Below are 72,089 nucleotides of genomic sequence, written 5' to 3'. Positions count from 1 at the left end.
CGGCTTCTAGCACCTCCCCAAAGAGGCAATTAAAACTCCAGGCAGTGCAGGGACAGGAAAATTGCCTGTCAGAGGCTCTGGGGGTCATCCGACATTCCTTCAAAAATGTCTTTTTTTTGTGCGTTTGACCTTTCTAAAAGAGGGAATATTTGTACTGCTAAATTTTCCTCTTTCTTGCAGCAGACTGAAAGCCTGTTTTGGATGAACATTGCTTGAGAGGATCAGGGAATGTTCCCTCTGATGGATAGGACAGTTGTGGCAGCTCTGCCCCGGTGGTGTTTCAGAGAAGGACTGAAGTCAGCTCTTCATTTCATGGACATGAGGAACACTGCTGACCTCAGCAGGACTGCATGCACCTCTTGATCCTGTCACTGAAAAACTGGTCCCAGAGACAAAGAAATAGCTCCACTTGAGCTGAATCTGCAGAAGAGATCAGTATGCAATGGTGAGTCTTGATGAATTCAGCAATTTTCCTTGAGACTGCTCCTACAGGTGGGTACCATTCTTGGAAAAGGGCAACACAGAGGCTCTGGAACACAGAGCAAAGTCAGGCCTAGCTACTGCTCAAATCCAGTCCTAATTAGGAGTTTTTTGTTCCTATTACCGAATAAAAGGAAGAAAATTCCTAAATTCCTTAATTTGGTGTTCTACATAACGACAGGTGAATGTAGCAGGATGAAGGCAGATGACATTTCTGGAGACACAAAGAACCTCCTGTGACTGAAGGAGCATCATTAAAAGCAGTAAGAAAGGTGGTTTCAAAATCAGTTGAGAATATTGGATCATACAGGAATTAATTTGGCTTAGCTGTAATAGAGGAACTAGTGGGGAAAAAAGACATAAAATCCTCTTTCTGCCCTGTGCTGATGAGAATCACTGAATAGCTCCACATCATGTCCTCGGTGATCTGGGAAAAGCATCCTTAATGCTGGGTGAGCACTGAGCCCCAGAGCACCCAGGATGGGTCATGTTTCCCCTTCATCTTCCAGAGGAACCTCCTCTGGCTGCAGGGAGACACCAAAAGTCCTTAAACGTCCAGTGAAAGCTTCTCCGTATGAAGCTTCAGTCACATTACACCTGAACACATGTTTTTGGACATCTGTCTTCCATTGAAAAACAGAAGGCTGAAAAATGTTTCTGAGTCTTGGGAGGGGAAAAGGGGAGGGAAGGGACAGAGGATGCAGCTTTTTCAGCATCAGGATCCTTGAAGCAGTTATCCAGCAGGGTCAAGTGTCTCATTCTTTCTCAAGATCTCATTTTTATGCTGCTTTCTATTTACCCAGGCCCCTTCCTACACAGAGGGAGCTGCTCAGGCTTGGCAACAGGCACATGTAAGACAAAATGTTCAGTACTGGGTAAAGAGCTCCAAAAAACCCCAACAGCTCTGGGTGCTCTAGTTTGCACCTTGGTAAAATATATGTATCCATTCGCCCTGAAGGTGTGACTGACAATAGAAAACCTTTCCATAAAGAGGAAGAAAGCCTTCAGGAAAAGGGGGAAAAGCTGTTTTTCAACTAAAGTATTCCACTTCTAAACTTTGTAAACTGATAAAAGGGTGGGGGTGGACAGCATGGGCGCTCAGCGACTGATGGGAAAGGTGAGGCTCTTCAGAGCTCAACTCGTCCCATGGCAGCAGAAATGGCCCTGCTTGCCAGGTGCCAGCCAGCAGGTGCAGGCTGTCCCAAGGCATTCTCCCTCAGAGGGCCACCAAAAGAGAAAAGCTGGCCTCCAAAGCTGGCCTCCAAAGAGGGCAGTTCCGAGGGGTCAGCTACACCTGAGATCCGCACATCACGGTGTCCAGAAATGTTTGGTTTTCAAATTCAGCCCAAGTTTGCCAAATACTTGAGCCATTTCTTTGTCTCTGGGACCAGTTTGCCACTGACAGGAGCAAGAGGAGCAGCAGTGTTTGGGTGACCCAGCCCTGGAACAGGCTCCACACGGGGCTGCCACAGCCGATCCCTTTGGCCGCTGCTCCACCAGCCCTGCACGGGAAATGTAAAGGAGTGATTGTGCAGATTTGTCTGAAAGTGCAGGTTTTTCTGTGTTCTGGGGCTTTGAGACAGCACCTGGCAGCACAGTGCCCACACAGACACCAGCCTTCACAAAAAGTTGGCTCTGGCCCACAGCAAGTTCTGAGGTCTCCCAGGCAGAGGGTCCAGGCAGTGGGCATCTTCCTGAAGGGAGTTTTCTGGCATAAGGGGCACATGGATGGAAACAGGCTCTGGTTCAAATTGCCTAAAGTAATATTTGCTGGGGAAAATAACTCCAGTGAGGCTTGTCTGCAGCCCTGTTGGGGGAGGTGTCTGTCACTTAGGCAGAGGATGATGCTGTGTATGGTTCCTCCACAGTTTGTGGCAGATTCTTCCCTCCCTTCGTGCCCTGGCTCCTCCCTGTCACCAGTCCCAGCTCTGGTTTGCTTTTCCTTCCCTCCCCCTGCCAATTCCTTCCTTTCCTGCTACTCTGTACCAGCAAATCAAGGCAGGTGAATTTCTGAATTTTTCAGGAAATGGCCACTGGCACAGCACCAGGGACACCCCTCACCTCTGGCTGCACTCAGTGCCTGTCAGGTCTCTGGTGAGGCTGGGAGGGGGTTGGGGGGAGCAGCCAAGTGAAGTGCTTCAAGCTGTGAGACATTTTCTGTTTATGTTGCAGGCCAAACCTCTTGGATTTGAACCAGAATGGCCACTTTTTAATTTTTTTTTTTCTTTGGAGGCAGATATATCTGTGGAGAGCAGGAAAGAGTAGCACATATCCTGGTCATGGTGTTCTCTCAGGGAAAACAATAATGTGAGGCAACACTCTCCCTGCTGCAGGCTGCACATTGTCCTGCTCCATGGGAACAATGGCCAGGACAGCTGGCATCGCTCCCTAAATAAGGAGCAGCTCTCCAGTGCAAATTCACCTCTGCACCACCAAAATCACCATTGCTACATGCTCCAGATTTTCCTTTGGAGGGGCAGATTGCTCAGAAGGAAGTAGCAAGGCAAGCCCAGTGTCATGTGGAATAGCTGAAATTCCTCAAGTTCCTTTTTGCCAGGATTTCAAGCTGTGAAAGACACATGATCTCCGCTGCTTGAGACTTTAACTGAGGATTTTCCCCAACAGAGATGGATAGGTAGCTGTACAATTTTTCTCTTTTTTTCCTACATCTGAGTCAAATCATTGTTAGGGCCTGCATTTGGAAACGGTAACCTCAGATGGGGTTTATCAAAAGGAATCTATGACTCCTTACCCTCAGGAACTGATCTGCCCTGTGATCACTTTTAGAGGAAAATACAATTAATTCAAATTTTTTCACCTTTTCTGCCATTCACATTGTTCACAGCACCCCATGAAACGAGGGGTTGAGATCCAGTGGCCTCAGACCCCTTATTGCTGTATTTGGTCTCAGTCAGGGGCCAGTAACAAGCTGTATCTATAAATCTCTCTTGTATGCCTAGAGCAGGAGCTGCTGTCCATTTTCACACTGATAGGGGGTGAAGTTTAAATACTGAACAGCTTCATGCTGATATTCACTGATTCATCAGAAGTAGATGAGGTGAGGAAAAGAGGAGTTTTATTCCTTGCCACATCAGTGGTTTTTTTAATTGCCCAGCCCAGTCCATCAGGGGGTACCTGGTTAACTGTAGAAGCATTGCCATTTGAGGGGAGAAGAGGGCTGTCAATAATTTGTGGACAGGAGTGTTGAAACTGCCTCTTAAATAAAGTTAGAGATCAGCAACCTTTGGGGAGGGGGCAAGAAGATTTGGATTTGGAAAAAAACAGCTGTAGGAGGCACCAAAGGAACATGGTGTAAATGCAGGTTAGCATGATTTAGCAAGAAGGCCCTGTGACTTTGAGCTCCTTGGGAGACAGTGGGCTGTAATTTACTTTAATTTTTTTATCACTCATGTCTTTATGAACCTTTGAAATTCTTGTTATCTGTTCCAGATTTTTTTTCCCAGATAAGTATTTTAATGAATTTAGAATCACAGTTCATTTCCAGATAATTTTCAGATAATTAGCTAACAATGGCATTACACACAGAATTCCTTCTCCCTGTGTGTCTGGAGCACCCATGCAAAGAGCCAACACCTCTCTGCAGTGTCCAAAGTTTCCATTTTCCATGCCTTTGTTTCCCAGGACAGCTGGAGAGCTCATAGTGCAGGGACAAGAGGAGAGGAGGTGTTTCCTGGTGACCCTATGGTCACCGGGGCAGTAAGGAACATCCTTTCACCTTCAGAAAGTTTCCCACAGATTTCACTCAGGGCTGGGATTTTACTCAGGGTCTGTCAAGCTCTTTCCTGGCCTGTGGATTTGAGTGGTTTTGGAGCACATTCCCAGAGCATGAATGACCAAGTCAGCAACATGCAGCTGCCAGCTCAGCCATGGGGGCTGCCTGGGAATGCAGGACGAGCTCCCTGCTGGGGAAAAATAGGGCAGGTAAAAGCACAAGGTACCACGGTGCTGTCACAGTTATTTCACTTTTACCCATGGCTTTGAATGCAGCCAATTACTGCTGGTGAAAAGCAGCTCTATCACCTCCATTTGAATTTTTTTTCCCTTCTAATGCAGATATCTACAGCTTTGTATTATTGCCTTAATTTTGGAAATGAGAAAGGAGAAGAGAGAAGGAATGACACTTGTCCCTGATGATACAGGCATTGTCAGACCCATGAGGGAGGCTCTGAAATGCCTCCTCTTAGTCTTGTTCTCATTCCTCTGGGTTATAAAGACGTGACAGATACAGTACATGTTCTGTTCTTACACTCTGCTTAGGAAAATCAGACAATTAGGAAGACTTCTTGAACATGAAAACTGAAGACTGAATGATCCAGAAATGTACTATCTGCTGTTTTCTTTATTTTTAAATTTAAAAAGTGTTTATTTAAACTCTGAAATAAATTGTCTATTTGTTATCAGGTTAAATCTTATTTCATTTCCTCAATTCCTCTCTCTAAAGGCTTTTTTTCTCAGCTTGCATTACATTGGATAACGTTTGGAATTAATATCACATAATGTTAGTCTAAAAATACATGTACCATTATTATTATCAAATAGAGATAAGTGTGCGTTGCCAAGTAGAAAAGAAAGCTGTGAAATATAATGCCATGTACAAGTATTTTTTTCATGATCTTCCAGAACATGAAGGATAGACATGGGCTGCCAGATACTCATTTCTGATGGATAAATGCAACTGTGGTTTCCATAGCTATGCAAGGTTTTGTACAGCACCCATCACCACGGTATCTAAGCATCTGTTGCTGCTGCTGCGAGCTTGGGTCCATGGAACACTGAGAGAATTAAATGAAGAGAAGGTCCTTGAGCCTGGCCACCCTTAGTGTGGAGTGACTTGGGCCAGGTTCACCTGTAAAAGAGGTTGTTTATTGTATTTGCTGGGAATTGCCCCGACGAAGGCAGGAATGATGCATCTGAATCCATGTTCTCAGAAAGCTAATTTATTACTTTATGATATTATATTATATTAAAGAATACTATACTATACTAAAGAATACAAACAGGATACTTACTCAATGATAAAAAGATAATAATGAAAACTCTTGACTATTTCCAGAGTCCCGACACAGCTTGGCCCAAATTGGCCAGAGAGCCAAAACAACTCATACCAGGATCCAATGAAACAATCACCTGTGGGTAAACAATCTCCAAACACATTCCATGTGAGCACAACACAGGAGAAGCAAATGAGAGAAGAATTGTTTTCCTTTTCTCTGAGGCTTCTCAGCTTCCCAGGAGAAAAATCCTGGGCGAAGGGATTTTTTCAGAGAATGGGAATGCCACAGTTGTTTGTTAATCTGTCTTTTCACAGCTCTCCAGTTGCTCAGCTCCTTGTTCTGGTAGCACCTTACAGGAAAGGTCTGAGTGTCTCAGCTGGTGCCTCTCCCACAGCCCCAGGACCTGGCTGGTCAGGACAGGGCCACCCAGGTCCTCAGCTCTGCACCTGCAGTCTCACTGCCTTCTTTAGGACCTGTGGATCCAAAGATCCTTCCCACTTGAAACTACAAAACCATATCTATCAGTGAGGTTGGAAAATGCCTTTAGAATCATCCAGTCCAACCACTAACCCAACACTGCCAAGTCCACCACTAATCCATGTCTCCAAGTCCTTTAGATACCCCTAGGAATGCTGACTACCACTAACCTGGGCAGTCTCTTCTAGTGCTTGACAACCCTTTTAGTGAAGGAATTTTTCCTAATATCCGATCTACACCTCCCCTGGTGTAACTTGAGGAGATTTCCTCTTGTCTTTTTGCTTGTTACCTGGGAGAAGAGACAAACCCCACCTGGCTGCAGCCTCTCTACAGTCAAGGAGCTGTAGAGAGCCAAAGGTCACCCCTGGAACTCCTTTCCTCCAGGCTAAACACCCCCAGCTCCCTCAGCTGCTCCTCACCAGATCTGTGCTCCAGACCCTTCCCCAGCTCTGCTGTCTTCTCTGAACATGTTCCAGCACCTCAACATCGTTCTTGTCTTGAGGGGTCCAGAACTGTAGTTGATGTGAGAATTTTGTGTCTGGGATCACTTTTAGCGGTTTTCTTCCCTAGTCTGCCTAGCTGAAGATCTCTAATGTGATTGTCGGGCTTCCATCCTCTCTGCACTACAGGAAGTGTTAAATGTTGGGAATTTGGCTTTCCCTGCGCAGTTGAGATTCCTCTTTGAAGATTTATTCAGCTTTTTCTTTTCTCCAGGAGATTTCCTTTATCTTTAATCAGGAGAGTTTACATCTTCCTTTTACCAGACCATTGGTTGTTCTCTCCCTTTTAACTGCACAAATATTTCTTTGGGATGGTCTGATGCAGTTTTTATTGGCTCAAATATTAAATAATTCCTGTGCTATCTCATCCTTGGCTTTACTTTTTGATGATGCAGATGCTCCCCATACTTGGAAGGCAGCATCTGAACTCAGAGCAAAATCTTCCTCTAATGCAATCCTCACGTTGCTTAAGAACTTGTGTGTTGACAACACAATTTTATGCATTGGGAGCAAGAGAATCAGGGGTGTAAGCTTTTGACTCAGCTGTGCCTGAGACCAGGTACAAGAGCCACTACAAATTTTGAGTTATTAATAGGGCCTGAAGTAACCTGGTCCACAGGTTTTTCTCTGAGGGAGATTTAATACCCCTCTGCATGAGGATGCCAGGATCAGGTCTTGGAAGGTGAACAGCAGTGTCTGTACATCACAGTCCTTAATGACAAATCATAGAATGGTTTGGATTGGAAAGGACATTTAAAGGTCATTTAGTCCAAGCCCCTGCAATGAGCAGGGACAGCTTCAAGAAGATCAGGTTGTTCAGAGCCCCATCCAACCAAGAGGTCACAAATTCACAGATCGTTTCAGACTACACAGACAAGCACTACCACTATTGAAACTGTACCATCAGCACCTCTTCCTTCACCCACACCCTCCTTCTACCTGAGCTGTCACAAACCTTTTCACCAGAGTGGTTTGGAGAAGTGGAAAAAGTCAAAACTAGCTCATACAGACCTTTCCTTTTGAACCTGTCCAGTGCCCTGCTCCAGTTCAGGGCACAACATGTGCTTGGGAAAGGAGATGGCATTAGGCAAAAACTCCCAGCTGGGACTGGCAAGCATCACTTCTCCTGACAGGGGCCCTGGCTAATTCCTGGTTTAAGGGAGTTGTGAAATTGTGCCATTAAGGACGGGTTAACTGGTTTCTGAGTGCTGAAATGACCCCACTAATTGCTGAGCCAGGCCAAGTGTTTCCTCATTAAGCTCTGTTGTGTGACTCCATCTTACTCTGGATGTGTCACATTACCAGTCTCCAGTCCCAACGCTCCAGTCCTTTCATCCATGTCTTGCAAATTAGCTGCAGGACTTCAGGGGATGATTCCTTATCCAGCCCTTTCAGAAGGACATCCATTTTAGTGAGGGGAAATTACACCAGGCATTTGTAGTACCAGATTTTTTAGCTGACCCATTTCCTCTGGTTTTCTCGGCACATTATCATCGGTTAAAGAAAGCCTCATTAGGAGAGCTGGCTCCTCTGATTGCAATTCTGAATTCAATTTTGTATTCATGGGTTCCTTTACTGTTTTCTGCATTTCCTAAAAAGTCTGCCTGAATGTGGGGCAGGAAAGGGAAGTCTGCATTGCTTTCTTTTAGACTCCACTAGCAAATACTGTAAAAATCAGATTCTAGAACTTTCTTTAAAATCAGATGTTTTTGAGAAAAGCCGGAGCCTCTGCTCACAGTCCGAGTGGGTGGATGTCCTGCAAGAGCAGCAATTACTGTACAATAAACCAGTCAACATGTCTTGTGTAACTAGCATGAGTGTTTATTATGGGAATATCATTGGTGCTGACAGATCAGGCCAGGAAAACCACCCTTCTCCATGCACACATGGGCAGACAGGAAGGCTGTGAGTATGCTCCACACCAGCACCCCCCAGCTCCAGCTGAAATCATGCTGCTTTGCTTTCACTCAGTGCTCAGCACGAGCCTGGAGATGGCTGATTTTGTGGGACAAATGGAAAGGGGACCCAAAAAAACAGATTATCTTCTCAACCCTCTGCCTTCCTCCCCCAGGGCAGAGACTGAACAGGGCACAGCAGCCGTGGGCTGTGGGCAGGGGATGACTGAGCTCTCCCTGTGCTGCAGCCCTGGCACAAGGAGCTGTCCATGGCAGTGATGTCCCTTCCATGCTCCATCGTACTCACATCCCCTGGTTTGCTCAAGGGAGGGGGCAGAATCCCTACTTGCCACTTGAAATCTCACTTGAAACCTGAAGGGATGAGTGGGAGGGGGAGAGAGAGAGAGAGAGAGTAAAACAAGTTGGCATTTAAATTTGTCAATTAAATCTGCAAAGAGTCACTACCTTGGATTTCTGCTGCATCACTCCCTAGTTATCCTTTTTCAGTGCCTCTGTCCTCTTTCCTTCTGCAGGTTTTGCAGCAGCCTCCTGTGCACAGGCTGCCTTACAGAGCACCACAGATAATTTTCTGGTTTTTATTAGCTTTCCAAAAACACATGTAGCTGGGCTCCTTCACTTCAGCCCCCCCTAATAGGGTGTCTATTGTAAAGCTAACTTCTTCATTCATTTGCTCGTAGGGGGAATATTTCCTTTGAACAGCAGGCATGTTCTGCTGGAAAAGTCCCTCTGGGAAAATATGAAGCTTTGAGAAATGTTCTGTCCTCTCTCAAAGAGGTCCCATCTGAACGCAGGCAACTTCTACTGCAATTTAACTATCAATAACCACCCCCTGCTGTCCCAGTCTCTGCTGAAGCACCGAGCTCTGCAGCCATCCATAACCTCCTGTGAAATACAAGCAATTAACCTGATTTTAATGTTAGGCAGGTATGTTAGACAGTCATCTGTAATCCTTTAACATTCTTGTCAGTGTAAATCACCTCGGAGGCAGGGCAGCCCCTTTCCTAAGGAATTTCAGCAAATGCTGAGTTACTAGCCAAGGAGCAGAGAAATAACTTAAAAAAGGAAAATATACCTCAAGATTTTTCACTAAAAAAACCCAAACAAATCACAAACAACCCAAGACAAAAACCTTCATTTGAAATTAATTCAAAATGTAAAAAGGCTTGGTAATATGGCTGCTCAAGAGAATGATTCCAAAGAAAACATTTATGGAATTTTTTTTTAAAAGGTAACTAAATTTCATATGATTGCACGTGATTAACCAAATATTTCTGCAGATTTGGAGTCTGAAACACATTTCTACATTTGAACCCAAATATTTCAGTTGCTCAGAGACCACATAGGTGCATGGGCTCCAAGTAGGTGCTGGATGAGAGAAGGAGAAATGCTTTTCTTTTACTTTCTTTTATGCTTTTCTTTCATTTACTTTCCTAATTCAAAATTCAGGCTTCTGCATTTAGGACTGAAACCCCAAAAACCATTCTCCTGCCTGTTTGGGCTCTCCCAGATGATGCCTCCAGTGCACAAGAGTGCACCAGCAGCACACAGATTCCCACTCATGCACAGTTCCTCTCCCACTGAACCCATCCCAGGGAGCTGCTCCTGCAGAGGGAAGGGATCAGGCCCAGCTCTATTTTCAGTGTCACCCTGGCAACCACTTTCCCCTCCATCTGGATGTCACATCAGAGAGATCCTGTCACCTCTCAGGTTTAACACAAGCCTTAAAACTTCTGGGGAGGTCTCACAGCCCCAGCCCCAGACACTGAAGAATAGCTTCCTGCACACCTCCCTTCTGGAACTTAGGAGTATTTAGCTTTCACACAAAGAAAACCAAGAGAATAGGACGTGGTTATACTTTAAAAATTGGAAATTGAGAGGATTAATTTATGGGGATTTGTGATTCTAAGTTTACTGTGGATAGTGGAATGTCTGAGGTTAGCAGTATTGCCCCAATTTAGCCCAGAAATTTGAATTTGTATTTAAGCAGCTAGTAAGAGGAATGGATTTTTTTGTATGTTTTGCTGGAGTGCCATGAGGGAGCCATATTGTTTAGCCAGCACAAAAATCCAGGTTTTTGGGTGGGAGTTTAGCCTTTCTGGCTGGACAAGCCCCCCAGAGCAGTGTCTGCTCACTCCCCTTGCCCAGCCAGCCCCAGCCCTTGGGCTCCTGCAGCCCAGCCACACCAGAGCCCAGTGCTGGCCACCCTCAGCCCTCACTTCTGCTCCAGGGGCAGCAACAACAACACCCCTGCAGGCAGGTGAGAAGAGAGGATTTCCCCTGGCACTTTATTCTATATTTATTTTTGCTTTATTGTTGTGTTGCTGATGCTTCATAAGTCCATCAGAGCATCCCTGGCTTGCAGAGTCACCCAGGCTGGGACACCTCATGAGGCCATTCAAGATACAAGGACTGATCCTGGGGCAATCAAAATCAGAAAAAAAAAGACCTCCTCTTGTAATTATTTCCCATGGCCAGAGCTGCACAGTGCAGAGCAGAGAGGACAGCATATGGCCTCTTTCTGAGGCAAATGTTGCAGCTGCCATTGCACAGCCTTAAAGTGCTTTCCACCCAAGCTGCTCAGGGTGTTTTGGCCTTGTTAAGTATTATGATGCCCATTTTAAAAGCAGGCAACCTGTGGCCCATGGGGCTTCCTACAGCCAGACAAATTGTCTAAGATACACTTCAAACAGCAGGAAAATACCATATGCCTTCAGTTCTGTCTTTTCCTCCCATTGGCTGTTCTCTAGTGCATATCTGAAAGGAAAAATAGAAAAAAAATTGCAAAAACAACCACAACTCCACAACTTAGGGAAAGCAATTATTCTCCCACGATATCAATGAAACACTCCCACAGTCCATCTCTGGGTCCACAGCCTCCCATCTGCCACTGCTGACAGAGGAAATCAGTAATTACTTGAAGCTCTAAGGAATTATGCAGTACCAGAGGTGAGAAAGCAGCATGTGTGTCCCTTGCTGCCTGTTAAGGATGGGGGCAGGAGAAAAAAGTGCTTTGCTTTTAATCCACTGTGATCTCTGGCCAAGTTGACAGTGCCTGGGAAAGGAAAACTGAAATTTAACTTCCACAAAATGACCACAGTCACTCCAGGGCTCTGGAGCTGCTTTTGCCCATCCTCAGAGACACAGAGAAGTGGGACAAAAGCAGGGTGGGTGGGAGGAGGATGTCTCAGACACCTGAGTGGAGCTGGGAGGTGCCCAGCTGGCAGTGACTGGTGCTACCTGCAGGTGAGGAGCCTGTGCTGTGAAGTTCTACTTCTGTGTCACTTGTCAGGGGCAGCATTTTGGGCCAGTATAACAAATAAACCTCATTATAGGTGGATCTAGAAGACTGATGCACATCCAAGTTTGCCTTGACCATGGAGGAATCTCTTCTCCCATTCAATCCTTGTGTTTGAATGTGAGTAGACACTGGATCAGATACAAGTGCTGTTCTAGACCAAAACTTTACCTCTATCTCACATCTTGGAAAAAAAATAAAAGAAGAAAAAAAGACAAAATCATATTTTAGAGAATTAATTTACAGACAGATGATTACTAGTGAAGCCAATAGAATCTGAGTGGAATGGGAGATTAAAAAAACCCAGAATTCTCTTGGAAGTATTGAAAAAATATCCTAAATATAGAAAGAAATTTCCATTTAAGATGACATTTGAGATTCACAGCAAGAAAGAAAACAAACCCAAATCAATCTTCCCTGAAAGATCCTCAATACAGTTGCTCCAGATTAATGCTGATAGAACTGAAATCTGCCTTCCACCCATGTAAGAAATCTGTGATTAGCAGGTGGGAGATCACACACAGTTCTGCAGAAAATTTATGTATTTAAAAAAAAAGAAAAAAAAATCAGCAATGGAACAGAGCTGGTTGGTTTCCCATTCTGGGTTTGTTCCCAGTAGCTCTTATGCAAAGTTGTGGGTTTTTTCCTCCTTCAGGCAGATTTGGGTTGTGTGAAGCAGCACAACTTGCCCTGGAGTGCGCTGCAGAGCAGCAGCAGCTGCCTGCCAGGAGCTGCTCTTCTGCAGGTCCTGCTCCCCCTGAGCATTGCCACAGCCAGGGCAGGAGTGAGCAGCATTCAGAGGGAGATGTGCCTCCCCTTCTCATGGTGCTGGAGGTGGAGAACATGTGGAGGAACATTTTCTTTCCAGCAGAGGCAGATGGAAGCGGGCACTGAACGGAGAGAACGTTTCTGATGTGTTGTGCTCCCACCAAACCCACTGAATGTCTCAATGCCAGGATTGCACTGAATTTAAAGGAGAGGAAAATAAGTGGAAAAGCAGAATGCCTGAAGGGTCTGTCAGATCCGACACTCCAAAAATACGGGAGACAAGTGGGAGAAATGTAAGCCACACTTCACTCCATGTCTGTAAGCAATGAGTGCTGGTGAAAAAGGACACAGATCTTGCTCCTGACAGTAACTGGGTCTGATACCTTTGATATAGTCAAGTTTCCAGTTTCTCAAGCTGAACAGAATAGTAGAAATTTAGCAATCCCATATTCCCAACACAATGAATCATGTAGGACATTTCTAACAGATCTATAACATGAAGGTAGAAAAATTAAGTAGCAAAAGTCACTGATCTAATGATTAATCTTGTCATGTGAGATGTCACATGAGATGGAGAGGGGATTGTGATTTAAACATGAGGAAAAAACCCAGCTTTAGGGATGGCCAGGAGACCCACAATCACCTTCAGGAGAAGGAGTGCAGATGGGAGAGGACAGTGCTTTGCTGCCAGGTGTCTGCTCAAGGAGCCACACCACCAGCATGGCTTTGTGGCTCAGAGGCACTCAGGTGATCCCCAGCACAGCACAGGTGCTGTGACACCTTTCAGCAGGTGTAGGAACTGGGTTGGTCAGAAGGGCCTCCAACTGCCTGTATCAAAATTATTTTATATATATATATATATATATATATATATATATATATATATAGTTGTTGTTGTTGCTATGTGTTTGGTTTTAGACAGAGGATGAAAATGAATGGTTTGGAATTTTTGCTGTGAGAGCCTTGATTTTAGAGACAGGGGACCTGAATGAGGTTGCAAAGTGAATGAGTCAAGCACTCACAGACTTCTTGCATTCTTGCATCTCTCATTCTCTCCCTGGGCTCTGGTCCCCCTTCCTCCCCAGGAGGGGATGCACCTTGCAGTCTGGGAAACTGCTGTAGGATAGAAGCTGGAAGGTAGGCCAGGAGCTGGAGGCTGTTACAGGGAGTGTTTGACAGGGTAGGAATATAATGGAGCAATCTGCAGTAATAGCAAGACAAAGTTTTGTTTTGTTTTGTTTGTTTTGTGTTTTACTCTGTGTAACTCTTTTGCTATTTCATTGAATTCCCAACCTCTCCCTCTCCAGTATTGCTCCATCCCTCCTCAGCCATCCCCTTAAACCTCCCACTCACACATTCATTAAGGATTAATTATTTCCTTTGCACTCATCTTTGCCAGCCTTGGCCTTCTCCACATGTTCAGAGCTTTACCAAGCTCCTTCACCTCTGCACCACCCAGTTTCTGTACACTTGGAAATCCCCTCTTTGAGAGACAGCAAATCAATCCAGCTAGCCAGGACCATTCCTTCTTTTCCTCCCCCAGGGGAAACCACCACTCCAGCCTCAAAGCCAGGCCTTCCCTTGACCTTGACACTGAGCATCACCCAGTGCCATCTGTTCCATAAAGGGGCTCAGAAACCCCTTTATTCCTGTTCTGGACCTCGAAAACTGAAGAAAGCAGCAGGAAATCCTACAAGTGGCCTTCAGATCACTCTGGTCTAGGCAGAAGCTGATGCACTCTGTGCTTGGGCAGCCCAAGGGCTCACAGGGATGTTCATCCCAAGGGGATGCAGCCAAGCTGCTCCAAGGCACTGTGGCCACCCTGGATGTCATGCATGTATTCACCAGCATTGACCACATTGCATATTTCAGGATAAACACCCCCTTGCTCCTAAAAACCCAACCCAGCCCACCTCAACAGGCAGAGTTTTAATAGCTGCAGCTCTGGCTTAGTTGATGTGTCTCAGTCCATCACCTGTATGACCAATGTGCAATGCAACTACATAAAATAAAGCTTCTGTCTAGGGAAAGGCTGGAGGCAGGAGAGGGGAAGGCACAAATCACCCAGGCACAGAGAGGAAGAGATAATGAGGAAAAAAGGTATTTTTAATTTTTTTTCTCCTGCAAGGACACCTACACCTTACCCACAATGGGAGTGTGTCAAACACTCAGATCAGTTAGAACTGCGGGGCTGGGAGGTGGAATTTTTGCCTGGCTCTTTCCCTTTTAATGGAAGTGTTACTCCATCTCACTAGCTGAACCTCAAGGAGCCTCCTGAGAAAGAGGTAGCCCCTCCACTGCCACTCAGGATGAATACATTCATTTAAAGACAAAACAAATGTGTTTGTCCTTGAAACAACCATGACGCTGCTGGCTGGAAGAGCTGTTTGCATTTTAAACGGCATGAGAGTGTGAAGTGTGAAAGTTATATATACAACATAGACTAGAGAAGAGCAGCCTTTCCTCCTTATAAGGAAAATCTTTTCCCCTTTTTTTTTTATAATTTTTTTTTTTTTGCCATTTGGATCCCCACGTCACCAGGATGGCAGGTACTGATCGTGTTCTTCCTTTGTGTCCCAAAACGCAGGAGGGTGTTTGCCTAAACATGCAAGCACAGAGGCAAGACTTGTGTATTTTATATAGGAAACTGCTTTTGTTTGCTGCCAGTAGGATACACAATGTGCTCTCTACAGGGGATCAAGATGTAGGGTTGTACAAACACCAAGCAGCAATACCTTACATAACCAGCCCTAGGGGAGAGCGATGTGTCATGAGGAGAAACAGTTTTGCCAGGAAAGGTAAAACACAAGAGGCGATGTGGAATTCATGGAAGAAAAGAGGCTGGTGGAAAGCACAAACCCAAAGAAAACAAACTCTCTGTGCAGATTATCAGCAGGCAGGGGCTCAGTCAAAGAAGGTTCACAGTCAATTCACTGCTTGTTGCAGCCACTGCATCCGTGACTCTGCCCTCCCGGGAGTTGCCTTGTTTGCCAGCAGCAGGCAGGTGGGAAGGCAGTGGGCACCAGCCTCTCCCACCTGGGATTAAAGGATAGGGATGCTGCAGTGGTGGTGGAGATGGGACCAGCTCTAGGGTGGGAGTAAAGGGCCACTGGCTGCGTGGTTTGGGGAAGGGTTGCTCTGAGGCTGGTGGGGAACCTAAGGATGGACAGAGACCCTGGAGTAAAGTGCTGGGCTTGGAAGGATAGGGATCTTGGGGACTTGTTAATGCACCTTTGCTCCCCACCAGGGGACTGCCTGGGTGTGGGATGAGAACAAAGCACGTTGGGCTCCCCCTAAGAGGGCTGTTCAGAAACTCTCTATTCCCATAAAAAACACTGTGGACCTACCTGATCAAAATAACTCATGGCATGACGTGGTGGAAGTTTTGCTCATGAATGAATAGAGAGGGTCCCCCATGGATGAATTGGAAAGAAAGACCCTCTGGGAAGAGAGAGAGGCTGGAGGAAAATGTGAAAAGGGCTTGTAATTTATTGACAGTCTGAAATTTTGCTTGCAAGGTCACTCACTGCTGGGCCTGGCAAGAAATACAGCCCCTTGTGACCAGCAGCAGGTTTTGTAAACCTGAATCAAGAGAGCACTGTGAGATTATCACTGACCCTCTGAGGGAGTTCCCTGAAACTGCAGATGCTCCCTGATGCACTAACAACAGCTTCTTGCATTTTTAGCCACCCCATTGACACTTATTTATCTATGGTACACTCCAGGATATCAAGAGACCTCTTGAAAGCCTTGCAGACCACATGGAGAGCAGGTAGAGGAAATCAGCCCCACCCCCAGTACTGTCCATCCAAAAGGAAGAAATTAGGGCCTAGGAAATGAGGACCACTCCTTCTCCAGCTTCCCACTAGCACTGTCTTAAAGGATGATCTCTCTCAATACAGGTGTCTTGGAAATGCAGGACACTGTAAGGAGCTGAATGTATTAACCAAGACATCAGCAAACACCCAAGCCAAGCTCAGTGCTCTCTCTGATGATGTGCATCATTCCTGCCCCTTCACTCAGGGTCCTTCACCTGGCAGCCAGCCTTTGCTGATGGTCACTGCAGGATTCTGAAGAAAAGATGGAAAACCTAATGGAAGCTGGAAGCAGCAGTGAGCTGCTGCACTGTGTCTGGTGCTAAGCAGGGAGATGGGTTTGATTTTTATAGATGTCTTTTGCACTTCAGAAAAGTACTGTAATTGCAGATACCAAACTGAGTAAGAAATAGCAGTTCTGCTGCCAGTGCAGACGAAACACTCCCCAAAGCCTGTTATTAATAGAAAGACAGGGGCATTGCCAGCAAGATAAAAAGGTCAGGGAGAACTTTTAGCCATTTTCCAATTAAAAAGGAAAGAAAAAAAAGAAAAAGAAAGGAAAGTCACTCCAGACATATTCTGAGGTGAAGCAGAAGTCAGACTTAGAGTGAACTTGCAGGCACTGAATCCAAAGGTCCTGAGGTCCAAATCTGCAGAGAGCAGGGACATCCTGGCTGGCTCCCACTCGCTCCCACCCCGAGCCCTGAGCTGGGAACAGGGAGTGCCACTGCCCTGAGCAGGAGGGCTGTGACCTGGGCTCCAAGCACTGAAAGAGCAGGGGAATTTTGGTGGTGCTGCTGTTGAAAGCACTAGAGCTTTGCTGAGGGCTCAAGAACAAGCTGGGAGATACTCCAGATCTGCTCCTACGCCTTCTCTGTCTGTGAAAAATGTTCAAAGCCCCAGAACTGGCAGGAGTTTTTTGGTAAAATGTCAAACAATTGCATCCCAAAGTTCCCAACCCAAAATTCTGAAGGAGTTCTGGGGAATAAAAGAATATCCTTGCTCAAAAGATGCATTACAAATTGTATTTAAAATATCAAAGCCACAGAGAAAGACCATACAACAAGCCCTGTGGAGAACAGATGCCTAAACAGAACTTCAGGAAGAATTTCTGTAAGAGGGTGGTTTTGTAAGAAGTGATTTTGTTACTCCTTTGCAGTATTTTTCTTATGTATAGGCTTCCTAAAAAATGAAAATATGGAACTGACATACCCTCCACCTTTTTCCTAAAACTGCTTTTTTTAAAACAGCTTTAACTGAACCAAATAACACTGCTTTAGGAACAAATAACACGTACTTTTAATGAACTCTATGGAACCTGAATTCAATTTGCAATCACAGAAATATTTGATCCTGGAATTGGCAACTCCAATTTATGCTTGCAGGTCAGACACAACCATTAAATCTTTTCCAGAAGTATTTCAAGCCCCAAGTTCTATGGTATTGGTTTAAGTGCTTGCAGAAATGGATCATAATATACTTTTGCAAAAGGATTAATTGTTAAGCTGTTAGGAAAAGGTGTTTGAACTACAATTGCAGAATAATTTTCAAGTGTGTTTCACTTTCTTCTGGCCAACAAGAGACAATCCTGAAAGCCTGAAAGTTTTTTTTAGAATTTTACCTCAAAATCTTGACACTTTGATATTTTGTCAGGACCTTAATAAAAGAGACTTTTGTGATTTTAAATATTTTAGGATGAAACCTCAAGAAATTATAACTTCAGCTATATTCCTTGATTCCTTACTAGCTTGTAAAACTCAAATTGAACCCATACAAACTCAAATAGCGACTGAGAAAACTGCAAAACATAAAATACACTTTAACCCCCAATAAAAATCTATGATTATTCTTCCATTTTTAAAGCACTGCAAATGGATTAATAACTTTTCAGAATTACAGCTTTATTTCTATCTCCATCAAGGCAGTAGAGTATGACTGATAGGATGAAAAAAGTGTTTCCTACATTGGAAAACTTTGCTCTTAACATAAAAACGTGGATAAGATGGAAAGATAATTTATGTTGTTCTATGATTTAGTTAAATAATTATCTATTCCAAGATATATATGATATTTTAAGAGGTTTTATTCCAGTCTAAACAATTTTTGATAACAGATTACATGAGATGCCAACATATCATTAATGGTCAGTTTTCCTTTTGATATAAATCACCACAATTCTGTAATGGAAACCATTGAGTGTAAGACATAAAAAATATTTGTATAATTCTTTGAAAAAGAAGTGTTTAATGAGTATGTTTTAATCTTGCACAATTGAGAAAGTATAAACAAAATCATTTCAAAAAGAAGTAAAATGTCAGATGATCAGTAAATGCTTTTTAATTTATAATAATATACTTCACCATATACAGTATACAGCATAACATTTCATCATGGAGTAATTTTCTCAAAAGATATTTTATATTCAAATTCAAAACAACTGCACAAAGTGAAATTTAAAATCCTACTTTTTTTTGGGAAAAAACCCAATTAAATTTTGTAACAATAACTGTGGATTTTTTCATACCTTTTCCTTTCAAAATTAACACTATATTTGTTTGGGTTTTGTTTTTTGTTTTTCTTTTCCTCCCCTCTATGCTCAATAACGTCCACTTTTGAATTCATAGAATCACAGATCATCAGATGAAAAAAAGCTAACATAAAGACAGGCAAATTGCCAACAATCTTAGGTGGTTTTCACTGTTAAAAATCCTGAATTGTGAACACTCTTAAAACCCATCAATGAGTGGTTTGGGAAGTGTTCCCCATAGGCTGTGAAGGGATGTAAGGGAAATGTAAGGCTTTTTTTTCCCTAGGCTGAATGGATGCCCATTTTCAGACTTGTGCCTCATGTGCTTTGATCTGCTCTTTACTTTATACTTTATATAGTACAAAAAAACAAACAAACAAACAAACAAAAAAAATTCCAAGTGTGATCTGAAATTGGTTGGAATCCAAACAGGTCACCTGTGCAAAGCTGCTTGCACCTTGACAAGGTCCTCCCCCTGTCTCAGCTATGTGGGAGCAGTTGCCAGCCTCTCATGCAAGTCAGGGCAATTCTGCATTCCCTGAGCTAAACAAATATTGCATGAGTTATAGCTCGATGGGGACAGGGATGTTTTAAAAAGCACAGGAAATCACATTCTACCAGCACCCCAGGCTGAGCAAAGCCTCACCTGCCTATGTGCACCGTGCTGGGCACAGGGTGCTCTGCTAGCTTTGTGCTCACACACAGGAAGGAGAGATTAATGGGAAAAATTTCCTATGCACACATCAGGTACAAAAAAAAAAAAAATAGTCTTCAGCCAGTAATCTGATTTTGGAGTAGAATTAAAGAAAAAATTACACAGGGCATAGGGAATTAATAGGTTCCATATCTTCATATCAGTCCTCACATTAATTTTGGGTGCCATGTCTGTGCCATAGCGAAGAGCAAATGCTGCAGCCCAGGTAACCAAACACCTCCATGTGTTGCAGAAAAGTCTGTTCCTATTAGCTGAGGAGCATTGAGAAGTTCCCCATAGCTCATGTGCTCCCTGAGGCAGTATTAATTCATACTAATGATTATTATGGAATGACTATAATAAAAAATGACTAATCATTCATTAATGATTATATTAAATGTTTTATTTTGCATGGATGACAGCCTTGTGCCAGGCAGTGGGAAATATCTGCTTCCCCTAGCGTTGCCTACTTGTCAGTGTATCAATCTTCATCAAGCTCAAGGAAGTAGCCAACATGAACAATTTACTACAACAGATAATAGCAGCAGCTATTCCTTCATTTCAAGTGAAAGGTGCTCATCCCTTAGCCCTGAAGCTATTGGTTTAAAACCCCAATAATCCTGGTTGGGAAATACTATATAATGGACCAATACTTAACCCATAGATTTTGTTAGAATGTCCAGCTAAAATACAGAAAAAGAAGCCCCCCGATTTCCACATGCTCTTAAAAGATTTTAAGCAAATTATTTTAACATAAGCATTTCTGTCTTCTTTGACTTCTTAATTTTAAATTTCAGCCAATTATCAACCACATTGAGGATGGGAAAAGGTACAAAACATGTCCTTTTGTCTCTATACAGAAATAATTTTTTTTTTTTTTTTTTTTGCTATATAAAAATTTCCAAGAAGCAAATGCCATTCTTCAGTAACACTGCCAGAGTATTATAGAAATTTCTGGTCCCCTCACATCTGCACTACTCCTCTCCAGCATCAGTGCTTGCAAGCCCTGCATCCTTGGGTTCAGAGGGTAGCTTGTGAGATAATGATATTATTTCCTTCACCCCTCCATGTTCTTGGCTCACCTTCTCCCTCCCCATCCAGCTTCCTTCAATCCCTTCAGCAAGGCTTTGCTGCCCAGCTCTGGCTGTGTTACCCAGACAGGACCCCAGCAGCAGGGTCACTTCCTCCCTCCCCTCCACTCCTGAGCCTGATCCCATCACTTGTGCAATTCCCTCTCCTGATCCTTGCAAACTGGGAAGGCAAGGCTGCCAAAGTCTGTGAAACATCAGCTCTTCCTCCCCTGAGCCACCTGCCAGGGTGGGCTTCCCCTGGGGCTGGGCTGTTACTTGGCTTTCTCTGTTCAGACTCTGCTGGGTCTCATCCACCCACCTGTTTCTGCCTCCAGGTATTTCTCCTTATGGAATACACCATGTTGTGCTGGCAGACAGACTGTCACCAAAAAGAAGGGCCAAATTAGGGAGCTGAATGCTCAGAAATGGCCACTCACAAGAGCAGCAGCAAGAGCTGCCTAGAAAATAGATCAGCCTGGAGGTCTCCATCTTCCTTGCTTCAGTCTGTCTTTTTCCTGGCATTCTTTGCCACAAAAGGGAGATGAGGAAGGAGTCACAGGCACTTTTAATTTCCAGATTAACCAAGGTGCTTAGGGCATCTTTGTTTCTTTGTTTCTTTGTTTGTGGGGGTTTCTTTTGTTTTTGTGGGGATTTTGTGTTTGCTTGTTGTCATTGTTGTGTTTGGTTGGGGTATTTTTGGTTGGTTGGTTGGGTTGGTTGGGTTGGTTGGTTGGTTGGTTGGTTGGTTGGTTGGTTGGTTGGTTGGTTGGTTGGTTGGTTGGTTGGTTGGTTTGGGGGGTTTTTATTAATTTGGGGTGGTGTCTCTCAGTTTCTGTGAAGATTTAGTGGGTGACATAAGGTATGTGTGTCTCACACACACAGTGATCCTGCCTTTCCTTTGCTACTGTCCCTGGAATCAAAGCTGCCCCTGAGCACGAGATTGGTGACAGGAATGGCCTTGTTCTCTTTCCTTGCTGTTGAGAAGCAGGTTTGGGTTTGCACTTCCCTCTTGCTTCTTTTTTGGTATCTGGTGCTATTGCACAGAAAGCCTCAGCAGCATAAAAATCAGAGAGTTTCTCCCAAATTTACATTCCTCATGAAGCTTTTTTCCAACAAGATCCCTTATTTATGCAGAAGGATGCTCCTTAGGGCTGCAGTCAAGGCTTTCAGAGATGTGCTCTGGCTTCTCATGTGGCTGGGGTATTGTGGTATCACCGTGTCCTACCCCTAGGTGTACAGAGCATTTTCATATTTCACCCTGGTTCTGGGGGTACAAAATACCTGGGAGATGCTCTGCTGTCACCCTGATTGCTGTGGAGAGACAGAACTGCCAGCTTGTGACAGGGACTCACTGGAAGCTTCCCAATTTCCTGCTGGGTTCAGCTAACAGTGGTTTCCTAGTGTTGTGCATGAGCATTATGGCTGGATGAGCTTTAAATGACCTGGAGAACAGATTTTTGGCAAAAATATGCCTTTTTGAATAGTTCTGTAGTGTGGGTACCATGCTTTACATCCCCACATTATTCCTTCCCTGTGGAGGACAGCAGGGATCCCACAATCCTTGGTCTCCAACTCGAAGACTGCATGAATATAATAAATATTCCAAACTCCCCATCTGTAGTCACAAAGCCAGAGGCTAAAAAAATTGTAAACCTGCAGTGAAAACCTGCATTCCTGTCATACGTACTTATGTTTGTACAAATATACCTATATATGTGCCCATATATATGCCTACACCTTTATGAACTGAGTTATGAAGATATATTTTAATCATCATACTATAGGGCTTGACAGTCAGCAGCTGCCTGGCAGCAAGAACATTTTTTTAAAGCTGTAGAAGGAGGAAACAATTCAAACACATCTCTGCTTGTAGGAAATAAATATAATTTTGATTCAACATAGCAAAAAGCTTGACAAAGCTGAAATCTTGTGTCTCCCAAACTGCTAATGAAAGTGAGTCTTCCAAAAGTTTGCTGAAGGAATGCCTGACCACTGCTTTACCTCCCAATCCTCTGTTTTCTCCTTTCAGATAACAGACTGACTTTCCTGTTTAGGTCAGAAACTGTAAAGCTGGTCTTTCAGCATCACCAGCCTGTATGCTGAATCCTAAGCTTATACTTACTGACCTGGAAAAAAAAAAAATCCCTGTTACCCTCTGAATCAGCAGACATTTCAATGCTGGGCAGAACTCACAGAAATAGGCATACAAAATTTAACCCCAGTGCAAAGCAAATGAGGAGCAATCAGAGCAATGGAGGGCTGGAACAAACAGTTTGATGAACCTGAAAGAATACTGATAGTCCATTTGAAAGTGAGAAAACTGCTTGAAACTTCAGAGATTTTTTTGGAGAGGGGGGTTGTGTGGAGGTTTTTGTTTGTTTTGGACTTTGCTGCAGAAAAATATCATGTTGGTTTATGTATTTTAGAGTGAGTTGTGCAAGAATAGGGAATACAAAGCAGTAAGCAAAAGCTGCAAATGCAGCTCCCCATAAGGGTGTAAGCACCTTGAGACAGTAAATATGGGAAGAAAACTGGCAAGCTCTAAACATCTCATCTTTTGAGCCAAAGCACTGTGCAGTGCCCAGCATGTGTTCTAGGAGTACCTATATTCCTCTTTGATGGGAGAAGCCCATTCCCACACGGAAATTTTATATTTGAAATGAGGTGATCTCTGAGTGTAAATGAGTCTGTGTGTAGAAGCTGCCCTCAGTGGGATCCAGACCTGAGATCTGAGCTCCAGGACACCGAGGGTTTACAAACCAATAAGGTGAAAAGTAAATGCAGACTTAATAACATTCAAAAACTAAATTTTGTAAACCTTGCAGGCCTTGATTAGAAGATCCTGTCTCTGAAGTTTTGCTGAGGTTGTCTGGGAATGAATTCACTCTAACTTTCTATTTTGTGAACATCCTCAGGGTGAACAGCTGAGAGCTGTGGAAGTCAGTAAGGTACCACATTAAGGCACAGCAGGTCAGAAAGATGTAATTTTGTGCTAGGCTGCTACAGCATGTAATCATCCTTGAAATGTCTCATTTCTATCAGGAACAAGTCTACGGTATGAGTGAGTAAAAGAAGCAGGAAGGAACACAACAGTCTGAAAATTTAATGTGGTTGATGAGGCACCATAAAAACTCCTCATGTTTGGTATAAACAAACAGACATGACATTATGCCAACAGAAGGATAAGGAAATGCTCCATCAGGAGAAAAGGACATGGAAAGTCCACCTGAAAGAAACAGGAGAAAGAAATGGAAGCACCAAGAAATGTGGAGCAGAGGCAGATAGACCTGAATGTTCTGTTAGAGGGCTGGCAAGGGGCAGCCTGACTGTGGCAGGCTTATTTATTTACTCTGGCAGTTCTGTCACCCAGATGAAGTCCTCACTGAATTAAAACTGGATAGAATTGATTCCAGTCTTGCATCCCATGAGAAATTTGCTTCTGAAAGGAGCTTGGAGTGAAGTGGGTATGAGCCTCTTCTCCTGACTAACAAGTGATAGTACAAGAGGAAACTGTCTCAAGTTGTACCAGGGGTGTTTAGATTGGATGTTAGGAAAAGTTTAATCACTGGAAGGTTTGTCAAGCATTAGAAAAGGCTGCCCAGGGAAGTGGGGAAATTGCCATCCCTGAAGGCATTTAAAAGACATCAAGATGTGGTACTTGGGGTTTGGTGGTGAACTTGGCAGTGCTGGGTCAATGGTTGGACTTGATGTTCTCCAAGATTCTCAATGATTGTCTAAGAAAAATTCCATATGGGATAATGAAAATGGGGAACCAAGTCCACCCTGGCTGCCTTTGCTTTTACTTCCTCCCCATGTCCTTCTCTTTGCCTTTTTATATTAAAACCTTTGGATTACTCATTGAGATATTGTGTAACAGGTGAATTTGAACATGGCAATAAAAGCAACTCATGCTTTGGAAACAGCAGTGTAGGCATGCTGTGAAAATCAGCTTTTTCTTCCAAAAAAAAGAGAAAAGCTTAGGTAGACCCTGCCTGTTCCTGTGAGGAGCTCAGAAGCCTGGCTGAGCACCTGGCTGGTGGCTGCCAGGGGTGGGTGGCAGATCTGGGGTGACCCTGGCTGCAGCCCTCCCTCCCTGCCACGCTACCCTGGCCTTATCCACACTCAGGGCTGCTGTCCTGGCGTTCCCTTCCTGCTGCAGTGGGATCAAACAGGGCCAGTGAGTCAGCCCTCAGAGCCAGGGGAGCTCCATCTCCTGCCAGCCCCACGTGGGCACTGACTGAAGTGGGTCATCCCAGGCCTGCCTGCTTCCCAGGGTGGCTTCTTGGCTTCTGGAGGATGGCTCCCTCCTCCGTGCTGCAACGCTCCAACTGTCAGGAGCATCTGTCCTTTGCTGGCACTCAGCACCCAGACCTTGGGGATGTGAACTCATTTCTGAGAGTTAACATGTTCTGGCCTCTTCCCCTCCACAGCTCCCCATTTTTCCCTTCAGCCCACCTCCCAAAAAACCCCCACCCCAAACCACGATGCTCAAACCTCCCTTCTCTGAAAGAATTGCTATTACTGAACTGTGAAAGGGAGGGGAAGGAAAAAAAAATGGTTTCCATGGCAAATTTGCAGGATTTAATCTTAACACAAAAAGAAGAATTTTAACATTCTTTCCCTGTTTTAGAACAGGCTGGATAGCAAATGAAGTTGTCTGTTGTGTGTTGGCTTTCAAGGGTATCACAATGATTTATGTCCACAGAGACTTTGTCCCAGTATTTTCTTATTTTGTTCTTGTAATCAGAAAGTTGCTTATCCCTGCCCTGTGAAGAAGATTAACATAATTTAAACCAAGAGTTTTGTCCAAAAGCTAGTCAGAAGCCTGCAGGGCTTGCTAGGAAATAACCAGGTTTCTAGAAGTGTCTCCCTTCTGAAACCCCACTGATGGCAGTGATATTTTTTCCTCTTTGGTTCTTCCATGTAGTACTGGATGCCTTGGTGGAAATCACCCTCTCTTAAAATGCTCCAAAGGTCTTTTCTAGACTGGCTGAAAATATCTGATTTGTTGGCCTTGTGACCCAAGGCATGCTCAGTGTATGGATATAGAGGAGACCTCGGCTCCCCCTGGAACATCAGTGGTGTCACACTGATTTTGGCTTCAAACATTTGTTTTTCCCCTCATGTGAATTCAATCAAATTGATCGTGGAGGAAAGTGCCTTTCTGATTGGCATCATCTGCACACTCTTAATTTTTCCAAGATACAAACAGATCCAAACAAAGCCTGCAAATGATCAAAGATGATTAAATTAATGGATCTTTTGTCTTCTGTTTCTTTCACCGTGGTAACCATTCTCAAATGTTCCTGATAAATAACTTCTCTCCCATCCCTCAGCTCCACTTTCTTCTGCAAACCACACAAGTTCAGAGCAGGAGATTTACCAGGAAGTAAATCTTCTAGATATGTTTCCAAAAAAGCAGCATGTATACTGTTGATAAAACCACCTCTCTGCTTTTCTGACACATTTCCTAGCTTGGCACCCTTTTTACTGAGAAACAATGAAAAATGGAAATGGTAGGAAAAATATCAGTCTATGTTTAGTTTATGTAAGTGAAACAAGATTCTTGACTTCTGGTTTTCAGTTGGATTGCTCCCCTTACCTGGAGGGATTTTCATGTAAAAGCAAAATCAGTATATGTTTATTTGTAGAAAACTCATTGGACAAAAACCTATAGATTGAAAAATGTTAAAATGTACAGGTAAAATTGAGTTATATGAGACCAGATTTGCTCTCCAACTGAAAGTTCCTCTTCCTTGCTCTTCCCTTGTATAAGAATACACATGTTTCTATATTCAAACTAACTTCAGATGTTTTCCTTGAGAAAACATGGCCTCTACCATGTTTAGTTAATTGTTAGGTCTTGGTACATAGGTATGTCTAAATATCAGCTTTAGGGATTTTTGAGGATCCCAGTCCTGCTTGTCCCCACAGAATAACTACTACTGCAGGCATGAAAAAAACTACATTATGATCTCTGTAAAAATGCATAGAGATTTGGATTATTTTTTCTCTCCATCAAACTTTCTACACAATGTTCCAAGAAGTAGACTCAACATTCAGACTCAGACCAAAGGTTTTGAACCACCTTGCATTTATTAAAAAAACCCAAAACATGCAAAACTAAAAGGATTTGTTTGGGCTCTCTTATTTATCCTAAGATTCAATGTGCAAGAAGTAAAAGGATCTGTCAATCTTTATTCTGAGATCTGTGTCTGCACTCCAGGGCTGTTTATTATTTATTATTTGTGCAGCTTCTATAGGTTTTGGTGGAGGTCTGGGCGCTTTCCACCTGTGGAAATTCTGTGTCATTATAGGCTTTTAAAGACCTAAACATAAGAATCCTCTTGGCACCACCAGAACATAAATAGTGACAGAAATGGCAGTTCCTACTCTAAAGTATTCATAGTAAAAGTTTGGGGTTTTTAAACATTTTTATTTTTCAAAAAGAAACAATACAACAATCCTAGATATCTGGGTATTACCCTGTTTTACAGATAAAAGTAGAATTTGCTGCTTCTTAAGAGTAGGGAACGCAAATAAGTATAACATAAGCACATGCTTGTTTTATTGTATAGACTTCTAAAATGCATGTGAAATTATATATAAATATATTTTTAATTGCTCTGTTGTATTTTTTCTAAAGTTTTAATAAAAGGCTTAATCTACAGGATATAAACATTCAATAGTGTTAAAATATCAGATGCACAAGTAAAGTTCATGTTAAGATAAAAATTTTCAATGAATATTTATGACCGAGGCACCTCAATTCTGTTGGGTTGGCTCAAGAGCTGCTCAGTCTTTTGAAGAGCTTATTCCAAATCTAACAAGTAAAACCTAAGCAGAACATATTCTGAGAAAGGTCTTGGGTTAAGAAAGTGAAGTGTTTACAACCCATCTTAATGGGAATATAGTGAAAATGGAATCCATCAGTAAATCATTTGTCATTATGCTTCCACCTCTAAACTTTTTTTTCCTCACTAGTGGCTGGTGAAAGGAAAAAGAAAATAATTTCATATCAACAAAACATGTTGTTACAACAGTTTCAGGGTTTTTTTCAATACATTCCCACTATAGAGAAACTTTTCTTTGGCTCTGTTGCTTGCAAGAGACAGAAGGTGAAGTGGAAGATGCAAAACTCCATCAGGCACAGCTCTCTGGGGATCCCACACCTTCGTCAGCACATCAGCTAATTGTTTTTGCAGATTAATCAAATCTCACTTTGTCCTGAGCTCCATGCAAAGGTAAGTCCTGCTTACAGAGATCCTGATGATTTCATTTCTTTCAGCACACCCAAATTCACACGGTGGCTCTAGAAGGAATTTTTAATTGATGGTAATTGCATATGAGCCTCCTAATGAGTCAGATGAGCTTTTGCTTTCCTACTGCATTCCAATGAATTCATCTGGGTGTGGGAGCTGGGGAAAGCTTGTTAAATATAGAGCCCTGGCACTGAGAGACAAATGCAATGCTGCAGGACTGCTGCTATTTCTTAAGAGTTTGGGCTTGGTGAGGGTTGTCCTTGTTAGCACTTCATAGTGTTTCATAACTTTTTTTCTAAATTGAATAGCAGAACTAGAGAGTGTTGAATATACACTAACATGATTTACTTGCTGCCTTCATTGTCATATTTAGAAATAAAAACATTTGTGTGAGTCTCTTTCTCAGACAGATGTAACTAGCTGTGTTCTAGGCATGTCCATTAAAGGTTAATCTCATTTAAAAGTTTATAAAATACAAAAATTACAAGAAAAACTGGAAAAAAATCCCACCAAAGAATTACTGAACTGGCTTCGCTGATTTTTTTGCAACAGAGTGCTTCAGAGCAATTGGAATGCTTTTCCTTCATGCATTAAATACAGCAAATATTAATTGAGTAAACAAAAAATCAGACCTTGAAAGTCTTCTCAGGAAGCATCATCCTCTGTCATCTTTGCCCAAAGTACAGCTGCACAGCATGTATGGATCTTTACTTCATGTACTGCTCATCTACAAAGACTGCTCAGTGCACATGTTTCTGGAGGTGATATACATTGATTTAATCAATGATTCTAAGATTTTCTGGCCAATCTCTGTCCACACACACACACACACAGAGTACAGTCCATACCTCAGTGTAGCTGTGCTTAATTCTTTGTAAAAATGCAAGTGGGGCTGATTCAAAAAAGCAGAATATTCTCACCTCTATCTGAAAGCTCTGTAGGAGCTCTCTGGGCAACCAGGGATCATCATCCCTGGACTTCCAGTCTGACATCCCCCCAGCTGGAAGGCTGCTTTTGTAAGTGCCATTTGCTGACAACACCTTCTATTATGTAGCAGTGAATAAGGTCTGGAGATTGCTTTTTTTTTTTTGGTAGGAAAAAGTTTCAAAGAGCAGAGAGCCCTGCAACAAAGGAACAGCCACTCAGGAGTGAGGTCCACGTTGTATACTTCAGAAATCTCTTTATGATAGGAAATCTAGCAATTTGATGTGAGAAATACGTCAGAGTTGTGCTCTGTAGCCCAGCAGTAAGGCCTGGCTGCAGAATACCCTCAGTCATGCTATGATGAGGAACAGTCTAGTTCTTTTCAAACAACATACTCTGGGTAAATTGTCAGGATATAGATAAAATTTACCCAAAGATTAATACATGCTGTACAGATTGGGAACATTTCAGACCACTCTGTACTAAATAATAAATTCTTTAGATTTCCTTGCAACAATTAAAAAGGGGCCACAGAAATTTAATTATGGCCAACATCAGATTATTACTGGTTAAACAGGCTAGATTCCTGGGTTTAATTTTGTTACTTGCTCAAAAAACACTGCAGAAACTAGTAGAGGATGTAAATGGAGAGGGCAAGCAGGCATTTGAGAGGAAAACGAGTTCACAGTGTTTCCTGAGTTTTCAGCTGTAATCCTTTCTTTTCCATAGCTGCAGTGGCAGGTGATCTGTAATGGCTTCTCAGAGGCTGTGTGGATATTTGCTGACAGCAGAGGAGTAGGATGATGTGAGCATCCCAGGCTTCAGGCTCTGTCAGGCAGCACCTTCTTTCCACTCTCCTCAAGCTTGGGTTTACCTTCACCAACTTGTCCCTGTCTCCTCTCCTTGTTCATGTCACTCTCTTCCCACACTCATTGGTGCTGACTGTTCAGTCAGTCCTAGCCTACAATTCAGGATTTCCAGACCCAGTCTCCTCATTCAGCCCATCCTTTCTTCTTTTTCCTTCTTCTTTCCCTGCTCTCATGCACAATTCACTCAAACACACACTTTACACCCATGGCCCATCTCTCTGGTTCCCCATCTGACCTGTCTCTTTCCTTCCCCCATCATATCCTGACTTCTTCTCTTTTCATCTGGTCAGGCAAGATGTGATCTGTCTGTCTCCACTGGGCTGTTCTCTCCTCTGACAGAAAATGGAATTTGGGATTCACTCCCCATAAAACAGCTGTATAAACTACATCTCTTACGACAGCATTGCTTGGGATCAGGCCCTGCAGTAGTAGAAGTCCTTGAACCTTGCTCATGATTATCCACTTTTCTTCCCCCATCTCTTGAAATAATGTGCCTTTCATCTCGATGTAGCTTTACATTCTCCTGAATGCTTATTATTTGGCTGTATTTTAAGTGCTCTTCCAGTTTTCCCTCTGCATGTGACCACCCACCTCTCCACCTACAGTCTCTATAATGTGATTTCTATCTGCTGTAGCTTATAACAGTTTAAATTATGCTAATTGTATTCAGAGATTAAAGTAAAAATCAGTTTGACTATTATTCTGCCCATATACTGTACCAGTGCTGGTAGTTATTCACTTCAGAAATGAACGTGGCTAATAAGATAAGAAAATTACACTTGCATACCGTTAGTCAGTTTCATATTTAATTAGCAAGAAAGAAATTATTTCCATGTCTTCTTCTTGAAGCAAAATTAACCCTTTTTCTTCTGGCTATGCTAACTGTTGAAACTCCAATTCATACCACGCTAAGTGCCCTCTATAACACCTTGCCATTTGATTTTCTAAAATCTCTTAGGCTGGTTCAGTAAGTAATTTTTTTGAAATACCATGGGCAAACATCCACACACATCTCTGTGGGCCATGGAGGCCATGCCTTGGCAGCACAGACAGCAGGGAGCACACTCCCAGCAGCCTCACTCCTTATAAAAGCACGAGAGCTCCTTCAGCAAAACATTTCCTGGTCTAATTTTGCTAATGTGTCATGAACAGACTGGTCTCCAAATCACTCACAAATTCAAGATTAAACTTCTTAAACATTTACTGTGGCAACAACAACAACAAAAAATGCTTTCAGGATTTAAGATGGCCATGATATGCTGTCAGAAGGGGCCAACACACTCCCACACTTGCTATAAATAACGAACCCGAACACAAGTACAGGCTGGATTTAACTGAATCTCCTCAATTGCTGCAAAGTACACTTTGCTACATGGTGAGGAGATAATGTGTCACAACACATTTTGTGTCAAGTGAAGAATCTAACCACGAGAAACACTTCTGCTTTGGATTTCCCTGCCGCCAGCACCATGGCAGGGTCCATCTCGCTGAAAGTTGTCTCAATCTCCATCTGAAGCCAGTGGACACCACCCTACAAAGGGAAATAGAGGCTCAACATCCACATCCAGGTGGGGTTTGCCATGTGGAGTTTCACTCCTGTTGCAAGCAGATGGGCAGAGTGCTCCAAGAGCTCTTGAACTCATCTCTGACACAGGCTCAAAATACATTTAAAACCCCCTGGTTAGTTTTTGATAAAACCACAGGTGAGGGCAGAGAACCAATTCTGCTGAAGGGGATTAATTTGGTTTGTGCATCAGACTGTTGTGCCCAGGTTTTCAAAAAGCACTTGTCAGCAGTGGTGAGAGCCCTGCTGCCAAGCCAGCCTCCTGTGCTGTGAAAGACAGTTCAGGTCAGACTGTGAGTAAGGGCACTCCTGGACATCATGTCTCCTGGGGCTATGATACATTTGGAATATTGGTAATAAAAGTCAATTTGCTTGTGTTGATTCACTAAAATCTGAATGCTCTTGGTTGCAAATTTATCCCTCTGTGACTGCAGGGTTTAATCCACCCTGAGCAGCTCAAACGTTCAGCCAAGTCAGTGCAGACCAGCTATTGCATTTAGTCTTTTAACAGCATTTTGTAGCCACACCTAATTGCTACCAAGGATGTAGGGCAATGGAAAATCAGTCATAGCTAATAGAGATGCTCTGTCTTTCCTGTTATTGGACTTTCTTTATTTTGTTTGTGTTGTGACTCTGTCTCTGATCCTGCAAAATTAATTTCTTGATCCAATACTTCACATGTCAATACAGCCCCTATACTTTGATGAGCCACAAGCTGCATATCCATATTCATACTAAACACTACAGTTTAAGAGACTCAAAGATAAGGACATTTTATTGCAATTCAGTATATTTGTCTCAAAAAAAAAAAAAATCTGGAAATGTCATAGCCTTTTACACTCCCTTTTCCAGCAGATTTTAATTTTTTAAATTTTTAAGCACACACATACACACACACACACACACACACACACACAGAGGTAGAGTGTTATCCTCCCTGTCAATAGAAAGACTTATGGGTGAAATTTGCATTTTATCACCATTGGAAAACCTACAGTGCCCTTGCCTAGAACATGAGGAACATTTAATCCCTTAGCACATGCAGGAGAACCATTTTTCGCAATAGCAGAACCTGGCTCTCTGCCTGGGAGGTTGAATTTCTTTCAAGCTAGCGTGGTTGTGGAGATCTAAACACCTGATTTGGAGTTTTTATGATTCTTCTTAGTGCATTGAAAGAGCTTCTGGGCACATGACTGACAAAACCAGCAAGAATTTGGAATGGGGTGCTTTTAAGAGATGCAGATGTGATAGAGATTAATATTAGTTTTACAATAGCTGCAATTTATTATTCTTGACCATTGCAATTATTGGGAAAATTTTTGGGAAGAATGTGTAGTTATATTTGTATAGCACACTCAAGGATGCACAGCAGGGGAAGTACCTTGGCATGGAATTACTCAGGTGAAGGGAAATCTGCTGCAACACCTTCATCTGCTTAAAGTGAGTACTAGTGCCACCCTTTTTCCCCTTGGATCTTCTCATTTCTGAGATTTCCTGTGCTGCCAAGACTGCTCAGCCCCACCTTGCCTCTCACACTGTACCACACCTGCCTTCCCTCAGGAATTCTTTTCTTTACCCCCTCTTTTACCTGCTCTAGTGGAAGGTGTCCATGGCCATGGCAGGGAGTTGGAACAGGGTGATCTTTAGGGTCCCTTGCCACTCAAACCTTCCCATGACTCTATGAATGGCAGTAAAGCAACCACATTTAAAAACATTTATCTCACAGCAGTGACATTATATCTCCTTTCTGACATGATCTGCTCAATGTTGCTCTTCAGGAAAGAAGTTCCATTCTCTCCTGGCTCATCAATTAACAGCTTTGTATAAATCATTGCCATTAATAATTATATCTTCCTGATTCAGGAACCTTAAAATGAAGCATATGACTATTTTTCTGTTGTATAGCAGCATTAATTGAGGCCTAAATAAATGTCAGCCCAGCCACTATTCAGCAAGGAGGTGGGTGGGAATAGGCAGAAGTTTTAGGATCCCAATCCAGTTTGATCCCATGGTCACTGTGGCAGTGGCCATGTTCTAAATTGGTTTTACCTACTAAAAATCAGCCAGTCTCTTTAAGTCCTGGACTGCATTAAAAATTTTATCCATTTAAGCTTCTTTGAATCTCTGACATTCAATAAACCATCTGCACTTCCTTTGAAGAAAAGCATTAAACCCTTTGCTCTGGAGGGAAAGTCGAACTCTGCATCAAAATTAGCAATGATCAGCTGTGGTCCAGACATGAGTAACACTCAGCTTTACAAGAAATCAAGACTGGGGCTCTGAAAACGGAAAAAAACTATTTGTTGCTCTGCAAAACGAAACACTTGAGATCAGTAGATCTCAAATGTTACAGTGGAATGGACTGTCCCTGGGCTCCACCTGATCCCAAAAACCTCAGCTGGGCACTGGGACCTCTGCTCTCCTGGCACCTTCCTTCTGGTCTCTTCCACAGTGCTGCCACAGACCCTCCATATGCCCAGAAAGAAAGAGAAGGCTCAGGCTTGGCAGAAGATGGAGCTGGACTGGGCTTTTTTCTGCCGATGAAGCAACAAAATGATTTGTTTTTGCCTGAAGTAATGATTGCAGTGTGACAGAAAAGCAACTGGTGCCAGAAAGTTAATCATCAGACCCTTTGCACACTAGCTTCCCACACCCTGAAAATTCAGCTCTGTGTGTTAGTGCAAGCTCCTCACATTGCCATTGCAACCATGAGACCAGTTAACCTGATGTGACCATTCTGGATTTTACCATCTTTTTTTTCTGGGCTATGTATTAACTGCATCAAAGTATTGCCAGGAAAATGAAATCCACATTGCTGGATTGCCACCGAGCTGCTCAAATTAAAATACATTTTAATATTTTATTTTGTTATCACCCCAAAGTATTGATTACCAAGTTCATCTACAGATGATCAAATGGAGATCAACACAGCCACTTATCACATAGACATAAGAAAAATTACTTGTAAGGAATATATAATTAAATGGTACAGAAATCCTGAACATCCCTTAGGAAAGGTCTATCTGGAAAGGACTGGAAACACAGGAGAACCTACAAATCTTGTGTGTTAAAAGTTCATATCCAAATTATTCTTACTTAATGATATCTCATAGCTTGACTCCATGCAGCTGAGGAAATAAATCTCTTACCTCCTCATGAGTCCAATAATAGCTCTTCCTGCACAGAGCAATTGATGAGAGCCTTGCCCAGATTAACAGGAGTGAGTGCTTTCTAGAGCACTCTGCTTGGAGGATCTCATCTTTCCAGTATTTGTTATGCTTATCTGAACTTTTGTTTAACTCCTTTGCTCTTCTGCATTTCCCTCTGAAATATTGATTTTGATCAGAGGCCAGAAAGAGGGTGGGGTTTTCCAAAACTCAAGCCATGGCAGCTGGGACTGCAAGGATTAAAGACATCAAGGAAGAGGGCGTCCACTTCTCTGGGATCAGCACTTCACTGCCACTGCTGGGAGATTTCATAAATATTCACAGCCATTAGCTAATTACAGACGCTTGGATCGGCTCCCATTTTGCTCCTCTTTCGAAAGGTCTTTCTTCACTCATTTCCCCTGTCACAGTTTGGATCTCTTGTTAGAAAACATCAATAGTAAGGGAGTTGGGGAAGAAGTTACAAGCCACATCGATCCCCATCACTTTGTCTTTTGAGATAATTTGGGGAGCCCTGTGTGGGCTGTGCAGCCAGAGCCCACGGGGCCGAGAGGAACACTCATGGGGTTAAGGTTCAAGCCCAGCCTCCACCCCTCCTACCCCTCCCAGGCTTCAGGTTTATTTCAGAGTGTGTCTACACCAAATAAAACAAATTTGGAAAAAAACCCTTCCAGATACGTTCCTCCTACACAGCTTTAGATTACATTTTCAGCCAGGCAAATATACAAATTAACAATAAAAGAGTATTTCATATCCCTTGAGACCACAGGCTTAGTTTTCCTTAGCAAAACTACAGTTCTCTCCTTTGGCGATTGAGAAGAGCTGGATTCAGTTTCAAGGGACTATTTCACATCCAGTAGCAGATGCTGAGTTCATCCCTAATGCTGGTCCCACAGAATTACACTCCTTCCTCCCACAGGACTTCCCAGCTGGAGATCTGCCATGCAGTAGGGCCAGAAGCTCTCCCTTATCTGCCCTTGAAGACAACCACATTCTTATCACATCTTCTTTCCTGACAAAGTCAAATCTTTGGGTTACTTTTTGGGAGATACAGTTTTATTTCGGAGCCACAGCCAGGCAGACAAAGTTGTATTTCCTGCTGGAAAAGGGAGTGCAAGGTGTTGAGCTCAATTCTCTGTCAGGCTGGACCCAGAATATAACATCAAACAGGTCTGAAAGCTCATCTGGGATGGTCTCGGGACATTTGGATAGGAACATCCTGTACTTCCCCTGGTAGGTAAAAGTAGGTCAACCAGTATCACCAGAAAAATAAACATTTGGGCGTAGCAATCTTCTTCAGGTGTATGGAATCACTTTCAGTGACATGACTGGGCAAAATTTAGAGGTTTAGCAGTTCTCCCAGCCTAGGACACATGTGGCGTCAGTCATGCTTAATCACGTTAACTGCTGTACAAACTTCTCCCTTGCTTGAGGCTAAGACAGGTCTGGAAATCCAGAAATGCAGTGCTGTTTCTGGGTAAGATTTGCCATTCTATTGTGTTTTCTTCACCTGAGATACACAAAGCACGCATTAAACATGAAGCAGTTGATCTTGGCAAGCTCTGTTTGAAATAGCTGAATAGAGTCATGATTTTATGCTGGAATCTGGGGCATGGATAAGGTGTAGGGACTGGATATTGTCATATATTAGTACAATCAGGACCTCTGTCGGTTTCATTTTAGTTATTTAGCAGCAAGTTTTGAAGTTTTTCTTTACTATTTTATCCATAGGCTTATCTGATTTCCATGAGGAATTTCCATGGCCCTCCTTGAGTTAGCTTTAAACTAAATAACTTAGAAGCAAGGTAGCTCTGTTGGGTTTGCACCTGGATTTCTGCCCTTTCCCAAATATCAAAGAATCACAGAATAGCCTGGGTTGGAAGGGACCTTAAATATCATCTACTTCCAGGCCTCCTGCCTTATGAAAATCCAACATTGAGATGATGGCTTTTCCAGTGGTTGCTTATTTTTCAGTTTCCCAGGTATCTTCTTTAAATTCTCACTGTGAGTTGCAGAACACATATCTCAGAGCTTCCCATTTACCCAAAGCACCTCCAATGGAGATGCAGCTCTTCTTTAGCTGGAATGAATTATGTTTTTTATTCATCCCAATGAACCCAAAAGTAATGAGAAACTTGCCCACTACGAGCCAACTTCAGCTCAGAGATGAAACCTCACAGAAGCTGGCTGGCTAGGATCTAAATTTCACAGCTGTGATTCTCCATTTCCAACAGCAACAAAGACACAGGTGAGAGCCTTTGACACTTCATCTTCCTTAGTTGTAGTTTTACCCAGGATTTTCAGGTCCAGATCCCAGACATTGTAGAAACCAAGGAATGTCAAGCCTGTGTGAGCTCACTATGACACTCTTTTCTATTCACAACTTCTGTTGAGTTTATTTTCCTCCTGCAGACTTCACACTTGGGCCTCCCATGGACCTTTTCAAGCATTTCTTTTTGTCTCCTTCCCCTCTGTGAGCATGGGGTCACCAAAGCTGGTGAAACAACAGTGATGAGGGGTGAGCAGTGCATGTTGTTAGCAAGGAAAAGCCACCAGGCTGATGCTGACCAGCTGTGGTGCCCATGTTTTAGCTCATGGCCTGCTCCCCATCTATGCAGTTATCTGCTGAGGCCCCAGGGGAGGGTCTTAGGGGGTGAATGAGGCTGCCCAAGAGGGAAACCAGACAGGCATGTGAGGTTTTGACAGTAAAAAGAGAACAACACTGACCTGAAGCAGGTGGATCTGACTATGGAGCAAAAGCCAAGCTCAAGGTGCATCAAACACAGATAACCTGCACCTTGCCAGAACACCTGGGACAACACCTATCCCTGGGACTCTGCACTGACATGGAGCACACCAGCCCTCTCCTCCTGCATGCCTCACTGCAGGGAGGGGGATAATGTATCAGGATATGTCACTGCCAGCACCCACGGGGAATCCCAAGCCTAAAAACCCCACAAAAGTATTTTATATCCCCACCTACAGCAGTATTGTAGGCTATAAATTTTGTATGTGGTCACTGTGTTCTTCCAGAACATGTAGGCGGCTGTCAGCTTCCTAATCCTGGATTTATTGGCAGCAAGGAGAGGAGAGAGGAGACTCATTTCAGGGACCAAGAGGACAAACCTATTCTTGGCACCTTGGAGGGCTTTCCTGATGCTGGTTAGAAGCACTGGAGTCCCCAGGGGCCCCCATGAGTGTCACCCTTCTCAAACCTGAAGATGATCCACCTCTGCAAGCAACCCCCTCATGTTTCCTTTACAACCAGCCCTCAATTCCCCTTCCTCTCTCAATCCCACATTCTGGATGACAATTCAGCACCAGCACCTTCACAGCTACTGATGAGGAGCTCAGACAGAGGAGACAGCTCAAACTCTGTCCTCTTGCAGGGAGGCAATTCCCAGGGTAGCCTCTGACCTCTGAAACACAGACTTTGGTGGAAATGTCAGTGATGGACTGTGGCTGTGCCATGGTGCTCACAGGTTGGTTACAGCTCCAGGACCTCCAAATCAGAGCTCCTGGTGCCAGGTTTGGATTTATTACCAGGTTTACATGAGTTTCCTCACTGTCCTCCACAAATTTTAGCATTTCTTTCAGAAACGAGAGGACTGTTTCTGTTTTTTACCTATGAAAAGTGCCTTAATCTGGAGTGCTCTTCTATGAAAACCAGGCAAGAAAACATTCCAGAAGAAACTGAAAAGCAAGGAAACCCAGCATTTTCTTTATATTATTTATATGGACTCTGCTACCTACAGAATATCAAGCACAATTTGTGTGTCTCACATTGTGCAAACGTGAGCATCTGGCAGGAGTGCACAACTGACCCATGGCTGGTGTGAGAGAGTGGAACTCTTGCATTCAGCAAAGAGCAACAAGTATTATGCCATATAAATAAGTGACAGCTTTGGAAATGAATTCATTTTAAAAGAACCTGTCAACCTGAAACCTGTCCACTTCGCAAAAAAACATTTCAAAACATTTTCAGGTTGATATCTTCCCTGAATTTTCCCCATCACTCTTAGTATGTCATTTCTGTATCATTGAAGCTTGCTCCCTCTTGCTCTGCTGGGAAGAATACACACACAGAGACACAAATCTAGAGGAAAACCAATCATGCAAATTTGCATGATAAGGCAAAACCAGGAATGTGTCATAACTGAGGAAAAGCTATCGAGAGAAATCAACTCCAACCAGAGAGGGAAGGCAGGAAAGAATGTTAGTTCTTGTAAAACAACTTTCTAACATACCTGTAATAAAATTGAGCCTCATCTGTTTACCAGGACAAGCAACTCCAATTCTGTAAGCTCCGCACCGGCCTCTAAACCAATGGAGAGTTGCACTCTTTTAATTTAATTTTGTTTTATTTTATTACTGATTAAGAGCACAGCTCAGAAACACCTTCAACATGTCATGCCTTGATGCAGGGAGCTTGGTGCAGGTTTTCACAGGAGCACTGCTCTGCAGCAGCACTGATTCCTGGCAAAAGGGTCTCATCAGGCTTTTTTGCATTTCCCACTTTGGCTTCATCCACAGCTAAAAAATGAGTCTGTTTAAGCATAACTCACAGTTATCTTTTTCAGCTCGTCTGTAAAATGTTAATGCAATGTGTTCCCATTTAAAGATCCCTTTGCACTGCAAGAGCCACGTGAAGCAGTCTCTATAGACAGGAGTGCACCCGGACCAATCTGCCGTGGAAGCAGGAGGGATGAGGAACCCTTCCAAAAGGCACGGTGAGATCCCCCCAGTGCCAGGGAGCCCACTGGCTGTGTGGGCAGGCGGCTCGATCAGGATGGGCGACTCTGTCCACCCTGGTGCCAGGGAGTGCCTCGGCTCGATCCTACAAACCAGGCAAGATGTGACTCACGCAGTTTGCTTGCAAAGAAGGAGGACCATCTGCTAGTCATGAGCAGATGACAAATTCACTGCATTGCGTCTTGTCGCTACTTCCAAATTTGTAAGTAAACACATTTTGTAACCTCTCTCGGAATATTTGAGATCTTCGATAATGGGAAAAAAAAAAAAAAGAGAGAGAGGGAGAAAAAAAGGGGGGAAAAGTTTAAATTTATGTAACTCACGGAAGGGGGGAAGTGTTTTATCCTGGATGGGGCTCGAAAGCGCCCGCTCCGGCTCGGCGCGGCTGCCGCGGAGCCCCGCGGGCGGAGCGCGGTGCGGGCGGCGGTGCCTGCGCTCCCCCGGGCGGCCGCGGCCCCGCGCTGCAGCCGCCGCATCCCCTCCCCGAGCGCTCCCCGGAGCCGGCAGCGCTCCATGGGAGCTCTCGGATCCCTCCCCGCCCCGCGGGATGAGCCCCCCGCCAGCCCGCAGCGCGCCCGCCTGGAGCGGCGCTGTCTGTCGCAGCCGCATCCATCCGCCAGCAGATCCTGAAGCAGCTCAGGGCAGGAGTTACGGCCTTCTGGCAAAGAAGTGAGGCAGCAAGGGCTTTCAGCAGTAGCACCTGCACTGACAACCTCTGCACCTCAAAGAAATCAGCCCAAAACTCAAGCAGGAACCTGTGCGCTGAATTCAAGCGAGAATCTCCAATGGAAGTCTCAGGAATTGCACCAGGGGATGGTTAGATTGGATATCAGAGAACAATTCTTCACTGAAAGGGTGATCAGACATTGGAGCAGGCTGCCCAGGGAAGTGGTGGAATCACCATCCCTGGAAATGTTCAGAAGTCGTCAAGATATGGCAGGTGTGGATGTGGCTTAGTGTTGGACATGGAGGTGCTGAGCTGGACTCAATGAGCTCATGGGTCTTTTCCAATCTTAATGATTGGAAAAAAAGCACATTTTGGATTTGGTCTTTTCCAATCTTAATGATCTAGAAATTTAAGCATTCCCTGTCTTTCTGCCCCTCAGTAAAGACTGAGAGAATTAATGGAAAGAGCAACCAGGAAACACTTATTTGGCCAGACAGAGTATTCCCACACTTTTTGAAGGACAAAAAATTTGTACTATTCAGAGTTATAGAAGCTATACATAAAATGCAGACATAAGAATGACCAAAGTGAAAGGACCACCTTCATTTTACATCAGTCCAGCCCTTACTGCTCTTAGATATAGTGCTGTCTTCACTGAATGCAACTTTACTGCTTTTAGAGAGAGACTGTCCTTTTGCAATCCCTCTCTTGGTGAATAACTGTTTTGCTCTGAGTCTCTGCCATCTGGACCAGACTGACAGGATGATGAAGGACTAAAACCATGCTGTCTCTGAAAACTGAAATCGGGGGAGTAGGGTGATGATGAAGCCTGTAGCTGTGCAACCCAAGTGTTTGCTAGCCCAAGGAAAGCCTCTTGCTGTTCTGCCCCTTCTTTCCCAGCTCTCTGTACTCCTCAGTGCACCTGCCTGACTGATTGCCTGACTCTGACAGCCTTCAACACCCCTTCTTCTGGGTTTCAGTAATGCTGATCTTTCAAGTGCTGTAAGAGAATGCAGGATGTCCCAGCCTGTCCTCTGTCTCCTTGGTGTTTGTTCACACCTGAGCAAGGAGAGCAGAGCAGCTGAAGACAGAGGAAGAAAGTCAGAGACCTCTGCAGAGCAGCCTGTGAAACCACAAGGAGCAGTGCACAGCCCTGAGGACACCACCTGGGACCTTCACTTGCCAGGCACCCATGGAGCCACCATTCTCTCTTGGTGACCCCACTGGCTTCTCTTCCTTGCTCAAATCTCCTTCTGCAGATGCTTCTCTTCACTGCCCCACTTTCCAGGCACTTCTCCGTCTGATTCTCTCCTCTGCTCCTCTGTGTCCTCATGCTGTCTCTGTGCAATCTCACCACCAGCCCCACACTCGAATTCCCTTTCCCAGTCCCTTGTGATTTACAGATCTGCTCCCCTGCTCCATCTCTCCCAATTGAAGCCTCTCCCTCTAACACCACCCAAAAGACAACTCCCCCCCAGCTGCAGCCCAGCGTGGTGGGAGCAGAGCTGTTCAGCTGACAGCTCTGGGAGGTACCCCATAGCCTCAGGAGCATGCTGCCTGTCCCACAGGCATCCTAGGAAACATCTTTGGCTCAGACTTCCCACATGCTCAGTGATTTTTAATTTTTTTTCTCAATACCATCTTTATTCTGTGGCCTTTCGTCTCCTTTCAGCTAAAATTCTTGTGCAGGCTTCTGGCATTTTGAATCTCAGCTACTCCCACCTCTTTTTCTTTCTGGCCTTGAAAAGCACTGTCTCATCCAACTTGTACCCAGCTCAAACACTGCTATGAGCATCCTTTCCTCAGGGGTGGCTTTTGCTCTGCTGCTGCCTCTGGCCCCCTTCCTCTGCCCTCCTATGCTCAGGAGAAGCCCCTTCCTTCTGCTTTCAAGGCTCAAGTGCATCATTCACTAACCAGATAAAATTTCTGCCCTCCTCTAGCCCTTAATCTAAGCTTTATTTGCCCACTTGATAGATTTTCAGGCAGGCAGCTTTGCCCATCACTCCCAGCACTCAGGTGTGAGACGGGCCCACCACAAACACCCACGCAGCCACTCTCTTGTCTTCTGTCAAAGTCACTGCTACAAGCTCTCAGAAAATCTTTACTGTGGACTGCCCCTGTGCTGGGCTCATTTCTGGTGCTGCTGCTCCATCATTTTGTTCTGCTTTCCCTTCTCTTTGCCTCCTTTGTCATTCCCCTTGGCCTCTGCTTCAGTGCTAAGCTCTCCAGCACAGGGCCCATCTTTTTTCCTTAACCATTCAATACTCAATCTGGTGATGTCCTGCTCCTTGATTAAGATTCCTATGGTGATATGAATCAGTAGGATTGATTCCCTGGTGCTATACTGTCATTCAGTGCATTTGCTACAGCTCTTGGTAGCAATTTGTACTTAACTTTCCTTTAGCACCTCAGTTCTGAAGGTAGGAAATTTGTGATATTAATTACCTCTAATCACAGCTGACATTAGAAGTTCTGGTAGAAAACCCATTGAAATAAGTACCATAATTCCTTGTCTCAGAATGGAGATACAAGTTTCTCTAGCATAACATTATTTAACCCATTTTGCTGAAATTTAATGTAGTTATTTAACTTTCATTTTCTTCCAGCTGCTAACCCCTCACCTAGTTCAAATGATTCATCCCTGCTGCATTCACTGCCCAGGAATGTTGGCTTTCAACAAACTACAGCAAATAATGTAAAATAAACACGAGGGTGCTTTCATCTCACAACAATCTGGGTTAAGTACATATTTCACACACTGCACCACAGGATATGTTAAATTAAAATCAGAACCACCAGATTTAAAAATCCAATGCCAATTCAAACCATTGATGAGTTATTTTTGTATTCATTTATATCCAACAGCGGGCATGAGCAACAGCCAGTGCTTTGTTAACCCTGACATGTGCCACTTGACAACTTTTTGCTGCATTAGTTGAGGAAAACCAAGAATTTTGATTTGAAACTACAGTTTGTGGAAATTACTCTTATATACATGAGTATCCTGATCTCCTTGAACAAATTTGAGAGCATACCAGTAGTTGTGTCTCCATCTTCCTCTTATTTTAGTGTTCTACATTTCCTAAACTGCTTTCAATCACTCTCAGAAAAAGCAGCCTGGAATGGCTTCCTTGAAATGATAAATGTGGTTTTAAATGTCTGCTCCCTCATGCTGCTGCAGTCATGTGGTCTGGGATCTTGCATGAATTCATTTCCTAGGCAGAAGATGTAGGGGAGCTTCATTTGAAATAAACAGTATTAAAAAGAGGTTGGCATGGGAATCTGACAGAAAAGTGACAGTGTACTGGGCAAGACTCAGATTTAATGCACTCTTACTCTAGATTTCCATTGTGGAACATTTTGTGAATCTAGCTTCTCATTCCAACAACACTAGGACAGGAATCGTGCTTAGTTATTGATTTACTTTGAAGATATTCAGAATAAGCATTACATTTCTTTTAGGCTTTAAATACAAGAATAGAGATTCCCAAAAATTTAGGGAGCCTTCTGTTCGGTGCCGTGTTGCTATGTTTAGACTCTAAAAGTCAAAAATTAAATGCTGGGGCTAGCAGGAGGAAAAAAGAATTTGTTTAGTTCATTTCTTTTCTTGCCATTAAGGCTTGATGAGCTGTTGCTTTCTGTCTGCAGCGTCTCCTTGAAGAGATGAGCAGGAACCTTCTGGGGAGCTTTGCTTCCTCTGAGTTGCTTGGAAGGATCTGAGCTTATGGGAATGACTGAAGTGCCCTGGGGATAGAAAAAGAAACAGTTTCATTTTAATAGGTTAATGGTTCCTGGACACTGAAGGATCCACTATTTGCCAAAACTACTTCTTGCTTTTCTTCTTTCAGCTTTCATGCTGCTGTAAATCTAGACATCATCTTTCCCTGACCAAGGAAAAACATTGACCTTTTCTGGTATTGACAAAACCAGCAGAAGACAAATCCAGATACAAATATTTTCATCCATTGCCACAGAAACTCCTTGAGAGCCACATAGCCCTGTCTGGTCAGCTGAAATGTGAACTCAAAATGTGTCTCCCTTGGCTGAGAATGGATGGAAAACCTTTCTCTAACAAAGTACTGCTATGTATTCTTCCACCCACCTCGGGAGGAGAATCATCTCTGTACCCACAACCCTGCTTTGCTTCTTTTAGGTCAGGTTTTGTATAAGGAAAGTGATGAAACTTACTTCTAGACCTAGAGGCTGAAGGTGGTGGTAAGAAGAGCAGAGCAGTTGGCTTTAAAAGATAAGAATCTTTTAAAAGACATTTTATTCTAGCAGAGACTTTTGAGAGACAACGGAATGTTTGTATTCCCAGAATTAGGATGGCTTTTTTGCAGTGCTGCTACAGTAATTAAGGTTTAGAGCTCAGTTCAAGACCTAATGCTACCACAGCTGGCAAAGAAGAGAGCATAAATAAGCTAGCAGCTCTTCCTCCTTCAAAATTAAAAAAAAAAAAAAAAAAGAGAAAAAATAAATGTCAGGATGTTCAAAATTATGGAAAAATTCATTAGAAGGGATTTTCTCAGCTGGCTTCAATGATCTTTGGATGAAGTCTTTGGAGACAACATTCCTCAGAAAACAGGGAATATCAAAGGAGAAGAGCACTGAATCTCAGCCACTGTGGAGCAGAATTAGATCTTCCCACATTTCTGTGAAGATCTATGTACTTCATTAGAGTATCTTTCCAGCTTCTTTCAGTGTCTGAAGCCCTTTTTCTCTAATCTTCAGTTGTGCCTATATTGTAGTTAGAGGAGTGGTTGGTTTGTGCAAGAATACAGGGAAGAGAAGCAGGTACATCACTGGAGAGGAGAAGTGGAGGAGACCCTAGGTCAAGTTTTGTTCCAAATGTTTCTCTTCTCTAGCACTGATTGGTAAAATCATTCACAGTCTCTCCATGGGCTAGCTTACTACAGAGTTGCATGGAAATCTTCCATGGCAACACCTTTCCCACCAGAAAAACACCAAAAACAACACCAAACCAAACCAACAAACAAACAAAAAGCTACAAGTGCTAATTTGTTCAAAATAAAGGGTTTTTTCTAAAATTAAAAGAAAAATGAAAAAACCTCTCATGTCTAAAAGAAAATATCTTATAGAAAGTCTTCAAAGGTCTAGCCTGAACTTGTTAAAAGCAAATGTTTTAGATTTTCAGCTTGAAAAGATGGGTTACCAGGGTTTGACTTTCATTTTATAGTACATGAAAAAAAATATTTTTCAAGGTGGAGCAGGAATGAGATGAGTTTTTTATCAAAATGAAACTTAGAGAGCAGTTCAAAAAGAGAGTTTTAAGGGTGTTTGGGGGGGATTTGGTTTGGCCACATAGGAAATTTGAGAAAAAAAAAATCAGTGCTTTTTTTCCATTCTGAGAAAGAAGAATGCATTCCCTGTGGACCAAAAAAAATTCCATCTCTCACCCATCCTTAATACTCAGGAGCCTGCACCTTTTGCAATGGCAGGGCTGGAGTCATGCTTGGTTGGAGCACAGCCAAAGAAAAGCACTTTGCTGTCAGGGGCATTGAAACTGCAGCTCGTGGGCAGGAGTGGGTGAGCCTGAGAATTACCCAGCCTGGCCTGAAAATTGGCAGCCTGGTTGGAAAGCATCCATGATCTCCAAGTGCCCAGGCCAGCCCAGGAAACAGCCTGATTGAACAGCCCTGATTGGGACAGCCGGGAGGCCTTTTTTGGTGAAGTGCAGACCTTTAGTCACACGCACGCGCCCCACCTCAAGCTGCAAACCCAGTCATTCTCAAAGAATGTCTTGAAAATAATTAAATGGCTTTACGTCATGTTCCAGGAGATTAAATTTTTCTGCCTTGCATTTCTTAAAGCTACCAGCTTATAAGGTAGCATGTCAAAGAAACAAAAGGTCATGCATGGCACTACTTGCTGCAGCCTGGTAGGTTACAACCCCTTTGCTTTGCTGAGGAGAGAAAAGAAGAAAAATGCAACAGGTTTGGCTTAGGCTAAGCAGTGCCAACAGGCTTTCTGCATCTACAAGTTCTCTCTAGTCACAAAATGTTCACAGAAAACAGGCACTATATTTAAGCAGAGCTGATACACCCTTTGCCTGCAAAATTTGTTGTTTTGTACACATCCGACTGCTAAAACACATAGAGTGTCCCCAGTCTCCCTAATACAATGCAGAGTGGTGCTTTTGGAATTGGTTTACCTCCTGTGAAGTCATGTATGGGGTTGGGCTGTCCGTCTCTGCTCCCACACATGCTTAGGATGGTTCTTGCACGCTGGGCCTCAAAAGATGAGTCTGGACTCTGGGTTTTTGCGGTCTTCAGAATTGTTTATTGTTTCTTATCTACAAAGTCCCTTCTCTGCCCTACCTGGATCTGACCAGCACAGCAGCCAAAGGCACTCTGACCACCCACAAGGCAGTCACGTCTTTTATAGTAAAAACTACGTATATCATATTTACTTTTTATCCCCAATACCTATCACCCTCGTCACCAAGTACACCTTCACCCCAGACCAATCCACAAGTGCCACCACCACAGCAGAAGATGGACGACAAGAAGAAGAAAGAAGAGCCTTGTGACATGCCCTGATTCCTCCATCCTGTCTCCACAACCCCCCTGTACCAAAACCCCAAAATCTGTGATTTACCCTATAATTATGTCTTCCCTTCACCATTCACACCCCAGTGATTCTCACAGGTTCCATCTCCTCATACAGGTGGCACATCCCTAGATGGATCAAAATCAAGCCACTAAGTGCTTCTGGCAACATTCCAAGGCTCCCGAGGGTTCTCTCGGTAGCCCTGGACATCAGGATTGATGTGCTGAGTTCCCACAGTCATGGGTGTCTTCCAAGTATGAAGAATAATATGGAAATTATGTATTGAACAGAATATCTGTCCTCAGGTGGAATTTATATATTCCCTTAATTTCTCTAGTATTTATAAAAACAAACAAACAAAAAAACCCCAGATTAAAAGTGAGGCAAAACTCTAAATAATACCAGTGTGGTATCACCTGCTAAGCTTGTTTTGCTTTCCTTTTCTTTCTTTTTTTCACTTTCACGAGACATAAATACCCATATTTTTATGTTATCTGTGATGAAGAAGAAATGAAGTCTCAGCAATAGGCAGAAGCAGCCCTTGGAGTAACACACTGCAAACAAACACCTCAATCTCACAGAGAAACCTTTCTGTCACAGCACCTTTGCAATCTCCTTTCTCACAAGGATTTTCACATCAGCCTAATTGTGATTCTTAGGGGAATCTCAGCTTACTCTTTGTATCAGGGCAATGAAAAATTTAGGTGCTGTTTCTGACCACTCCTCTACATCGCAACTCCGTGTTCTGTTCCAGGTCCTGGCACCCCAAAGCACAGAACAGACATGGCTCTAATAACCTCTCCTGGATGAGCTGTTGGTTTCCTCACATGGAGAAAGGACACAGAGAAAACTAGAGAGATCAGGATAAATGAAAAAGCTTCTCAAAATTTTTCTCTCTTCTCAAGTTTGTTGAAAACATCATGGAGGATGAAATAGGGAAAAGAGAAAATTACAGTCTATGGTCTTAGTGTCACACAGAATATGAAAGATGGGAAAGGAAAAACAGACAAAAGAAAAAGAAGAAATAATACAAAAATGAATGAAAGAAAGGAAATGCTCATGGTATGGAAAGAAAGTGAGAGACAAAGTGGCTGAGAAAAGAGGGAGATGAAAATTTATAGGAAACATGTGAGGCAGGAAAATAGTAGCTGTACATGTCTCTAGTGGAAAATAATTATGGGGCACGTATAAGAAAATATGACATTAAAAATTACACAATAGCAGATAAGTAAAGGCTGTGGGTAGGTCTGGATAATTCTCCTCCAAATAAGGCGGCTGAAAGTCAGCATTCCCTTATTGCAGCTATTGTGAAGCTAAAGTTCACTTGTACTGAAATGTTTCCTTACTTTGTATCATAGCCTGATAAGTGATTTGTTCCACTGGGAGAAAATGTTTTATCACCACGGCCCATGTGTGTTTTGTTGGCATAGTATCTGAAGTGCAATTATTCAATATAATTTTTCAGCTAGTGGGTATTTGTTTTAATTTTTAACAAAGGCGGGGCAAAAGAAGTGTTTTCCAAAAAAATTCTGGTTTGCACTTTCTCGTCTCTTCTTTTGCTACTTTTCCTCCCTGTCCACAGCCAGATCCACTCCCTAAAGCAGAGAGGCACTGCAGCCCTTAAATCAAAGACATTTTGGGTGTTTTTAACACTCTGCTCACCCACAGGCACTCCCACCACTTGTTCCAGAGGTTGTTCCCACTGTCCCTGGGCTGATGGGCTCGAGGACACCGAGCACTGTCACTTCTGATCTCATCAAGGGGCACTGCAGGGACTGCACACGGAGCAAACCCAGTGCCAAAGCTGCACCAGGCCTACTGGCTCTCCCAGCACAGCCACTGCCTGGTGACAGCTTCTACAACACTCACACTTGGTAAATTCCTCCTCTCCTTGATTTCATATGCTGAACAGTAGCCAGAGCCATAATCTGTGATCTTTAATATCTCCCAAGACTCTTCAAGCCGCGCAGTTTAACAAACAGGTGCCCTCTTACAATTAAAAAGACCTGGAAATGAGAAAGAACTTTTCCTAAATGTGCTGTGTAAACATCACATTTCTTTAAACATAGTTTTGTTTTCCTCTCTGTTCTATTTATGCAATAACCTTTATTTTGCTGGACTTCTTTCTCTTCAGTTCTTGAATTACACAGGATTTACATTAAAATAAAAGTTAGCCCTTTCCTTTGCTTGTGCAGACACATGAACCTCTGTCTAAACCAAAAAAAATCACAACTTTCTAGCATAAAGCATGTGATGTTTTATGGTAATGGTACCTTTGACTATTTTAACCAATAATCTTTGAAATGTACATAGAAATTAGGCAAGGTTGGGCAATATGTAAACATTACCTGCCAAGAAAGGCTGTTATACTGTACAACTGCTATAAATCACAGACTTTGTAAAGGCTGATGCTGGGTGAAATATCCTACATTCAATAATGAAACCATTTTCTTTCTTTGATGATGGGTGACTATCCCCAAGCCACTGACTGGGGATGTGTCCCATGGGATTTCCTTGGAGATAAGTTGCAGATTAAGACATTGGAGTGCTGCTTGACTGCAGGTTTATTAAAAAAATCAGCCAGAGAGTGAAAATAAAGAGAAAGCAAAAATTAAAGTGTGGCCCTGCGTAGAAACCAGAACCCAAAACTTCTTTTGGTTAGAGAGCTTACTGACAAATCCAGCCATCATTTCCCAACAAGGAAATGAACTTGTTGATTGTTCCCACTGGTTCAGGAAGAAAAACAAAGCAGGATAAATAAACAGGGTTGCCCCAAATAAATATTTGCTTCTAAGTATCAGTGTCAAAACATCATCCTCCTGGAAACAAACTGGCATGATCCTACATGTTGTCTCTTTTACTGGGATGAGGGAAAAGCTGCAGGCAGCCAGTGGGTAACTCATGGACTTATGGATATAGAACTGTGGAACCAGGACATTGCAGGGAAGATTGTGTCTTCTCCATCTGCAAAAATCCTCAGGTCTGAGGAAGAAAGTACCAGTAAGTGAGAGAAGTAGCATGAAGTCAGTCTCACTTCTCAAGGTGACCTGTCTTCCCCTTTCTCTGAGCCAGTGCTGTTGCCTTATTGAACTGGCTGAAAACCAAAGGGAATTTTGCCACTTGAAACTGTTCACATTTAAAACAAAAAGACTTTCAGAATTCCCACAAGGCAGAAATTTAATAATTATCTGGCAGCTGTGGAAAATACTTAGTGCAGTATTCTGGGACTTCACTTAAAATGTTATATCTTAATGCATGGGGTTTCATCCCTGGATTGGTTAAAGGCCTGGCAGCAGGAGTACTGGACATGACCATGGGCCACCAACAGTTCTTTGGAAATGCTGTCCCTTACAGCCCAAACTGTTCTGTGATATATCAGTGGCAGCAGGTTACAATGATCTCTGGGCAGTGATAAGGATCAAAGTGATCACAGAATCAGTTAGGTTGGAGAAGACCTCTGAGATAATCGAGTCCAACCTGTGACCAAACACCACCGTGTCACCCAGCCCATGGCACAGAGTGCCACATCCAGTTTTCCTTGAACACCTCCAGGAATGGCAACTCCACCAGCTCCCTGGGCAGCCCACTCCATATCTAATCACCCTTTCTGTGAAAAAATCCTCAAATGCCAGACCTGAACCTCCCCTGGCACAGCTTAAGACCATGGCCTCTTGTCCTGTCACTTGTTACTTGTGAGAAAAGACCAACCCCCACCTGGCCACAACCTCTTTTCACGGAGCTGTAGAGAGTGACAAGGTCTCTCCTGAGCCTCCTTTTTTCTAAACACCCCAGCTCCTCCAGGACTTGTGCTCCAGACCCTTTGCCAGCTTCACTGCCCTTCTCTGGACTTGCTCCAGCACCAAAATGTCCTTCTTGGAGTGGGGGACCCAGAGCAGGACACAGGACCCGAGGTCCTCAGTGCTTTGGGGCAGCCAGCAGGCACCACAGGGTGGTGGCACTGCCCCATTCATGGGTCCAACCTTCTGAGCTCTTTCCAGCTGGGGAGCACTGTGAAATCACTGCTCTTGGTGTACAGGCTGTAACTCCAGTTTGCACAGACATGGAGAAGACATAGTAACACAGATTAGCTCCAATTTTCGTGAAAGCTTGGGTTTTGGCATGTCTTTCTATCAGCTCGCTGCCTCCTTGTATAACAATCCTCTTTATTTAATTATCACATTTTAGAGGTTTGGAATGGGAAAAGGCCTCTTGAACCAACATTCCCCCTCCTCAGGTGACTCCACAGGTGACTACATCCCAGAATTATCTTCAGAAACCTGCTCCAGCTCCACCTTAAAAATGTTTTGAGGTTTTTTAACATCATGGCTTAACACAAATATTGAAACGTGAGATCCTGATAACATTCTGACTCTAAGCCTTGAAGTAACCTTTGAAAGCCCTACAAGCAAGTTATTTTGTGCCTTCAGAGGACTGGTTATGTTGCAGTGACATTTGCCTTTCCTCTGAGCATGGCACGCTGTGATTAAGAAGTGAGCTGTTTATCTCCTGCTCACAATCACTTGTAAGGATCTCAAGTACCCTTTGCACATCACCAGCCCCCCCTCCTGTGCCCTGTTACTTTGTCATTTACCTTCATGACCAGTTTAAGTTCTCAAGCCAGATCTGAATGCGTGGGACAGCACAGCGCTTGTTCCAGGCACACGGAGAGAATGCTGAGGTAGGATTTTATACACAGCTCTGAAATCCCTTGTGCATTCCTGTTGTGATCCCTCCACCCAGAAGTTTTATGGAACAGTCAGGCTTCAAGGCCAGGAGTTCCCATCACCATCATCTGCAGTTTTTCACCCGCTCAATCCCTTAATACCCCTAAGGGAATTGCTGTTCCCTCTTAAGTGAATGAACTCTCCTGAGCCAAGTAACTTCTGTTTAAAGTAAAATCTGTTCCTCAAGAAAAAAAAAAAAAAAACTCCAGCCTTGCTTACATCACCTTTCACTATCAAATACCTTCTCTTAACATAAGAGCTAATAAACTATGAGCAAGCCATCTGCTGACTTCATCAGTAAGTCAAACACACAGAGCTTCAACTCTGCCTCTGTGAAGCAAATTTTTCCACATATCCAAGGCTTTTTGAACTCTCTCTGGTTGGTCACATTCATTGTGAAGAGGATGCCAAAGCAGACACAGCACTGCAGAAGAGGTCTTGGAGTCTGGCTTAGTCCAGATATCCAAAACAGGGGTGTCTGCTCCTGAGGCTCTGCCATGGGCCACACCTCTTCTCTGGAAATCTGCAGCACAACTTCCCTGTGCTGCCCACAAGGAGCTGCTTTTTAGGGCCTGGGAAATGGGAACCATTTCTTTGCACCTCCAAGAGAAATCCAGGTAAAAGTTGTGGGTCACTGATTCTCTCTGGGGAGGGAACGAGGGAGAGAGCCTGCTTTTGAGGACATTTATTTCTCACCAGCCCTGATGCAGTTACCTGTTTAGGAGACAGGTTTTTTTATATCAACATTGTCACAGCACTAAACAGATGCAGCGTCAGGGTCAGAGCCCCACTGTGCTGGACATTTCTGATTTGGGAACAACAATATCTATATTTTCTTTTTTTTTTTTTTTCCTCTGCAGACTCAGAGTCCTCACAGGGCTTTTATTTCCTGTTTGTCTCACTATGTTTTAAAGTAAAAAATGTAGTAATGACCAGCCTGGTTCTTCTCTATTTTTTCAATCAGTGCCTTATTTTCATTCTTCCAACTCTCCAGCAGTGTTTGCAGTGGTTCAAAGGGTTCAAAGTGGTTCTTGAAGCTAGAACATCAGAAAACACCTTGTCAAGTCCAGCAGACTAACATGTGTACAAAAATAATAGTAGTCTTTTTCTTTTTAATCTTTTAATTCCTGACCTGTAACAAAAAAATTATAAAATTATTGACATTTTAAGGGAAACAGGGAGGATCGTGATATTTCTACAGGCATTAGAAATAATGATTTTCACTTCATTAGAGTTTACTTTACTATCTAATTCTCAGAGATTGCTCTGCTTGTTGCACCTGGCTAGTAAAGGTGTTCAGTAAAGAAACTGGGGCTAAACTCAGTAGGAAGCAATTGTGAAAGTCTTTTACCACAGAGAAGCTTTATGAAAGCAGAGATTGTATTCATTGCTTTCACTTGGAAAACAGTGCTAGGATTGGATGAGGAAAATTTAATTGATACATGCTGTTACTCTTCATTTTATTCTCTGAATAATAACTGATAAATAAATTCAAGCCAAGTCATTCAACTCTAGATTTGTTTAGAAAGAGGGCAAGAAATAAAGGAGATTGCATCCCATCTAAGGTTTGACCTGCATCTCATAAAGAGATGGGGAAGATGTAACAACTTAATTCCTATTTAACGCTGTGGATTTTGCCTAAATTCTTCTCTAGAAATAAAAATGTAGTATATCTTTATTTAGGAAAGAAAGGCTGTGATGAAAATTATGAAGAAAAAGGTAGTGGGAAGGTTCTGGATCCTGGCAGTCCCTCTGCTTTAGCTGCTCTCATCACTACAATTTTTATGGGCACTGGGCTGGACTGAGGTGTGGCTGCTGTTTGTGCAGCAGATGGATGATGCTGTGACCAAAGCATTCTGGAGGAATTGGGTTTTTTTCAGGCTTTGACACAGACTTTCTCCATAATGTTGAACAGATTACCTATGCAAAGAAAAAGCAAAAAGGTAGTGAGGAAAATGCATTCATGCCAGTGCTTAAACACTGGAGTTTATAGCATTTCAGCTTTAGAAACAGTATGGTTTTTAAAAACTATATAATTTTTAAAAGAAACAGAGCATCAAGATTTACCCTGTTATCATGTGAAGTGAGTTTTCCCTACATAACAATTTGGATGATTTCGTTCTTAGAAAAAACAGAATTAAATCCTTTAAGAGCAAAAATAGCTATTTAGAAAAAACAATAATAAGCAAGCAACAATAAGTGTATGTCATTACTGCACTCCAGAAATGAAGCCCATCTGAAATCTGCTCTCTAAATCTTACTCCACTGAGCTCCTGTGGGCATCCAGACCTCTGTGAAGGAAGAAGAGATGGCAGAGGAGAAATGGATGAGAAGTTCAGCCAATAAAACATAAGAGAGGTGCTGGATAAGGTGGGAAACAGTAAATACAAATGTCAAAGATGAGTTAAGGAAAGCTGCCCATTTTGTTTTCCTCAGCCTCAGAGGGAACGGTTGGCTAAGAGAGTTTGTGTCCACAGAAAGTGGTTTCCCCAGAAATTGCCCTCTGCACAAGAAGTTGGAAGGCCATCTCTGCCAACCCAGACCTTTGGACCATTTTATCACATTGCAGCAATGCAAAGAAGTAGCTGCCATCCTCTCAGGCGCCATACGGACCCAAGCCTGGGGATGCTCTTATGAGATTCAGCAATTATATTTTAATTTTCCCTCTTCTTTACTGGAGGGAAACATGCTATCAGATTAAAAAAAAAGAAAACAAGTGGAAATTCCATGGAATAAAAGAAAATGGAAGGACTAAGGGCTGAATTACTGAAGAGTGGAAGGAAAAATTACCCACCTTTCAAACCTGTAATGCTTCCAGCAGGAGAAGAGAGACACCCAAATGCCAAAAGGACAGAGGAAACAGCAGTGACTTTGAAGATCTAAATCTTCTCCTCTGTGCTGTACAATGTGTGCAATTTTGACTCGTGTACACACACGGAGAAAGTGAAATATCTTGAATTACTTGAGAACTTCAGAACATTACAGGACATGTTCTCTAACATTTTCAATGACTTAAGCAAGTCAGAGGAGATGCAGCAGCTCCACCTTTCTTCTGTAAGACAATATTGGCACTTCAAAGGACATGGTGGCCATGGAGAACTTGCTTTTCATGGTCACTAAGTACACCTGAGGAGTGCCAGCACCATTCCTGGTGCTCTGCCAAATACAAAATATACAGAGCTCTCTTTAAAATGAATTCCATGTAAAGGTTCAACCCAGACACTCCAGGAACCAGTGGGAGGGTTGCGAAGTCAGTCACAAGAATAGAGGACTCTGTTTTCCAAAAATGCCTTCCTAATGTAGAAATACCATCATGAAAACTGACCTGGACTCTCAAGACTGTAAATTCCACTGACAGACACCTCTGTCTGTCTAAAAATGCCTCTCCACTTTTTGCTTTTTGAAAATGCTGTGCCCAAGAACAACTAAAAGCAACTCACCCTGTGGAAAGCAATCTGAGGGAACCGCAGACTCCTTGAATGTCACTGGATTTAGAAAGCAGATCCTGAAGCCACACAGTGTCCCCAACTTCCTGCTTACAAACTGCTTTAGCATTGACTCAGTGGGAATAACACCATCCACTGAATCACCCACCCATCTGCAACACCTGCTTCTTCCTCAGCCATTCCGCCTTCCCTGGGATGACTCAGCTGAGCCTGGGAGATGGGAGAAGGCCATACCTAGAGACACATGGCCCAGGGGGGAATTCAAGGCCCCCTACTAATTCCTGGTTTTCTGCAATCTGGGATGCAATAATCCCTTGTCCACTCCCTGTGACTCCACACAGTTGGGGGGTGTTTTGTAACTCGTCCAGCCCTGCCTATCTGGAACACTTTTCCTGCCGAGACAGTGACTCACTTCCTCTTTAGGAAGCTCACCCAAAATCCTTTTCATTTTAGCTTATAAACTATTATTAACTCCATCTGTAAAGCAAAACTTTTTACTCATCTGTGGTGCTAAATGGGAATTTTCCAGTGATACACATTATTTTTTTTAATTGGAAGATGTTGATTTGTTAGAACATAAATCTTTTTTAGAAGAAAACCAGTTTTGCTTTGGCTTTCATCAGAAAAAGTGTTTGCATCCAAAGAAGGAGAACAGCTCAGCTTAGCCAAGACACCACTGGTTAGGTCACTGACATGGCAAAACTGAGCTTTCTGTCTGCACAGGGATCTGAACCTGGCCACACTATCCTCCACAGTGCCATAACAGCAATCATCTCTTAGGATGGAACAAGTTCATGGTCTCCCACTGATGATGTTTTATTGAGTCACCAGTCAGTGTTATCAGAACTTGGTCCTGATATCTTCTCCATTTCACATCAGTGCTTAATCCTTAGGTGTCTGGCAGTTCAGGAAAACGACAATTTTTTTTAGTCTTTCTCATTTTCCAGTGAAGCTTCAGAAAAATCTCAAGTTGTTCTCACTGAGGATGTTTTCAGATCCTTAAAGGCTGTCACAGAAGAGGAGAAATACAGAAGATTCCAGATGAATTGTACTCCCTGTGTTTCTCAGAAGTAGTCCCAAGCAGGAGGTCACTCCAGTCACCTCACAAACACACAGACTGCAGCAGTGGGTTTTTTTAGGACTGGTGGCAAATTTTTTTATGATGTACTTTCATCATAAAAGACACCACATGAGTCAAAGGGTTTCCTCTGAAGTCCTTTATATTTATATTACTCTGAAGTCCTTTATATTATTCTGATGAGTGAGGTGATGGGTTTCTGTGGCCAATGGACACTCCAAATCGGTTGGAACCTAGGCATAACTGCACATTTAGATTTTGTTCAGATAGTAGATTGTCAATTATCCATGTGTCTGTATTTTTCCATGGGCCATAAAAGGAAGACTCAATTAGCAAGTGTGGCTTTTTTCCCCCTCTATTTTCACCCATGGCTCAGGATATATCTTTCAGATGCAGTTTCAGAAATAAACTTAAGGTTAAGTTCTGACATTTAAATATATATTCAGTAGTTTCATGTCTGAAAATGCTCCTTTTTGCAGCCAGAAGGATGCCATTATCCTCTGAACTATTTCCCTGTTTTGTATTCCTATAGTACTGCTCAGTAGGAATCGTGGGGCTAATGGAACCATTCCCGCTCATTTTGGTTTTTGTTATCTGTTATTCATCAAGTGTTGAGCTTCTGGGGATTTTACAAACTATATTAACTCTCTTACACCTCTAGATCGCTCCCCATCTAACAGCCAAGAAGTCCTGGGACTGCTGACCACCATGGTCCTGCAAAAGCAATCGTGTGCTGTTCAGCACCCCTTTGATCCTCACAACCAAACAGGATGGTGGTAGATCTTTCTGAAAAACAAAGGCTTTTGTTGCAATGTAGGCTGGAACACCCTCCTCTTTGAGGACACACTGTCTTTTAGTACTGTTTACTTAACTGCAAGGCTCCATGGTGAGAAAGGGCTTCTTTCTTCTAAGAGAACTTCATCACTGGAGAGATCTCATTTCTGGGGAAAATGTTTCTCATCTGTTTCTAGGAAAGACATTATTTCAGGGAGCCTTAGCCTTGGCTGTGCCTGCTTTCCATGTACATGCTGTGGACCCATATTTACTGCTAGAACAAAAGGACAAGGGAGGGAAATGTCTGTGTAAAGGAAATTTTCAACCTAAGAGTGGAGAGTCTCAAAGGGTTTTGACTGCAAAGGAAAAGGAAAGAAAAAATCCAAGCCAATCTGCCTTTTCCACCCCCTCTATTTGTCAGTTGCTCCCCCTCCTTTAGACTGTCAGATTTCACTCCCATTCTACTGTATGGGCACATAAATCTTGCCAGAAATGCTTCACTCACTTAACACCTACCTGCTGGAGCTTAGATTCAGAGAGAGGGGAGAAAAAGCAACCTCAAATCCTGGCAATTCTTATAAATCACAGTGTTGCTAATCTCTTTTCAAGAGAGTCGAATGTAAAGTCATGTTCCTTCTTGTGAAAACATTACTAGCCTGTGGGTGTCAACACAACCTTCTTTTCCAAGAAATCTGTTGCATCCCACAGCGACTCTGGAGAAATTGCACTCTGATGACAGTGAAGAGAGTCTGCTAGAAAAACAGCACACGCCAATTCCATACAACAGCAACCTCAACCAGCACTTGTTTTTGTAAGATCAGCTCTCTCTAATTTCACAAAAAGCAGAACTGAACTTGACCAAGATATATTTTATGGGAGTTGTTTTTACAACCTCATTGTTGCGAGCTCTTTCCCCACCCCAAAATCACATTTTCAGCTTCCTTATTCATTCCGTGCCAAGACACACTATCCATTTTTTTTTACAGCTCCCATATAGAATAAACAAGAACATAAACCACCTGGCAGCTACCTTTACACATCCTTCTACACCCTGTCCTCCTACAGTGGGACTGTCTCCTCCTCTGGGAGCTCCTCAGCACCAAGTTGGTCAGTCAGCCCTTGCAGCTACCCTGTTTTGATAAAAGTCTTGTCTCTTCCTGAGGAAAAGATCATCCCCAGTCCCTCAGACCATGGCAGAAATCTATCTAATCATGAGTTTTGAGGAAATCTAAAGATGCTTCCCAGATTATTATCCGGAAAGTGTCCATAGACGACTTGCAAGGAAAGAGCCCTTAACAGGAAACATTTTTGCAACTAAGGGAAGAAAAAAGAGATGTTTTATGAAGAAAGGACAGAAGAATCTCAATTAGTCAGAATGCAGTACATTACTGAAAGGCAGCAGCCATTAATTATTTTGTTCCAGTATTTAAAGGGTGGCTACAAAGAGGATGAGAACTCCATTTTCCACGTGGAAGAGGCAAGGGGTAATGGGTACAAGTTACTCCTGGAGACATTTTGATTACAAACAACAGAAAAATTTTTACAATGTGAGCAATCAGACATTGGAATGATCTGCCCAGGGAAGTGGTGAACTGGACACTGTCAAGATGCAGATGGGGAGGCTGCTGGGCTATTTTGTCTAGACTGTGCTTTTACTCAGAGAGTTTAGACTGGAGATCCTTGAGGTTCTTTCCAACCTTCTATTTTATGATTCTAATTGCATTTGAAGCAACATGGAGTGTGGATTCTCCTCTATGTTAGAAGTTACCAGAACAGGAAAACAATTTGAATTTGTGTGCATGATGAGGAGCACCATAAAATGACCAGAGATCTTTCTAGTTAATCCCTGAATTACCCAGTCTGAATCATTGGGGTTAACAGTTTGTGTGTGTTGAGTTTATGTATTAATTTATTTGAGTAGAGAGGAAAGTTCATATACCCATTTGTGTGTGTTGCAGTAGTGTCTAGAGCTCAGACCATGACTTTGGGCTGTGTTTCTGTCCAAAATAATGACTCGGCGTGTGACAACTTCACATGAAGTCATGGGGCTGTCTGAGAAGGCTCCACTCCAAACAAGACTTATCCTTTCCAGCCCTCCCACTTCCCTTTTTGTAGTTACCACTGCCAGGGTGAAGTCAAGCCCCCACCTTTTCAGCCTGCCCTGAGAAAGCACATACCAGGCTGTGTCTGTCAGCCTTGCATGCACACCTCAGGCATGAACAGGCAAAGCTGGGTGCCTCACACCCCTTGAGGGGTGCACTTGCTTGCTGATGTGCTGTCACCATGGCAGACTTCATTATGGGAGAGTTTGTTAAAAAATAAACAAACTCTGAGCTACCAAAAAAACCCCAACAAGCCATTGTTCAAACGCAGCTATTCATGTGGAAATAAGTGCCTGCTCAAGACAAACAAGGAGCTGGTTCCACCTCACACATGGTTCTTCACCTTTATCTTCCAAAGAGCAGGAGGAAGAATTCACCTCTCCTTCTAAAGTTCACCTCTCTCTTCATCCTGCAGTGGGGAGCCCTGGGAACTCTGCTGCTGTTCGTGATTCCCTCTCTCTCCCTCCCAGGCTGCAGCCTGGACTGCCCAGACCCAGGAGAAATCAGTCCAAGAGCTGGCTGTGCAAAGGGGTTTGGAAGAATGATCCCACCAGGGATCCCAGCAGTCACCACCTGGCAGCATCAACCAGCCCTGCTTTCACCTCCCTGGGACCTGCTCTGTGGAGCATCTGTCCTCTCCCAAATCTCTTTCTTCTCTGATGATCTACAAATCTGGGAAAATCTGACAAAACCTTCCAAAACCCATCAACAATAAGGCAGGAAAAGTGATGCCTTGAGAGGTTACCTGGAACAGAGGCTGGACAGTGTTAAAGGAATAAAGTGGGGATTTATTAAAAAGGCCTTCAAAGGATGCACCTTGGGCAGTACAAGAGCCTGGCCAAGGCTACACCCAAGATGGGCTCCTGGGTCACACCTTTTCCCACTTTTACAAGTTTTGGTCCATTTCCATGTTAATTGTCCAATTACAGCTTCAGGTTATGCAGTCCCATCCTCTCAGATTGCTCTCCTCAATTCCCTGTTGTTTGCACTTTTTGGGGCTGAAGCTGCAATGGTGTCCTTGGTTCTGGGGCTGGAAAAGGATTGTTTTGTCTGACTGAACTGTGAGGAGAACTTGCTGACACTTTATATGAAGTTCAGAGTTCTGCACTAATGCAGTACAGGATCTGGAAAATATGAAAGCTAAAACTTAAAGCATCAAAAAGAAGAGAAGAAAAAGTCACTGAAAACAAATGAACTAAAGGCAAAAGGAAACTCACACATGTTTTAGAATTACTGTCCGAGAGATTTGGAAGAAAACAAAATCATTTTTCTATGAATTGTTTCCTATTAAAATTTTGTAGCAAATCATGACCCCAATAAGAGCATTGGCAAGCTGGCATCTATTTAGTTCTGGTTCATTAATCCATTCTGAGAGGTGACAGCCCATATAATGATTTCTTGGCAAGGCAAAGAGGCAGTTCTTTGGGTAGATCATAACTCCACTGGCATCACATGGTGCCACAATAATTTATACCACACAAGGGCCTATTCCACCATCTGAATTCCCTTGCCCATCACATTGCAGCTTGTATCCAGGCCAGCTTGACTTTTATGGTTAGCGTCCCCATCGTTTGTTATTCACACTGTGGCAGAAACTTGAAGTCACAACCAGGATGCCTCTTGCTCAGGGTTAGATGCTGTGACAACATGTGCAACACGATTCCAAAGAGCTTTCACCCTTGCTCTGCTGTTATCTGTCACGTTCCTACCCCCAGTCCATCCAAACAGATTTTCACCAAGTGCTGAAATGGCTGAGCTTTGGCCAAGAAGGCGCCATGGAATTACTCACAGTGGCAGGCCAGATGAAATGTAAGCATCACCAATTCATCCAATTATTTTTCAATAGAAGCTGGGGCCAGAAGGGACTTTGTACATCATTACTCTTGATATTCCAGACATTCTTGTTTGCAGTTTGGTTCTGCAGAAAGAAATAATAGTTTGTTTCATTGACAAGAGAGGACAAGTAAAAATTAGCAGATTTTATGGGACATAAAAAAGCCCATTAGAAAATGATGTAAAGAGAGACATTTTTATTGGGCAACACAACTCTTTAACATGTTTCAAAATAAAATATTGATGAGAAGAATATGACTGTGTTTAGCAAATATTATTTTTGAGTCATATATAAGTTCAAAGAGATTATAAGAAAATAGTATAGGAATGTGATGGATAAGAGGAGGGGAAAAGTGATGGTAGTTTAAAATACATCTCTTTTTTTTGGCTCTGTTCACAGAAGAAGGTAATAGTGGCTTCCTGAAAGCTGATTTTGGTAACACTTCCCTTCCATGCTTTAGTTCATTTACTGTTCCTGTAAAACTGAACTGCAACATAAATCCAAACCATAAATATGGGCACCTCAGGACTTCTGGATTTCTTGAAATTTGAGTACAGATCTCTGTTCTGCATATGAGCCAGGACAGAAGTCTAGGTCTGAATGCCCTCAAATAAAATGTGGGTCCAAGGGATCCTCAGCTGGTTCTTCTGTCCACTGGAAAGGCAATTATTAACCAGGAAACAAGAAGGGAGAATGTCTTAAAAAAATACTTGCAAAATGAGAGTTGAACAACTTGAGCTGGAATCTGCTTGGAAGTGGCTCTATAAACAGAACTTCCCATGAATCAAAAACCTATTTAAATTTTTGTTGCAACTTGATTTAAATTTCTGGGTTATTGAAATTTATGTGAAATTGAGATAAACCTCCAAGATTCAGTCACTTTTAATAGCATGAGATACAGACTTCTCAAACCTGCTGTGAAAGCTGGAACCTGGGCCAGCTTTTCACCCACAAGACGAACTTAACATCAGTAAAAAAATACATCACACTGTTCTTTCATTTCCCATACAGTTTAAGGAAAAGAGAAAAAGAAAAAAATAAAATAAATAAAAAAACCCCACCCCAACAACAACAAAAACCAACCAAAAAATAAATCCAGGACAGAGAAAAAATTTATTTCTGCAAAACGCAGTCCTTTCTTATTCTGGCACTTGCACTTCAATCAGGTGCTTTGTTTCATACATTCAGCAGCTTGTATGCATCCCCACTTCTTCCTGGGAGTCACACAGTCTCTTTACAAGCAGGGCACACCTCAGAGGTGACCCAGAAACCCTCTCAGCAAAGCACTTGCCTGCACCCGTCAGAGGCTGAGCACGGCTGAATTGGCACCTTAACCCATACCAATCCACCTCTGCCAACTCCAGGCAGGAATTTTCTAACTCCTTGTTCCAAAAAAAAAAAGAAATCTCTCCAGCCAAAATCCCCTCCTGGCCTGCAAATATGTTCAGGCATACACCTCTGTGTTGTAAATGAAATATCTGGCTTGCTGCAAAGCCGTGCTGGAGGAGCCAACTGGAAGCGAGCGCTGGGAGAAGGTGTTTGAGCTAGTGAATTTAGTGAATTCATGGATGTCTCATCCAAAGCAGCATTGCACATTCCCCTTCAAGAGTCACGTTGGTGGGGATGAATTTCACACCTGGTCTTTCCATGCCCAGTAATGGGTGTTTTGAGGAGGACTTCTTGGATTGCCCCATGTGGAGGTCACTCATCTTTCATCCTGCTTGCAAAGGGGAGCAAAGCCCCTGTGCCATCCACTGACTTCAGCAGGAAGAGTTACAAGGGACTCAAGGTGTCCTGTTTAATTCCAATCATGTGATTATTGTGCCCAGACTGTATCTTTTCAAGTCCAAGCCCAAGAAAGTGGGGCCTTTGAAACCACTAATGAACACCAGTCCAAAGACTGCAACTTCTACTTGCCTTTAGATGCACAAAACATTTCTAGCAGGGTTGGTACGAATGGCTTAAATTTTGATATTATGTTTTTTTCTGCTTTCTAGATTTCAGCATTTTTAAAGGGTCACATTAGTAAGAAGGAAAAAAAAAAAGAATATTCAGTGGAAGGGATTTTGTGTGTTTCTTAATGAACTAGGAGGGTGATTGATCACAATTTCATCTGGAGCAATGAAAAGACCAAAGCAAGAAACCATAAACTTTCATTCTAAGAGTAAATTGGTACTGAAAACTGTCTGAGTGAGTGCCAGCAGTCTGATTTCTGATCTTTGGTGTACATGCATTCAGGTTTATTCCAATGTAATACATGAAGTAATATGAAGTCATAATGAAGTAATGAGGTAATACTGAAATAATGAAGAAATCCTATATTTTCTCAGATAGCAGTAGTAGAGTATCTAGCAGTCTTGAAAAGCTGTTCAGGGTTTGCAAAATACTATATCAAACATTTATTGGGCAGAGTTTATATATTACCATAATTTTCCTCCAGATTTTTCTCTCTTCAGAAGTCAACAAAGAAAAGCAGAAACAAAGGCTGGGTGATTCCTCAGGAATAATTGGTCTATTATTTTCCTGAGGGCTTGACTCTCCACTCCCAACAGGCATCTGACTGATCTGGTATCAAAAAATCCCCAGCAATAAAGAATCTATTAAGCTCTTGTTGAACTTGGCACACGGTATTTCAAATTAAATTCATAAAGGTGAAGAGCAACTGTCAGGCCCCACATGTGTAGGAGGACACAATTGTGCAGCAAATTGTGGGAGGCAGAACCTGACCATGTCAAACTTGAGGATTCTTCTAAGAAGAATCCATCCAATCTCCACAAGCTGAGCCTTGCAGGCAGCTGCTCCTTCTACTGTGTCCTGAATAAGCAGCTCTTTCCCTCTCAAAAGCAAGGAAAAAAGCTTTAAAGAGGGGAGAAAACAGGAAGAAGCATCACCTTGGGAAAGCATAGCCACTCTGTAGAATGAACACCAGGAACACCTTTAGCAGCTGTCTGAGTTCATTTCACACTTCCCATGTGTGGATGCAACTTCCACACATCATCCATGTGCATGTCCCCATCTCCCACGCACTAAAGCACAGCAGATCCTTTGCCACTCTTGTCCCCCTTCCCAGAGGCCAGTTCTTCCAGTGTTTAGTGTGTGTAGGAGGCTTGCATGGGCTCACCACTGCTTGGAAAGAAGCTCTTCCATCCCAGGAGGTTTCTGTACCCCACTGCCATCCTTTGGGAGCTCTGTTGTTTCCCCAGTGCTCCCAGCCCGATGCATTTTGCCTGTGTGAGGTCCCTGCATTTGAGCTTTTCCTTCATTCACCAGCAAGGGGAGCAAAGGACACTGCTCTCCTTGGAGCTCCTAGCTGCCAGATTTACAGTCTGGGATCTGTCTGGGATTTTTTCCTCATTTGGCAGCCAGGTCCTCTGACACCTCAGGTACTGTCTGTCATAGGAGCCCCCAAGGCCAGGCCTGCTGAGATGCATTTCTTGATACCCAGTATGGAGAGACTTTGGTGGGGTAGCATCCTCAGGAGAAACTTCCAGTGCTTTTCTAAATTCCTCAAGAAACTGTTGCCACATCCCACATCGGACTGCAGGCTCAGCAGGCATTGATTCCCTGCTACTCTGTGGATTTTTGGACTGCAGTGTTGAGGGGCAGTGAGAGATGGCTGCTCCCTAGGAAAGGGGAGTCAGGAGCCCAGACTCACAAAAAGGCATCAATGCATCAGCTCCAGGGCTTGTTGGACTCCTGGTGCAGTTCCCTGGCCAGGCAGAGAAATTACTTGTTAAAAAGAAAGAAATGTGCAGCTGTTTCCTGACTAAAGGAGCTGAGTTAACTGAAGAGAAGAAACAAAGGGTCAGGGCCATGCAGGCAGGAATGGGGCAGGGTATGGCATGAGTAGAGGAGGAGGAAAGGTGCAAGGTGGGAAAACATAATAATGGTTCACCTGCTGTGGGTGAGCACAAATTGATCACCTCTGTGCTGTGCAGCAGGAAAAGCCATGGAGAGCAGCTCCCTGGAAATGGGAGCTGCATGTCCTCCCCTGGTTACTACTTGATAGCAGGAGACCTCTCCTGTCTGATGTGGTTTTGTGCTGACAGTTGGTTAAAAAGCATTGCTGTGCTTGTTCTTTCCTTTTTTACCTATGGATGGGAGTAAAGAGCTTTTTACCTCTGAAGTGCCACATCACTGGGCTCACAATAAATATATCCACTTTAACAAAATGCAAGACATAAGAAGCGCTCACAACAGTTAAGAAGAATCGATTATCACATCAGTCTTGGCCATTTTTATAGTTTTCCATGCATTTATACATTTCATGTGGTGCAGCTGACGTAAAATACAGCCCAGAAAAAACAAGTTGGCCCAGCTTAGAAAAACCTCATATGCTTCAAGGTATTTGCCTAGGCTCACCAAGCTCATTTTTTGTTTTGCATTAAAATTCTACAAGGACACAGGATTAACCCCACTCCAGCTATTTCAGACCTGGCAATGTGGTATTTAAAAGTTAATATTGTAATCTTAAACCTGTAACTTGGGCCAAATCACCCTAATATACTTTCCTTGGAGCAACTTTTTATTGTGAACTTTGGGAACTCTATATTTGCTGTGCATGAATTTTGTGTTTTCTGTGCATGAATCTTGTGTTTAATTTTGTGTTTTCTGTACAACTTTTAAAAGCTAAAAATAAATATTAACTTTACCTGTTTAAGCATATAAAACTCAAATATGTATTTAAAAACTGTACCTACTTAAAAATACCCAAGCAGATACAGAAAATATAGAAATGAGATGGTGTTGTATACTTAAATTTTTTTTAATGAAGCTGTTTTGCTATGAGGACAGAGATAGAGGTTTGACACTCTTCCAAATATGTTTTATGTTATCCCAGAGAAGTTTTAGGTGACCTGTCCTCAGAGTGTTCCAGGCCAGGTTGGACAGGGCTTTGAGCCACCTGGTCTAGTGGAAGGTGTCCCTGCCCATGGCAGGGGGCTGGAACTGGATGATTCTTGTGGTTTCCAACCCAAACCTGGCTGTTGAAAAAATATCCCTTTCAAAAGAATGAAATAAAGGCTATTTTATTTTTCTCCCTAGCACAGTCTCTTTATTCTATCTAAAGCAGACTATGATGAAGGCTAAATGCTTTTGTCTGATCACTTGCTCATGTTGCAGAGAAATCTGGATCCTGTCCCTGCCAGGTGAGTTTCAGGACTTGTTAGGGTCCAAGCCAGGCTGATGCAGCCAGCTAAAGGCCAGGCACTCATCCTCACCACTTTTCCAGCCCAGCAGGTGAGAAACTGCAGAGCTGTGGCACCTGGGGTCACCCCCAGATGATTTCTGCGCAGCTTTCCTGGGAATGTCTGTCTCCTGCCCTGCCCAACCTCCTCTCCCTCCTCTTTTTCCTCCTCCTCCAAGCCCCAGCGAAGCACAATGTTTCTGTGCCAAACACGCTCCCATTGTTTCCCCTGCAGGACACTGAGAGCAGCATAATTCATTCCCTGAGCTGGTTCAGCAGGAGCACCAAGCAGGAGACTTGGAGAGCTCCATATGTTTATCCTGTCAAAGGAAAGATCGAATACTCCTTTATTATAAGTACCTCATGTACTTTAATCAAGCAGAAGCCAAACATGAATCAATATCTGGGGGTTAAATCTGGGAAAATTCAAATGAGAAATAAGGCACAGTGCTCTAAGATAATGATTAATTATTTTCCCAAACTACCACATGCAGAGGTGAATCCTTTATCTCAAGCCCAGGTGCCTTTCTGGAGGAGATGCTTTAGGCAAATACAAGATGTTGAACCCAGGTAAAGGTAATTGAGTGAAATTTTCTGGAAGTCAGACCACTGGCTTTCTTGGCCTTGAAGTGCTGATATCTAATAATTGCCTGATTATAAATTGTATTTAACTTGAACACAAAGGATTCAAGGCAAAAAAACCAAAACATTTTAGAAGATTAGAAAGCCAATCCATGGTTTATGCCATTCAAATCTGTAAAGCCACGAGAAAAGATGATCATATTCCCTTCACCATGGAAACACAAGTACACTGAAGATATCACAAGGTTGGTTGTTGTGTGATAGAAGACAAACTGGGACACAAGGGCTGAGAAGTGAATGGTTAAAAATTAATTTTGGAAGGAAAAAAAAGCAACTTGTTACAGACAGAACTTTTTTAAAGGCTGAAGGACTCAGTCTCTAAGATGCATCCTGAAATTGCAATGGGAGGAAGGCAGCAAAAAACACATTTCTTGGGAAGGGCACTGGTAAAACCCAAAACCCATGCTTAGAAAGCCCAACATGCAACAGCAAGTTGAGGGGAAAGGTTGTAAGGTAGCATGGCAAGACAGAAGATAATGTAAAATAAAAATAAAAATCAAGCTATCCTAAAAGTTGGGCCAGTAAGTATTACATGAAAAAATTCATGCCATTTCCCAAATCTGAACTGATTTTAATGTTATTCACTTCTCTTGTGACAGTGGAAGGACAGCAGTGTGAGGTTGTTGCTGGCCATTTTTCAATTCAGCAATGCTTTCTTTTGCTAAGACACAGATGTGATTTTTCAGATTGCCTGAACATGACTACCAGTCAGTTTTCTATTAGAAATAAATGTGTAAAGTGACTATTTCACAGTGGATACAGAAATAAATATCGCAAACGTGAGGAACTACATACAAAGTAGGACAGCTATAAATCCAGAACCTCTTGGATATTGTTTCTTCTCTCCCTGGAGTACATCAGGAATAAGTTGGAGTAAGGGCTGAGGTTTCTTTAGCTCTCAGCAGCTTCTGGGAGGACTTCCCAAAGTCATGGGACGTGGCAGCCTGTCACTGAGGGATAACATGGATTAGGTAAGTACATTTAGCTTCACCTCTCTTTTTCTTTTGAGAAAAAGCACCTTTCTTTTTTCTTTCCCTCAAAGCAACCACAGCAGTTAGCCAATATTGAATACCTTGAGGGTTGTTTCTATTGGGAAAAAGAAGCCAGTGCTGGAGCTGGGTGCTTTGTGCAAGGCTTATTATTGAAAAAGGATGTCAGGAGCCCTGTTTCCCTGAACTCAGCATGGACGGACAATAGGACGCAGTTTCTATTTCAAGACTCTTTTCAGCCAACACAATCCATAACAGAACTTCTTTTTTCCCCTGGTCTCTCTCTCTCTCCACAGCTTTATCTGAACAGCAGATGACAAGTAATTTTCTGGTGTGTCCTCATTTTCCATCTCTCTCTATTTCTTTTCCTGCAGACAGGGCATGCACACTCAGCTGGTATTAATTCAGTCCTTACATCTTTTTGTTCTCTGTGTTCCCATTCAGGCTACCATTTAGAGGGGTTTCTCCCATGAGGAACAAAGAGGCCATTAATTTCTCCACTGTTTCACTGACTCAAAGGTATTAATGCTCACCAGATTCAGAGCAGAGATGTGACTGCAGATGGATCAAAGACAAGATTTGCTGAGGGCCATCCACTCAAGACAGCAGCACCTCAGCCATAGCTCCCCCAGCCTCTCCACTTGACTTGCTGGCACGTGCAGTGACAAACCACTGAGGACAAGTTTTTTCTCCTAACACAGATCACTTGCAAGCCAAAAACTTCTTTTGCTGAAAGCTGTGCCCTACCAGTTTATGTCTGTCGCTACATTTCTCTTCACAGAGAAAAGCAAAGCACATCTTCCTAGGAATATTTCTGGGATTCACATTCTCTGAACCTCAGAGAAAGAAAACACCAATTCTTAATCAGTTGCTGTGCCTGTGTTTGTGCAAAAATAGAATGTAATATGGAGATTGTTCACCCCAAGTGATGGTGTTTTGTTTCCTTGGTCTATCAGGGCAGAGTGTGTGTGTGAGTCGGGACTGTCAGGTGACAGCCATGAGATTCTGGGCAGTTGAGTGCTTGGCAGATTCAGTTTAGATGTGATGTAATATAGTGTAATATAATATAGAATAACACAGTATAATAAAGAAATTAATTAGCCTCATATAATAAAGTAATTAATTAGCCTTCTGATAAGATGGAGCCCTCTTCATCATTCTCTCCCCTCACTGGGGGCAGCCTGCAAATTCTAAATATATCTACTCGAGATGTAACTGTCTAAGGCTGCAAAGTCAAAGAAGGGAAAGAGTAGCCCCAAATGTGAAAGGGTAGCTGTCTTTCTATAACAAAAAGATTATTTTATTTCATGGCCACATTGTTTGTTCTTTTTGTGGCATGGTCTGTACATGATTTCTGTCCATGCCCTGGCTCACTGTGCTGGAATGCTGTGCATAATGGACAGGTGGGCAGTGAGTAAACCCTTGACAACTCATAAGATGATGTGAGACACAGAACACAAGAAGGCAAATACAAAACTTTAGCTCAGTTCCTATCTGAGCAGAAATCACTGCTTGTTTATTATTTGTTTTCCAGGATTTTTTTGCAAGGAAGTTGTTTCCTGTCAAGCTGAGCCCCATGATAGAAGAGCATATAAAACTCAAATGTCCAAATGCAATTTTTTAAAAATCAGGTCAGATAAATCCTATGAAGAGGGTCAAAGTAGAAATAAGAGAGAACAGAAAGGGGGAAAAAATGTACAGCTGCCTTTCCTGTTCTCATTTAACCTGAATAAGAAATTAAGGAGAGGAAGAGGGAAGGAAGAGGAAAGACAGAACTAGAACAAAACTATTTCAGGATCTTTTATGGATGACAATCTTTATATTTACATATGAAACCAGACTGGACAAAGCACTAAAAATATACCATATCTTATTGGGAACAGCAGCAGGGAAATACAGCAGTTGACATAAATGGCCTTTTTCTATCATTAGCCTCTGTGATTCCATGCCCATTTCATTCACAGCGTGTATCCTTCTTACAAGTCTCTCTGTAATAATAGTTCCAGAAATACAATCCACCCAGCCCTCATTCTCTGCACTGCTGAGGAACTGGAGCTTTTTAGTGCTTGTCATCTTGGTGTGGACATTGATGACAGACATCCCGACGCTCCTCTCTATTCCATTAGTTTTATACCATTATAATTCATGCAGGGGGGAAATGTACAAGCAGAATGTCTCACACAGGTTTTGGGGTGATTTCTGCAGAAAGAACAGAGGATGCAGCTTGCTGCAAAAGTCCTGGAGAAAATGAGCACTGTTTTCTGTCTTTGATGTACACAGAAATTACTTATCAGCCATTAAACAACTGCCTTGACATTTTACACTTTCTCCCGTTGTCCAGGCCTAGAGTTACCTGGATTACACTAAAGGTATCTTGTCAGCCTTGCAGCAAAAGCTATTTTTACAGGGAAAATTCCCCTGACCTGATGATAACAAGGGATTTATCATTACCAAAAATATTTGGCATATGGGAAGCTTCTGTTAACAATAGAATAAAAGTATAAGGCATATGAGGGGTTTCAGTTAACACCAGAATAGACCTTAAAGCACTCTCTGGTGCTTTAGGGTAAAAGGCCATATAGGGCACCTACTGTAGGTTTTGAACCCTACCCAGAACTCAAACATCATATTTTGTCTTTCCCTTTTATGGTCACCACTTGGCAGGAGACTCCAATTGGTTTAAGTATAAGGATACTCTGACTGAAGCCAGAGTGACCAGGAACTTTTGTCAGTGTTTTTGTTTCAGGCTTTTCCCCAGAGGTTATCTGAGCATCACCTTTGATGTGACATTCTGGTTTCTCTCTATTGTTACAGAGCCCACCTGGCATGGCAGGCAGGTCTATACCAGGCTAATCCTAGGGAGGCTGATTCTCTTCTCTACATATTCAGCTTCTCATTGCAGCCTTGTGGATTTGTTTTTTGGTGTGGGCTGGCCCAGATTTCTTGTATGAGGAGCTCTTGCAGCAGGTTGTGAAGGCCAAAGTTCAATCCAAATCCAATTGATGGCCTCAGAAATATTTCTAACTCCAAGCTGGAGAGGAGAGGAGAGGAGAGGAGAGGAGAGGAGAGGAGAGGAGAGGAGAGGAGAGGAGAGGAGATAGTGCAGAGGAGAGGAGAGGAGAGGAGAGGAGAGGAGAGGACGAGGAGGAGGCAGAGGAGAGGAGAGGACAGGATGAGTGAGCGGAGAGGGAGGAGAGGAGAGGATCGCGAGAGGACCCGAGGCATGATGAGCAGGAGAGGACGCGGCGAGGAGAGGATGTAGGACTGACGGCAGAGGAGCCGCGATGAGCGGATTGAGCGCGAGAGGAGACGGTGCAGAGGACCGAGGAGAGGAGAGGATCGAGGAGATGCGAGGAGAGGATCGAGGACGAGGAGGAGAGGACGAGCGAGAGGAGAGGAGAGGACGAGGAGAGGAGAGGAGAGGAGAGGAGAGGAGAGGAGAGGACGAGGAGCAGGATGACGGATGTAGGAGAGGAGAGGAGATGCGAGGAGAGGAGAGGAGAGCGAGAGGATGAGGAGAGCGAGGAGCAGAGGAGAGGAGAGGCGAGGAGCAGGAGAGGAGAGGAGAGGAGAGGCGAGGAGAGGAGAGGAGAGGAGAGGAGAGAGAGGAGAGGAGGGAGAGGAGAGGAGAGGAGAGGAGAGGAGAGGAGAGGAGAGGAGAGGAGAGGAGAGGGATTTCTATGCACAGATTACTCAAGAGCTTAATCAGCCCTTTCCCTCAAGGGGAGAAAGGTAACTTCTCTGTCAGAGTTAGAGTAGGCAGCCTTTAACACATTGATCACGAATTGACTTTGCTTGTTTCTGACCCAGTTGCATCATTTTATCAAGGGAATGAAGAGCACTCCTGATGAAACCCCAGTCTTCCCACTCAGGCTGTCTCTCCTGCAATGTTTGATATTCCACTGTGCTGACGATCATTGCAGCTCTACGTGCAAGGACAGGAGGATCAAATGCCTGACACTTCCTCCACTTGAATTTTGCATTCTGGACACCAGTCATACCCTGGCCCCACAGCAGGAGCAGCAGCCAAGGAAGCTTGTGCAAAAGGCCTGAAATGCCATGCTTTACAAGCTGAAATATGAAGTGATAACTTCAGGAAGTTTGTTCATGCTTTGGATTGGTGGCTGAGGGAGGAAGCAAGTGCATGGTTTCAGAGTGAGTGAATTATTTAAGCCAGCAGTCCAGAAATGCAAAGGAGGGATGTCAGGTCTCTGGAAGCAGCTAAACTGGGCTGTATTCCCTTGTCAACAACAACAGTGTAGGTGTTCTGAATGCTACCAAGTTCTGGGGTTTGACATGAAATTGTGCATCACCAGAAAAAAACATCTGTTCAAATTTTCTTCACCAGCACTTTTGTAATTTAGCAACTTGCCAGTTGCATAATGAAATCAAACTGGGCATGTTGCCTTATGTTTGGCACTTCGGTTTATTTACATTTTGCAAAGGTGCCCAACAATCATTGGGCAATGACTGATGAGAAATTCACACTATTACTGCAGGTTCCTAGATTATTAGTCATCCTTGGACAACTGAGATAATGTCACACAAAAGCTGAGAGAGCCAGAGGGCTTTTTTAAATCTGCTTTTCTAAGCTAATGAGGTTTGTCTGTTTCCAGTGTATGTGTATTTTAATTACGTGCAACCATGAGACCTGGCAATACTTTTTGAACCTGTTCACCAATTTAAAAGGAAAAAAATCTAGGAAGAGGGGAAAAGTTGTCAGGGATGCAAATTTCAGCCAAATTCATTGAAACAGAGAGAGAAAAAACTAATTAAAATCTACATGGGAGAAAGGAAAGGTCAAGAGGGAGAGAAAGAGTAAGAGAGACTATAAATGGAGAGCCTATAAAGGGCTATCTGTAAGGGAAAACTTGAGTTTCAGTTCATATCTTAGCAAAACTGAAGTTGATCAAACTGAAACAAAACCCACAGTAAACCAGACTTCCTTTATTCCAATGCTTGGGGAGACACCTGGGGCTTTGG

General features: G+C 43.1%; 1 long non-coding RNA gene across 1 annotated transcript; it reads right to left on the bottom strand.

Moving 5' to 3' along the window:
* Positions 1–43,164: 43,164 nt before the first annotated feature.
* Positions 43,165–54,999, bottom strand: LOC108961933 (uncharacterized). The gene is made up of 2 exons (XR_001990347.3): positions 54,497–54,999; positions 43,165–43,506 (listed from the first exon to the last, which is right to left on the bottom strand). It is a non-coding gene; the product is annotated as an uncharacterized LOC108961933 (long non-coding RNA).
* Between the last annotated feature and the right edge of the window lie 17,090 nt (positions 55,000–72,089).

Source organism: Serinus canaria, chromosome 1 (genome assembly GCF_022539315.1).
Source record: "Serinus canaria isolate serCan28SL12 chromosome 1, serCan2020, whole genome shotgun sequence".
Classification (NCBI taxonomy): domain Eukaryota; kingdom Metazoa; phylum Chordata; class Aves; order Passeriformes; family Fringillidae; genus Serinus; species Serinus canaria.
Note: the sequence above shows the minus strand (reverse complement) of the source record. Positions and strands in the feature narration are given on the sequence as shown.